The sequence below is a fragment of the Brachyistius frenatus genome, unplaced genomic scaffold (genome assembly GCF_029030835.1).
Source record: "Brachyistius frenatus isolate BFR_SWC_R1_liver_20210118 unplaced genomic scaffold, ASM2903083v1 Contig_203, whole genome shotgun sequence".
NCBI classification, from domain to species: Eukaryota; Metazoa; Chordata; class Actinopteri; family Embiotocidae; genus Brachyistius; species Brachyistius frenatus.
Window position 1 is genome coordinate 184,696 of NW_027210802.1, and position 60,305 is coordinate 245,000.

A 60,305-nucleotide genomic window follows, 5' to 3' on the forward strand; every position below is an offset into this window, starting at 1 on the left:
TGTTCCCACACACAACACATCTGCAGGAAAACGATGCACGTATAAACCGGCTTTGTTGTTTCACTCCCATTATAACCTCCCATTTCCCGTTGGTGCTCTTTCACATTAAAAGCACTCAACTTGAGAAATACGGGGCAGCTTTTTATTGTGAAAGTACTTCAGCCAGCGAGGTTAATGTGGACCGCAGTCGCTCATCAAAACAAGACGGCCGTTTTCAGGAAGGTGACCACCGTCTATATTTAAATGTGGCTTTTGGTTGGCTGAGCTGGAAACAGACTCATTAGTTGCTCTTCTGCTGAGAGTTTAGTCGTTTTCCTGGCAGTGACACCACCAGAGAATGTCACCAAATCTACATGTGGAGGACGATGACGAGTCTTGAGTGTCTGCAGAGTCGGACGGGCTCATCCAAAAAGTCCTAGAAGGTAAAGAAGCCATGGAAATAAAGCAGGAGGAGGAATTCAGTGAAGCACTTGTATTAAACCAGATAACAGACGACCAACTTGGTGCATTTCTCTGCTGCCAAAGTCCTTCTGCAAACTCCTCCTCGTCCTCCTCCTCGTCCTCCTCCCCCCCTCTTGCTCCACACTAGTCTGCCTGCAGCTTTACAGTAGCACTGCTAGACTGATAAACGTTTTCTCGTCCTAAATTAGGCTGGCAGTGATATTTGTAGTTACAGTAAAAAATATGATGAACGCAGCAGCTCGCAGAAAGAAGACGTCTCAAAGGATTCTTGAAAGCGTTTTTATTCCCCCTCTGAGGCCTGAAAGTCTGGACGGAGCACCTGAAGTCCAAAAAGGCAGTAAACTCTCTCCCCCATCCTCCCCCTTCCCCCAGGTCCCGCCTACTATCTGATAAAACACACCGCTGCCATTTTGGCAAATAAAGTCGCATTTTTTTGCTCGCTTGAAAAGCTTTGCGTGAGCGCATCAGTGCCAAAACATTTTCACGCAGAACAAACGTCTGTGAACCGTCAACTTTTCAGGAAGTTACAACAAAAAAAAACAAAAAAAAGCACAGGCTTGTTTTTAGGATTAAGAGTGTCTGACTGAGAGGAGAGTTTCATAAATCTTCGACTCGCAGGAGTTTCACAATCGAGCGAGGAAGCAGGAAATCTGACAGCTCGAGGTCAAATTCATATATCCAGGATTTCAATGATGCGGGTTTTTTTCTGCATGCCTGTCGATGCTCTTCTGTACGTTTTTATCTTTTATAACGCCGCCATACACCGAAGTACTTTTTCAATTCAATTCAAGTGTATTTGTTTATCGCATTAAAACACAACAGAGGTCATTACAGCAGAACTTTACGACGTCATCGAGAGGAAAGACGCATGAAAAACTGCCTTCTGGCAGAAAGAAGAACCTCATCGTGCCTCAAACGGTCGGAGTGAGAAGAGAGCAGAGAGAGAAAAGAACAGCATAGAGACAACAAACAGTGGGCAGGTTGGTGACTCAGTAACTCCACAGAAATACTGTATAAAATATTACATCTGTATCTAAAACTGTCCGCTAACGACAACTAGTCGTGTTTTATTTTTAGTCTTGCTGAGGCCCGAAACCAGCGATCGCTTCACTCTATGAAGCACCTGAGCAGAACACCACATTGAGAAATAATCTCCATATAAAGTAACACGGCTATCATGTCTACACATGCAGCAGATGGCAGTTGGCTTTCAGCCGTTTTCTCTCCTTTTAGCTCTGTTTTGGTGATCCACCACATTCACCTACAACTTTGTGTTTGTGAGGAGCAGGAAGCGTAAATTGGGTTGATTTCCACGGAGAACAGCTGCCTGCAGCTGGAAAGCAAAAAATCTTCAGGTCAGTGAGACTGAACTGAAACAGCGAAGAAACCAAAACAATGAGCTGAAAGGTGCTAAAATGCTCCTTCAATCTAAAGAGCGGTAGATGAGCGACAGCCTTTCACATTAAAAACTATTATTATCCATTGTTAATATAACAATAACGATAAACGCAGCTTTAAGCTAAACGTTGCTCATTTTAGATTTTATCTACGCAAAGTTCTTGAACGGTTGTTTTGCGTTAAGACAAAACACTTTTATATTCCTCAAAGTAAGGAATCCAAAAAAAAAGTTCATTTTGGAATTGATAAATAATCTCAGGAATCATGTTGACGCTGATCTAGAAAATTGTAAACAATAACGAGTTTCGACAAAAATGGCAGAACGAGCACACACACACACACACACACACACACACACACACACACACACACACACACACACACACACACACACACACACACACACACTGAGCTGGAAAAACGATGACACAGTCTAGAGTGTTTTATTGTCTCGGGATCAGGGGACATTTTCCAGCGTGGAATCCATCACACTGTCACAATAAAGAAGCTCGAAGAACAAAACAAATAAAAATAAAGTCCCCTCAGGCTTCAAAGTGAGTTTTTCTTTCAGTCTTTGGGGAGGAGCTGCTCATAAATACTGACTTTCGCTGTGATCTAAAAACAGAAAATGTAAATACTTCATTAGATTGATATTCCCTTTTAAGCGACCCCCCCTGCCCCCCTGATAAAAGGTTCAACGGTAATCATACATCAGATTGTTGCTACTGCTTGTTGGACGAAGGCAACGTCTCTGTTTTTTTTTATATATCTACGCTTGGTTGGACTCAGGAATGCCGGGCCATGAGAGTCCATGGGAAGCAGTGTTTTATACTTAAAAAACTCTTTTCCTTATTTTTTTCTTTTTCTTTTTTCCCCCTCCAAGATAATCAGTCCGTCTCCTCTCTGTTCTGAGTTTGGGTTTCATCTGCTTGTACTCGGCAGATAAATGAAGTTCTTTGCAGGCTTTCAGGTTGTGTGTGAGGTCCTCGGTGTGTATACGTGAGAGAGGAGGAGGACGGTGGAGGAATGAGGGAGTACAGGTCAGATCGAGGGGACCCAGCTTGTTCAGTCAGCCGGCGGATGAAGGATTGATCGGGGGGGAGAAACAGAAAAAGAAGTGGCTGTATAAAAGAGGATTAATACAAATTAAAAAAAAAAAAAAATCCTCCTTTGTTGCATTTTTCTGTCATTCAGCCTCCATATTTGAATTCTGTGATTGCATCACCAACCTCCTCTCTTCCTTTAAAGTCAGGTTGTTTCCTTTCAGGAGCACTTTTTTCTCTTGCATATAAATAATCAAATTTTTGTGACCTCTCTCTCTTTGCTTCCTGATGGCTTCGTTTTATTTTTGTTGGATCAAAGTGCCGCCACGACTTTTTTTAAATTTTGCGTTTCCCGTCCTCTCCTCGCTTCGTTCCCATCCTCCGTCCTCCGTCCTCCGTCCAGCGAGCTTTTTCTTCTCCCTTTATAATTCCTCACATTCCAGCTGTGTCAAAGTGCTCCGGCCTTCGGCCCGTCTCGGATCTCCTCCTCGTGCATTCGGGTTTGCGTCTCTCTCTTTTTTTTCTTTTTTACATTCCGCTGTCCTTTTTTTTTTCAGTCTCCGTTTCCAGGATTGGTTTCATCCAAACGTCCCCCCTCCGCCCCCTCCTCCTCAGGGTTTCTTTGGTCGCCCGTTGCGCGGCAGGTTCTCCACCGTGTTGCTGAGTCGGTACTTCACGATGATGCTGTGCACCGTGGACTTTGGCATCCTCAGCTCCTGCCCGATGGCCCCCTCTGACTTGCCGTCCTTCCAGAGGTCCACCACCCGCTGCCGCTGCACCACATCGTGCTCCTTGGTCTTCTGGCAAACGCCGGCAGCGGTTGGCCCTCCGGCGGCTCCACCGGCGGCTCCCCCGGTGGCCCCGGCGGCGGCGGCGGCTTCTGTGGGGGCAGACAAGCGGCAGACTGTAGTGGAGACTCGGAGAGAGAGGGAGGGAGGGAGAGGGGGGAGGGGAGGGCAGGATAATGTGACACTTTACTGGTCCCCGTAGGGATTTCATCTTTTAGTTTGCCTCCCTCGTCAGTGGGGGGAGGTCAGAGGTCAGGGGAGAGCTACTGGAGCTGGCGTGGTGGAGGGGGAGGAGGGGAGGGTGGTTCAGTGTCCTGCTCAAGGGCACATCAGCAGGGCAGGAGCTTGCAGACACTCCACTCCGTCTCTTTAATTTCTAGGTTTTGTTTTAGAGGCTCCGTTTAGTGCAGATGTGCAGCGTCCTGATGGCAGAAACAGGTTTTCCAAACTGCAATTCAACACATTGTGCAAATGCTGAAACATCGGCACGTGAGACGGCACAAAACAATCCTTCATCGGAGCGTCGGTGCGTCGTTACGTTTGGCAGCAGAGTTCACAGGGTGCAGCTGAAGTCGGAGATGTGCCGCAGCAGACCGGTGTATTTCTGGACATGTTTTGTGTACTCAAGTGTGGGAGCTTCTCTCTGTAAAAGTTCTGTTAATGGAGGTCAGGAAATCAGAGGATGTTGTTATTCTACCTCTCTTTTCCCTCTCTGGCTGACTTTAAGAAGGTCAGGAACCAGCGTGACCCCAATCAGGCACCGTACACAAAAATGCGGTCTCATTTTCTTGCATGCTTGCGCTCAGACTGCAGCTCGGCTCAGCTGCTCGCCCGCGAAGGCCCCCGGTGAGCAGAAAAAAAAGAAAAGAAAAAACCACGGAGCAACACGAGCTCACGCACAACTATTTCTGAAACGCCAGCGCTCTGCTCTCCTGTCCTGTCCTGTCGGCTCGGCTCAGCCCGGCCCGGCTCGGCCCTCCGCCGGTTCACAAGTCACGACACGACGTTTACACAACCAAACTCCTGCGGTTTCTGTCCCTCTCAAAATACCTCGGTACAAAGTCCGAATGTTTTCTTGGCACGGCTGGACTCAGACAGGCTGAGCATAATGACATTTTCAGAGATAGGCCCCGGCTCTCCACAACGCAATGCTTTTGACAGATGTCTCAGTCTACAATTACAAAAATCAAGATAGAGCGAGCGAGCCGGCAGCGGTGAGGGAGCTGGGTGTCGTGGCTTTTAGGGCAGAGAGCTATTGGGGAATATCAGGTTTTACCAGTTATCTCCGCCACATCTCTGCTATCTAAACATCTCCCGACACGAATACACATGCAGAGCAGAGAGTGCGTCTGGAGAGCACATGCTCTTACCAAACTAATTATGAGAAAATAAATTCACAAACTGCAAGTGTGCTTTGACAGACTGCAGGCGAGCCGGAGCGGGACGAGAGGCCAAAACCAAATTATTCTTCTTTTTTTTTCTTTATGATTTTAATTCTAAAGCTTTTAACTCAATAAGTAATGAGAGCCACCACATGACTTCACAAGAGAGTATAAACATGCTTGAAAAAGAAAGAGCAGGCCGCCGACAGGTTTGATAGGCCTCCAGACGGTGCTTTATCACTGCACGATGCGCCATTAGGTCCCATAACTGCTGAGGCCAGAATTGAGGTTTTGAGGCTGGACATGTTAAGAGATGAAAATGCCTTAATATAGCAGCGCAGCACGTTTGTGTTGGACTTCGGTAATGTCTATTTCAGGTGTCTGTCTGGCAGCCACATCAGAAACTCTGCTGCAGATGTGTTTTTCCGATACCGTCTCCTTTTTTCTGGATTTCGAGCTCCTCGGGGAGATAAAGTGTCCGCTCACAGTTCGGCTTCAGAAGCCGCCGGGTCGTCCTTCACGCCGCAGCGTTCGAGGACTGTAATGAAACTTAATACTTAAATAATGTTCTTGATCACAAAACTCAACACAGTGCATAGAAATCCCGACAGGACCCATTTCCCAGAGACAGAGCCTGAACATGTTTTTTTCATTTTTCTTCACTTGGTGTTTTTTCCACAACAACATAACCATATAAAGATGGAATTCCTCAGATGATATCTTTAAAAATAGGAGCTACGTTCTGGACCGGTTTTGCTCGTCATCGGCGAGAGCTGCCAAGTAGTCAAGTCCCGATCTGTAAAGCCGGATTTGTGCTTCTTCATCAGGGTGTCGTGGACGCGCTCACGTGCACACTCTTAAATATCTAACCGCACTGAGGCTGCAGAGATGCCACATAGAGACGGGAAGAACTGGTGTCTTTCTGTTTTCACAGAAGAGCCCAGAAAAAACATGGTGCACGTTAAAGAAAGGCTCAGTCATCTCCTTCATTAATTTATTTTTCTGCGACACAGCAAAGTCAACTTAAAGGACCACGACAGCCGTTTGGGCAGCTGGCACGAAACGCCTCAAATAAAAACAAACGGTCAAAACTGCTGCAGCAGAAGTCAAGACGTCAGCAGCTTCACGTCCAAGCTGCACAAAACCTTCCTACATTTCCCAGAATGCAGCTGGAACACCTTTCCTGCCTCGTGAATGGTTGCATCCTTCCACACACCATCCTGCTTTGTGTTTAAGAATCTCAAGCAGAAGTGGAAATAACCCCGATGACATCACTATGACATCATCAGGGTAAATATAAAGCTGAGTCAGACCCATGAAAGACAACACAACTGTTTAAAAAGGGCTTCTAGTGTAAAGTTGGTGTATAACCCCCCCCCCTTTCATTTTCCACCATCGCACGTTATCAGCACATAAGAAAGAACACAAACAGGAGTTGTTTAGGTTGAAGAATAAAAGCACAGCGTGACCTGAGTGAACTGAATCTGCTGCTGCAGCGATGTTATGACAAGCACCAGTCTGCGCTCAGATATAAATCAGCCGCTGTGCCAGAGGCAGCTACAGTGACTGTGCAATAACACCTCAGCATAAATCTGGCTTAAATCATCAGCTCGCCAAGTGTCAAACAGATCAAACAAACTGGCACTCTTCTGTAAATTATCTCCAAAGCTATAATTATCCGAGCTCTAATCCGTCTCTCGCTGCTGACTCACTCAGCTCTCTCTTCTCCCAACGTACATATTCCAGATCTCACTGACAGAGTGTTGTTTTTTTTTTTTTTTTACAACCCAACACACTTTTTGCGTCGTCTGGTGCTTTTTAAACCAAACACACCGACGCTGCAGCTCCACCATGTGCAGCAGTCAAAAAAAGAAAAGAAAAAAGGATGTCTGTCAGTGGAAGCGTCCAACACTGACCTGATATGAAGGATCCGGGCGGCATCTGACTGTAGTTGGCTCCTCCCATGTGCAGTGCGCTCGGGGGGGCGGGGGTGAAGGGGGCTCCGTAGTTCTGAGGGATGGCGTAGGGTCCTGGATGCATGGGCTGGACACAGATTTACAAAAAACAAAACAAACAATAGAAGGTATGAAGATAAAAATGAAATACAAATTAACCGTTTTTTTTTTAAGTAAGCTGACAGAAAAATATGCCGACTCGGCAGTCGTGTAGCAAAGCAGCACAGGTGGGTGACAAGATAATGGGCGGGGTGTTTTCATTGGACGTCCTCCATCTCTTATTTTTCCACTGTGCGCCGGCAGCTCGAACAGGTTTCAACTTGCGTTTCTGTTTTTGTGTGTGTGTGTGTGTGTGTGTGTGTGTGTGTGTGTGTGCACGTTTAAAAGCAGGCTGCTGACTGACCGGGGGGGTGTGCGTCTCCGTGCCCTTGCTAGCCAGTCGGCTGAGGATGCTCCTCTCGGACATCTGCAGGCGGGCGGCGATGGGCGGGACTCTGGACAACGTGGCCGGTAGCCGAGTCACATCGGCCTTCATGTCGCACAGCAGCTCCTCCAACTGGTTCAACACTGCCATGACAACAACAAACAGGAAGAGTACAGAAATCAACGGAGCACAAACAGGAGGAAACGTGCTTCACTTCTGGTCCATATTTAAGTTTTTTTTTCCTAAATTTGTTTTTGCATTTTTTTTTGGGATCTTTTTATTAATAATTTGAAACTTAAATTCAAAACTGTTGATTTTGAAGTTTAAAAGCACAGGAATCATAAATAAATGTTCTCATTCGAAGTGTCGGGTCAAGACTCGCTGGCTCTGCACGAAGAGGTTCTTCACAGCTCTTTCAAATTATTATTTTTTTGCTGCTTTTATTCCTGAAACATGTTGAGAAAGATGCTTAAATTGCACATTTCTGATGCTGCTTTTAATAAAAGATTCCAGTTCCCATCCTTTGTTATCGTCTCGGTCCTACATGGAATGAATCGCTGACGTGCGACCATCAGAGTCACTCGCAGTTTGATTAACATGTCAGCGGTTTACGTGCCGACCGACCAGATGAGAACAAGAGCAGCAGTGTGCCGAGTTTGTTTTTCTTTCGACACGACGGCAACAAACGTGGACAGACTTGCTGCCGAGCCAGTGAGGAAATGTGAGCGATCACTTAACGCCGTGTAAAGCTTATCTTTTCTGGCAGCTCTGAAAGTCAGCTGCAGGCGGATAGATGCGGTCGACGCAGCGGGAAAGATTGCACAACGATTGTGGTGAGATTTGTTGATGTGCATCTCTTTCACTGATTATCTGTCTACAAGTCTGCTTCTATTCTGAAGGGAAATAAAAACAATCTCCTTTGTTCCAGTTATTTGTGCTAAATGAGAGATGTCGTCCCGTCGTCGCTGACCTTTGTGCAGAACGGCGTTGGCCGGCTTGTTGCCCGCCAGCGACTCCTTGCTGAGGTGTTGGTGCGACTCCGCCAGGCACTCCACCTCGGTGAAGCGGGCGTTGAGCGCCATGGCCGGGTGGGTCGGGTCCTGGGTCATGTTCAGGTACGCCGCCCGCCGCAGCTGCTCCTCGATCACCAGCGCCTGCTCCAACAGCTGCAGGACACGGGAGGCAGGGAGGTGCAATTCACTATAATTTGAAGTTATTGAGATCATTGGGACTTTGTCCTCTAAATGACCTTGATGTGGTCTGCAGCGTTGCCTTTTTCATTATTGTTCCAATCCCACATATACACAGAAAATATATACTATACTATACCATACTATATGTAGATGTACTATTATACTATATAGGAATAATTTACATCATGTCATGAACCCAAGAACACCTTGTAGTGCGTCCACTGCACAGAACACTTCTATATATGAGTGTACTGAGGGCAGTACGCCATCCTTCATACAACGTAAACTTATCTTGATTTACTGACCTACGTCACATTGAACAGCTGAAGCCGCCGACTGCACTGGAAACTGTTCATTAACTGAATCAGAACAAAAGACTTGAGAAAAAGCCCGAAGTCACACGTAATACAAATCTATGAAGTCATTAAAACGAATCTATAATCAACAGGAAACTGAAAAACGAACGTAGATTTCTTACATTTCAGCAGATTTATCTTATTTTCAACAAGACTAAAAAAAACATTAATAAATTGAAAATCCCTCCTCTGCTCTCAAAATATTTTGTCTTAAAGAGTTCTCCGCTGGGACGGCAGCAGCAACTTCAGCATTTCGTGAGAAATCCAGCTTCGAACAGTAACTCAGCTGTGTGTCCCAGAGAAAAGAGTTATTTATAGAAAACGTGTTGCAAGAGAGAGAGGTTGTCATGTTACACAACCAGTCACACTCGAGGGAGGGGGGGTGGGGGGGGGAGACAGGGGAGATAAATTGGTGAGAAAGAATTTTATCTGTATGTATTGTTGATGTCAGATTTACATGGAGCCCTCTGATATCTCAGCGAGAGAGACGAGGAGCAGAGCGAGAGATAAATGAGGATGTTCATCAGGCGGGCGGGATCTGAAACACGTGAGCCGCTCGAAAAACAGGATGAGAGCTCTTCCAGAAACGCAGCGTCAGCAACACCGCTCGGCTACATATGTGGGTCGTGGGGCATCCGGCCATCAAAACCCGTCAGGTGATCGGAGACGCCGGACCTCGAGACTTTTAACCGTTCGGCGTCTCGTCCAAAGTTCACGAGGAAGCCAGAGTCTGACGTCAGTTATCTCATAATTGAACATTTCTCACCTTGAAGCGTCGCGCCAGGAACTTGTTCTTCATCTCCAGGAAGTTTCCTTTATTCGCCTGCGACTTGAAGGGCTCGTTAACGATGGCGAACTGGGGGTCGTTCTGGATGTCCTGCCACCGAGCGTAGCCGTGACTGGCACAGGAGGGGTCAAGGGTCATGTAACACTATCGGGTGAGAGACGGTATAGAAGCTCCTACCGGACCTCAACATCGGAAACACGACGTTACATCCAAGCCGTGATATTTTTTGTGCATTTGGAAAACATAATTCAAAAAAATATAATGGATGTTTTGGAAAATGAAAATCGAGCTGCTCATCGAAATGTTGGGCTTATTCCTCGAAGTGAAATGTTGATTTTTGAGCGGTATTTATCACATTTTTGTGTATATTTTAGCCCTAGATGGATTTGAAGCAGCTTACGAAGCAAAAACATTTCTCTCCTTTTCTATTTCAGTCCATCGAGGACTCAGTTTTATTACACAATCATGAAAACAAGAGTTTAATGTGAATCCTGCGAGGCCTTAATTACCATAATGAAGAGAACAACATGAACCGAGCGAACCCGCTACGTCGGCTTCCAGCAAACACAGTTTGCCGTTTAGCGAGCGTTGGCCGGCTCGTTGACTTATTACGCTGCGTTTCTAGAAAAATAAACACGCCGGGGGTCATCGCCCGGGCAACGGCTGTCAAGGATACATCACGATTCCCGCCAGCAGCCAGAAGTCGTGTCGGCGGTGCCAGATCTCGTTCATCTTCCCGGAGGAGACGGCGGCCCGCTCCTCGTTCTGCCAGAGAGTGTGCAGCTCTGCGGGGGTGGAGGAGGATGTGGGGAGGAGGTGGGGGAAATGTGGGGAGGGGGTGGGAGGTAACAAACATGAGAGCGGTCTCAAAAGGTGCTGAGCGCGCTGAAACCCGGCTGCAGGTGTTCTCCGCAGAACACCCGCAGCTTTTCTCAGCCTGTGATTGAATCGGAGGTAATTTTGGCTCGCTGAGAAGGTTTCTGTTTGTTCACCGTCGTCGTAAAGTTTTACGTCGCTTGAGGCCGCTTAGGAACTTTTTTTTTTTTTTTTAGGGTTCGACCTATTAAAAGGTATTTTCACCCTTCACACCTCCCTCCTTTCATCGGTCGGCTCTTCTTTCAGGAGGTAAGACGATCTGAGTCTTAAACGTCCGTTAGAGATCGACTGCGGTTGGAAATCTTACCTTCAAGTGTTGAAGTACAGAATACAAGTGCACTTTATATTTGGTGTTTTGCGTCTTTTTATGAGCAGACAATGTTTCAATCTGTCAATGATCTTTTTTTAAGTGTCCTGTTAAAGACACAAAGAAAAGTCTAAAGCTTTCATCAAAAAACGGATCAACAGAAGCATTATGTCAATATTTTTTTTTCGGGAATTTCCAATGAAGTTATGTTGAACAGAAGTCTGAAGTGACCAACAAGCATGTTGCCTCATACTTGGTTCGCTCTTTTTTTTTTTTTTCTACCAGTGTGTTGTGTGGAAATTATCTCGAACTCATCTTCACACACAATCATCTTCAGCGCTGAGTCATCTTGTCTGCGACTCGTTTTCTATGAATACAGAATATATGAATCAACTTGTGAGCTGTAGACATTTTTCGGGATACTCCTTATTTCAAGTCCTTCACCTTTTTCAAAATGAATCGCAAAGATTTCTGTGCAAACTTTAGGAAGAAATTCAGTTTCTGATCCTTTAAAAACACAGAAGTAAAGCATTAAAATGACCAAAGTGGAAATTAGAGCCGTTGCGGGAGATAAAGGAAGGCCAAGGAAATGAAAACCACCTGAATGCTGCAGGTAAATCAGCACTAACCCGTGAAGCCACCGTCTGCGATGTTGAACATGAAGCGAGGTCGCTCCGGCGGAGGCTTCCCGTTACCCCTGGCCGCCTCCTCCTTTGCTGCCTTCACCTCTTTTCCAGCATCCTTTTCACCTTTGACAGCTTCTGTTATTGAGAAAGACAGACAAATTTTAAATTTTCCGCAGGATTAACGTGTAATACACCCGTCTGTCCACCAGAGGACACAGTGTCGGAGCTACGTGTGAAGAATAAATGCGGTTTGGTTTATTTGGGTTAAAATAAATCATTTTATGTTAAATAAGTTAAGTTAAGTTAAATACTTTATGTTATGTACGCTACTAAAACAATCAACCTCCCTACACTGACCATTTGTTCATATCATGTGACCTCCTTCAACCCTGGTCATGCATGTGTATAGTTTTCACACCTTGGTGAGCTAAAACGTGACATCGACACGGCGACATCTAGTGGCCTGACGGGTGTATTACACACTCTGGGACAGAGAGACGAGCACGAACAGACGCACCTTTCTTCACGTCGGCCACCTCGGTTTTATCCTTCGCGTCTTCCGTTGTTGTCGTCTTTTCTTTCTCCTTCTCCTCCGCCGTCTTCTCTCCTTCTACAAAAACAAACACATCAAAGTCAAATAAAGCTGTTTTACGTCAGATTTTGAAGTTTATTGTTTTGTATTCTCACCTGATTTCTCGTCTTTGACCTTGGAGTCTTGCTTCGACGGGTGTTTCGCCTCCTCTCCTCTGTCCTCCGGAGTTTTCTTCTCCTCCTTCGCGTCAGCCGGATCGTCACTTGTTTCTCTCTTCTCGTTCTCTTTCGGGACGCTCTGGTCTTTGCCTTCAGGTTTCTGACCCGGGGAGGCGTTTTGTGTGGCGGAGGAAAGCTGCGGAGAACAGAAACAACATGTAGTCACACACGGAGTCCATTTTATTGTTATATAGCGAAGTCGTCGAGTTTTTAATCCGCTTTTACAGACAGAAAATCTGATTATCAGCCACATGTTTTATTCAGTTTATCACATTTGCAGCTTATTCTGTGTATAGAAACAAACCACACTGGTGTTTTTGTATATTGTGGGTTGTCTTACTATTAATTCTACGTATTTAACATTTTGAACAACCAAATGTTTCAGTAGTTTACTTTGTGTTTTTTTATATTCAACCTACCACTTTAAATTGATTTTAACATTGTATGAAAATGCCGCTATAACTACAGAGTAGATGGATTATTTCAAGACTGCAGTGTTTACCAGGAATATTTCAATGTTATTTGTCCAATTAAAGTGTGAAAGTGAGCAGAAGCCGATGTCGGCCTGATAGGGCGAAAGAAAAACATACTAAAACTATGACATGCCTTGAAAAACTGTTAAGAATAACGTGAGATACGAGGGTTTCAAAAACAAACAAAAACAGCAGAACTGTGACATAAAATAATGCTTAAAACGTTTAGAAAAATACTGCTCGTGTTATTTGTAATTTGGAGGACAAAGGCAGAGTTGAAAAAAGAGAAATAGATCTGAAGTTTAAAAAAAACAAAAGCATGAAGAACACACTGTGATTGTGCACTTAAAAACTGCAGAATAAAGATGCTTTAGCTGCGTTTTGAGGAGCGTCCCACCTCCTCGGGGTCTCGAGTCCTGGTGGCGTCCACCTCCTTCCCTTCGTCCTTCTCCTTGTCTTTCTCCTCCACCTCCTCTTTGTCCTCCTCCTTCTCTCCCTCCTTCCCGTTCTTCTCCAGCTTCTCCAGCGGTGCCGGTGTCGCTGCATGTGTTCACACAAATAAAACAGCAGATCAACATCATCCGCGGCCCCCTTTCCGTGCGGCGCCCCCTGCTGGATCTGCAGTCTGCACTGTTGCTCACCTGGCGTGGAGGTGCACGGGGTGTTGTTGTAGCTGGCGTCGGGGGTGGGCGTGGAGGTCTTCAAAGCGGGGGAGGAGGCCCTGGAGGAGGATTTGTCGATGTTGACCTCGGGCTTGAGCTCTGGAAGACTCCAGCGCCCGTTGATGTGCTCGAACTCCTGGATCTGAACGCAAAAACACCAGAACACACTTTACAAAGTAAAAAAAAAAAAAAGAAGCTCGGCAGGCACTGATTTTTTTTTTTTGCTGATTCCAGTTCATTTAAACACACCACCCACATCCCTCGTTCACTGGCAGCACATCACACACTCCCAGCGGTCCACATGGGGACGTGTGCAGGTTTAAACAGGTTGGACTGAACTCTGGATGGAAGATGTTTGGACGAAGTAAAACAAACTGACAAAGTAAAAGTAGCAGCGAAATGAAAACATCTGTCAGGTCTGATTTCTTCCCGATAAAGAGACCATTATATTAAAGACTTACGACCTCGTCAGGACCTTGATAAGGAAGCATTGATGTTGTAATATTTCTGTTTTCAGTTAAGTTAAACCTAAAGTCTTAAATATTATTTATGGTTTGCATTTGTTCTGCACTGTATTTGGTGATTCACTCTGTAAAAATATCTATATATTTTAGTATATCAACCGAAATGTGGTCGTTAAAGACTTGTGACAAAGATTTGTAATGGAAGCAGGATATTATAGTTTAATGATAAACTTTATTGTCCAAAATGACATCAGGGCTTTGAAACTGTGAACTTTACGGGGACTATCATAAATATAAATAGCAATGAATTAAAAATTATTTTTTTTTAAAAACACCAATAAAACAATTTCTAAATGTCATCATTTTTCTGTATTCTGCAAAAACAAAACAAAACAGAAAAAAAAGTCCCTTTTCCTATTTTACAACATGCAGGTGAGGATCCGAAGTCAGCTGATACAAACCAAATGTTTCCTGCTCCTGCGAGATCATCGAGTGACGTTCAGCTGCTTCTATTGTGAAGCATTCACAGGAAACGCATTCGTCACTGAGATAACAAGATTGTTAAATGTTGTGCGTTTTCTCACTGCAGATGAGTTGTGTTGTTGTGTTGACCGTCTTCATATAAAAGCATTTTCATGTTTGGTTTTACAATAAACACACACACACACACACACACACACACACACACACACACACACACACACACACACACACACACACACACACACACCTGTTGCTCTCAGCTGCTTCCAGATGATATGCGTCATGACTTCCTCCATTCACCTGTCTGTCAACAATAAGAGAGCCGACAGCTCCGGTCTCACCTTCTTCTTGACGAGCGACATGACTCCGATGCGGGTGAGGACCGGCTGCCGACACAAGCCCTCCCTCGGGACGCCGTCGGCGAACGTCTCGGCGCCGTCGGCGACCGGCTCGCACAAGTGACGCATGAAGAGAGACACGTAAGCTCTGGGGAGGAAGAAGAAGAGGAAGAAGAAGGAGCTGACCGAGTTGAAATCAGAGGCAGCTCAACAGACGAACGACAGACTTGTGTGTGAACTTACTTGAATTCTTTCTCCGACTTCCCCCGGAGGTCTCTGACGAGCCACTGAGAGGAGAAGGCGTCCTGGGACGGCATCCCCCAGCGCATCACCGCGTTCAGGAAGGCTTTGCGTTGGCGTGTGTTGAAGCCCAGCACCTGATGAAGGAAACTTAAAGTCTGAACACCGGGACAAATACAAAACATTATGTTTATTATCTTAAATGAAAATGTGAGAAAGAGAAAGTTTTTTTTTTTTTTTTTAATCGTGTATTTCTCAAACGTTTATCCACCATCACCAGGATGATAAATGAGCTCAGAGTTGTTGGAGATAGAAGATCTTTGACGCCGTCGCCAATTTTAGATAAATATTTTATTTTTTTGATAGATTGTAAGAATAAAACATCCACAGAGTGCTTTCAAAATAAAGCCGACAGATTTCAGTGATGAGTGAAAACAGACCTCCAGGTTTCCTCCCACTCGGGCCAGAAGAGGTGGCAGAGGTTTGTCCTTCTCGTTCCTCAGCTGGCGGCGCGACTGCCTTCGACCTGTCGATGAAAACAGGATGTAACAACGCTCGGAGGAACCTCACCTGTAACAGCACGGACGCAGTATAAGAAGGAATGTCAAGTTTTCTTAAAATATTTCTTTGCAGCGTTTTCTTAGGCTTCTTAAGTCAGACGGTGTTTTTTTGTGCATTTGTTGGCAGTCGGACTCGTTCTGCTCTGCCAGAGACGTAAATCAACTTCAGACTGTGATTCAACGCAGACCTGAGAGGTCGTTTCTTTAACAACACACGTCTGTCGTCGCTCACGAGCAGCTCAGCTCCATTTGATCTGTTTTTTTTTTTCTTTTCTTAATTCCCTCCTTACCTTCTGGCCGGTCATCAAAGTCCTCGTCCTCCTCCTCGGAGCCCACTGAGTACTCGGACTGGTTATCTGAAATGTCAGCATGCCACTCTGAAACAGCACACGGTGGTCTGTCAATAGGCCGGGCCCATTCACTTCCACTGTGCAAGTCATAACTCAAACACAAAGCATTTACAAATCCTGCTGAGATCAGAAGATTAAAATGATAAATCTGAACAAATAAATCAAACATTCAGAGTTTCATCTTCGTCCTTGAGCTGCGAGGATCCAAACAGCTCGGAGGGAGATTCCTCGAGCGTCGGTCCGTACCTTGGTCCTCCTGCGCGGCGTCGTTGTAGTTGACGGGCTTGCGGTTCCTCTTGCCTTTCCCCAGCTTGCTCGCCAGATCCTCCTGCTGCTGCTCGTAGTGATGCCGCAGCAGCTTCTCCCAGTAATCTGGGTCCACGTTCTCCTCCTGCTTGATGATCTCCCGCTCGATCTCCTCGATCTGCAGCGTCGGGTGGAGAAAAAAAAGATGGAGGTGATGCAACAACGTGACACAGACACGATCACAGTCTGAAGTTACAGAGCAAAGAAAGACTTTTACATTTAATGTCTCAGGTTTTAGATGAATCTGATTAACTCTGTTACCAGTTATGATACCAGAACATATATTTTCACTGGAACTTAGATCTTATACGAGATAAAAAATGGGGCGACATTCAGTGAGATAACATCATAAATGATCCCTCCTCTTCCTCCTCCTCCTCCTCTTCCTCCTCCTCCTCCTCCTCTTCTTCCTCCTCCTCTGACTCCAAACTGTTTGCCATAATGAAATGTAAAATGAGTTGTAAAGTTTCCTCTTCTGTCCCCGTCTCTCACCTTGTCCTCCTCTCGGACCATGTACCGGGCCACTTTGAAGGAGCTGAGGTACTCGTTCATGTTCTGGACGTCCGAGTCGTCGGTGGCGTCCTGGTTTCGGTCCAGCAGCCTCTCGATGGCGGTGCTGTCGTAGTGGATGACGCTGCCTTCGTCCTCCACTTTATCTCCCGAACTGTTCTTCATACCTGACGGGGTTAAAGAGCGGGAACGGTTGGTCTGGTTCATCAAAAGACATTTTTAAGGATCATCAACAACACCAAGTGCGCCCGTTCTCACCTTCCATTTCGTCCTTGAAGAGCTCCTCCGTCCCAAACTTGAGGATGTCGTCCAGCTCCTGCTTGCTCATGGAGCCGGCCTTGGACCCCAGACCGGGCCGGACCACCAGGTGGGTCAGCATCATCTTCCTCTTGGCCACCTGCGTGATGCGCTCCTCCACGCTGGCTCGCGTCACAAAGCGGTAGATCATCACCTTGTTGGCCTGCCCGATGCGGTGAGCTCGACTGAACGCCTGCACGGAGAGAGACGAGTCACGTCCTGATACGAAGAGCGTTTATTCAAAGAGTGAATACGTTGCTTCTACGAGCGGCACCTGTATGTCGTTGTGAGGGTTCCAGTCCGAGTCGAAGATGACGACGGTGTCCGCCGTGGCCAAGTTGATGCCCAAACCTCCCGCTCGGGTGGAGAGCAGGAAACAAAACTGACAAGCACCAGGGGCTGGAAATAAAGACAACGAGTCTCTCAGGACAAAACCATCTTCATACAGTGACGTAATGACAAAGGAGGCGGCCGTGTGACTCCAACAAAATAATAATGTTAAAAACAATAACTACAGATTGAGCTTCGTTGTGTTTTGCTTATCGAAGAAGGTGAAAAGTCACAAGAGTGGGAGGAGTTGATTTATTTCCACTGACTCTTCCTGCCGCGTTTCACTCAAATAAATCAATCTCATCAATTATCGACTCATTTTACCAGCAGACAAGAGATCTGATATTTAATACTCTGCACGTAATTGACCTGTTTTTGTTCTGTTGAAGTATTTTTTTTATTCAATTTACATGACCCTGAAGCTGATGCAGTCTCCATGGCGACTGCCTCCTTTATCAAAGAGACTGTGAGGACCGGTGCGGGATTTCAAACTCTGTATTTGTATTCTTTGTTTCATTCACGCTAATATGCTTCAAGTCTCGGACGTCTCCGGTTTCTCACCGTTGAAGCGGTCGATGGATTCTTGTCTCAGAGCTCCCGTGACGCTTCCATCGATCCTCTCGTACTTGTAACCTTCGTAGTCCAGAAAATCTTCCAGTAAGTCGAGCATTTTAGTCATCTGAAACACACGGGAGGCAGACGGTCGTGTTTTCATGTAGACTCCATCACCCACACATCCCCCGCACAGCTGGAACCACAGTCTGCTGCTGGGCCCCGCGGAGGTGTCACGGGACCAACACAACATCTGCGCGGGGAGATGTCCGTCTGGTGTGTGTGTGTGTGTGTGTGTGTGTGTGTGTGTGTGTGTGTGTGTGTGTGTGTGTGTGTGTGTGTGTGTGTGTGTGTGTGTGCTTATGCATACTGCACAAGTGTGTACCTGTGAGAAGACCAGCACTCGGTGTCCTTGTTCTTTCAGTTTCCGCAGCATCTTCTGCAGCAGCATCAGTTTCCCAGAGGCCCGAGTGAGAGCCGAGCCCTCGTAGGCACCGTTGGGGGTTTTCTGGGCTTCCTACGAACACACACACACACACACACACACACACAAATAAACACACACAAGGTGAACACTGGTGGATTAAATTTGTACCGACAAGATGCAACAGAAAAATGTGTATTCAGCCTCACAGATAGTGATGAATAATGTGGATGTCTCGTAATAAAAAAACCTGCATCTTGGCTTATTTTTTACAATTTCCTACTGTTTTTTTTTTCTACCTAAGAGCACTACCACATATGGCCACAAGGTGTCACTGTCCCCAATTTGGCATTAATTCAAAGTGAATCATTTCACTTTAAAAAAAAAAATAGTAATAATAATAATAATAATAATTCAAAGTGAATCATTTGAAAAGTGGAAAACTTTAGATTTATTTAATGTGGTGGGGGAGTATTGCCTTAAGACAGGTGTGTGTGTGTGTGTGTGTGTGTGTGTGTGTGTGTGTGTGTGTGTGTGTGTGTGTGTGTGTGTGTGTGTGTGTGTGTGTGTGTGTGTGTGTGTGTGTGTGTGTGTGTGTGTGTGTGTGCTGTCACCATGGAGGCGACAGGGAAGAGGTAGGGGTGGTTGGAGCACTTCTTCAGGTCCATCATGATGTTGAGCAGGGACACCTGGTTTCCGCCACCTTTCGAGTTCAGAGCCTCGAAGTTCTTGGTGAGAATCAACTTGTAGTATTTTCTGTATTTAAAAAAAACAAAAAACACAAAGACCACATGATGAAATAAACGATAACAACATCAGTGTGGCATCAGTTCAGTATAAATCACGTGTAAAAGGAGTCGTCTCAATTTCTACCTCAATGTTACATTTTATAATGAGAAATTAAAGGAATAAACCGTTAAATATCAGAAGCTAAAAGTTTTTTTTGTAATTAAAGTCATTTTCATTGAGCGGCTCATCAATTCCCATTAAATCTCATAATTATGACCAATTTCTTCTTATGTGTTTCATAGAAAACTTTCCATAAAAAATTCCCAGCTCAACGCTCCACTGCACTGTTGTGACTGTGTGTTCAGGTTATTTTAACAGACTGATTTTCTGTCTCTATGTGGGTTTGTGTCGTACTTCTGCATCGGGCTCAGCTCCACTCGGACGATCAGCTCCGTCTTGGACGGCATGTTCTTGAAGACGTCGCTCTTCAGCCTGCGCAGCATGTGAGGCCCCAGCAGGTCGTGGAGCTTCTTGATCTGGTCCTCCTTGGAGATGTCGGCAAACTCCTCGAGGAAACCGTCGAGGTTACTGGGAAGAGAAAAAGCACGAATCTGGTAAATAAGTAAGAAAATATGAACGTGAATTATTTTGCGTGCGTCACGTGAGACGTCCTACTTGAAGCGGTTGGGTGTGAGGAAGTTGAGCAGGTGAAACAGCTCCTCCAGGTTGTTCTGTAGCGGCGTTCCCGTCAGCAGCAGCTTGTGGTCGATCTTATAGTCGTTGAGACGCCTGAAAAACTGGAAAACAAGGACGAGAAAATGAGCTCAACTATTTGTACATTATTGTTACTTTTTCCACAGCGTATTTAGAGGCAGAGCAGAAAAACACAAATATGTCCATTATTGTCTTAAGATTGTCACTCTTGATAATAAAAGCACATTTAAACAGGAGCCGAGAAGCCTCCAGACTCCTGCGGTAATCTGAGACAGGTTTACCAAAACCAACAAACCAAACCAAAACCAGGTGAAGCAGCTTTTAGTTTCTGTGGAAAAAAACGTCCTGAACTTGTGGTCGGATCATTTAAAACACGGCTTAAAACATTGTTTACTGTAAATCAAATACTTACTTCTATGTCTCTATAAAACACTTTTAACTGTCTTCAAAATGCAATTTGAATTTCCTCCTTAGTATCGTATTCTTAATGTATTTCTATGCCTTTAAATAGCCTGAATGGGGCTCCATAAATAAACCAACAGGAACAGAGCAGCCGGAGCACCTTGGACTGGTTGTTCTTCAGGCGGTGAGCCTCGTCCACCACCAGACAGGCCCAGTCGATGGACTTCAGCGCCGTCTGGTCGATGGTCACCAGCTCGTAGGACGTCAGCAGCACGTGGAATTTAATGGGAGCCTCTCGCTGCGGGAAGAGAAACAGCGACGTCGTGGTTTTCTTTTTTTTTTCTCGCGATGCCGAGTCGTGTTTACAGCCGTTAACGAATCGCTCCTCACCCTCAGCTTGAAGGCTTTCTTTCCTCCTTTGACCGCCGTGTCGTCGAAGGAGAACTCGTTCTCTCGGATGATGGCTCGGCTGTCTTTGTCCCCCGTGTACGTCACCACGTAGAAGTCGGGCGCCCACATCTCGAACTCCCTCTCCCAGTTGATGATGGTGGAGAGCGGCGCGCTGACCAGGAACGGACCTTTAGTGTGACCCTGAAGGGAACACGACGGACACGAGATCAGGGACGCCGGACTTCAAGGTGTCCACAAAAAAAACACGAAATACGACCGCGTACCTCTTTGAAGAGCGAGTAGAGGAAGACGATGGTCTGGATGGTCTTGCCGAGGCCCATCTCGTCTGCCAGGATGGTGTCGGTGCCCTGAGCCCAGGAGAACCGGAGCCAGTTCAGACCCTCCAGCTGGTACATGTGCAGCGTACCGCCCGTCGACGTGACGAAGTCCGGCTGCTCCTCGTATTTTATCGTAGGCTGGAGGGACGACACGAGAAATAAAAAACTATAACTGTCAAATATAATGATGGTTTACGTCAAAATCAATTCATTAGTAGTATAGACTTAAACAATAAAGGCCCTGAAATTGTAAAGAGAAACGAGTTTACAAAATTCATACTTCTAAAATGTATACAATATAAAAAATGGTCTTGGTTCGCTCGGTATGCAGTAAATAAAGCATGTTATAAAGAAAATAACTCAACAATGCAAAAATACTCCAATAAGCGTTTGATAAAATAAGAGTTTGTGTGTTTGTGTGAACCTGCAAGACTGAAACTAAAGCGACAGTCGACTCACATCAGTGACCGGCGAGGCCGGAGACTCGTCTTCGTCCTCTGGGTTCTTGCTCCTCATCCTCCTGGGTTTGTCCGGGTCCTCCTTCATTATGGCGTCCCTGTAAAACACAAAGTAACCGCTGAGACCGCATCCACATAAAAGCAGACTGGATCCTCTGAGGAGAGATGTGATTGGTCGACACCATTTGGAGACGTCCCATCTTTGTTCCTACCTGTGTCTCCAGTAGCTCGCCTTGTAAATTGCAAAGTCGGGGATGTCCAGGTCGTCTCTCTCCCAGGTGCACTGGTCGTAGGTCAGATCCCTCCACTTCACCAGGTAGTGGTACGTCCCCTTCTTGTCCACACTGGAGGGAGACACGTGTAGTTACGCTGAACGCTGCTACAGAGAACCGAATGTCTCTCACGCCTTCTTACCTGTGGTTGATGATGCGGTGGATCATCATCCACTCGGGCTTGATGCCATATTTGTAGTATTTATCCTCCATGATGGCGTACTGGGGGTCTTTGGCCCTCCGCTTCTCGCTCTTTCCCACGCCGTTCTCGTCCTCGCCGCCCGAGCCGTAGTCCAGGCTGGGCGGATCGTCCATGTCCGTCTTCCTCTGGTAGTTTCGATACATCACCGAATGGAAGATCTCCAGCTGGAGGCATAAAGAAATAAAGCGTTTTGCAATGTGTACATCTTTAATATATATAATATAGATATAATATCTAATGACTGAAGAACTAAATCAGTGGTTCCCAACCTTAAAAACGTAGCAACCAACAGTGACGTCAGGGGAAACTATGCCCCGCCCACCTATCAAACAGACACGCCCCCCCAAAGGCCTAATTTCTAATCAATGACGGAATTATTTTCTAAACAAACTGCCACAAAACAAATAAGAAGGAGGGACTTTAGCTAATAGCACCATAAGAACTTGTGGGAAAAAAAATGATTGACTTTGTATTTAATAAGAGAAGTTGAATGGGAGTCTGTGGAGCCAAAGGCTTCTTGGAGCAGACCCCTAGTGGCACTCAGTGGTATTGCAGCTTAAAGCACTTCCACATTGTCGTCACTGTTCAAACCCGAAAGTTGCGTCCACTTGTACATAAAGTCTTAAATTTTACGTTCTTTGATTGCTTCATTCATTTTAGAGCTCAAAAAAGAGGAGACAAATGAGAAAAATATATACATACATATACAAATATACATTATTTTGTGTGATTTTTAGTGTTTTGTATAAATCTGGTGGCCCAAACACTGCCGATACATTTAGTGCAAGAATGTCAAACAGTTTACAGCTTATAGTGAAGAATGGAGACGGCTGGTTTGATGTTTCCGAACATCCCTCCGCCGATCTTCTGCGTCTCACCTGCAGCTCGGTGACCCAGGTGCAGTGCCAGTACGACTGCGCGGTCAGCTTGACGAAGAACTCCCTCTCAGCTCTGCCTTTCATGGGCGGCGGCGGCGGGGCATCGGGCGGGGCGTCGGCGGCGGGCGGGACGGGAATGGGAGGTGGCGGCTCGCCCCACCGCCAGTGGAGGATCTTCTGGACGCGTCCTTTGATTGGCGGACACTGCGGAGGGAGAATATATTTACAGATCAGATCTAAACACGCTCGTTTACATCGTCAGACACAAATACACACTGAAGACGAGAGGAGGGACGGACCGTGCACCGCGGACACAACCACTCTCCGTTGGGGATCTCCGGCAGCGGCGGGTTGAGACAGTGGATGTGGTAGGACGACGTGCAGGTGTCGCAGCACAGCAGCTCCCCGCCGTCTTTACACACCCGGCAGAACTCCATGTGGTCGTCGTCTTCCTCCTCCGCCCCGGTGGGGACCCCGACCACCACCTCGGATATCACTCGGTCCTCGCTGTCCTCCTCAAAGTCCTCGAAGTCTTCGTCTTTGGCTTCCCACTGGATTCCCTCCTTTTCCTGCAGAGCGTAAACAGAAGTGAAGATTTAGCTCAAGGAAATGATGAACCGTCGAAGAACGGCATTTTTATGCCTTTATTTATGGTTGGCTGTAGAGATGTCAGGTGACAGGGATCCTGACCGTGAGACCACCAGGGCACTTTGGCTTTTTGGACAAAATTAGCTGTCGAGGTGAATCCAGGCTTTGATTTATTACAGCCTTCAGTATGAATGTGACTGAGAGGCATAAGATGACGAGAAAAGAGGAGTGTGAGTGTGAAGGAAAAGTAGAATAAAGGTTAAAAAAAAGAATTAATCTAATTCATGTAACATCTTTGTCACCCATATATCTGCTCTGCTATCCCTGTGACCGTTAATATAAATGTAAATTAATGGATATAAGAAGTTTCCCATCTTCAGATCTGAAATAAAGCTTCAATATCTGGAAGACGTAGAGCAGCTAAAAGTGACGAAAGAGAGAAAGGAGATACTAAAACTGTGATGGCTGATGGATATTTGTTTTCCTGTGCAGAGTGAGAGCAGAATATGGATCGTTTATTGAGCTTCTGGGGCCCATTTGCAAGAATCATGAACACCCAGATCTCAGAGCGGTTCCATGAGATCAGGTTTCAGTGCTGCTTCCAAAATGCAGATAAATTCACAATGAATACAGCGTTTTGTTTTTAATGAGAAATATTCGCAATGTGTGAAAGAGGAAACGAAGTCTTGGATGTTTTGTTTTGGCCTAATATTGTTTTTAATTTCTTAAATTTAGTTTTATTACTTAATGTGTTTGTTTTTTGTTTTTATGGCCAATCTGATTTGTTTAATACAGTTTAATGCTGCATACAAATGTGCCATATAGATGAAGCAGACATATTTATGGAGCAGCTGGTTTCATCGTGTCCAATCTATCAGTGTTACTGTTTGTCAGCACGTCAACAAACATCATTTTCAGGCAGAAACTCACATCTGCAGCTGACAAACCCGATAATAAATCTGAATAATCACCAGATTAAAGTTTGTCTCTTTTCATCACCGACTTCTGCACACTTTCTATTTCTCTCTCCTCCTTTCTTCCTCTTTCATAACGTCAAAAGTCGGCATCATTCAATAAATTCTGCCAGCTGAACAACTTGAAAGACACAAAAATCGCATGAAAATCCTCCCACAGCGACGTCATCAACATTTCATTTGCGCTGTTACACTTCAGCTCATCTAACTTGTTTTTTTCACCAGATATTTGGGTGTCATGGCAACTTCAAATCAGCACCACTTCAGGTGTCTGTCTGGGCAGGAGTGAGTGCGTCTGCCAGTCAGACAGTTCTCACTTCTTAGATTTGTGATGCAGCTACAAAACCACTTCTAGCTGTTTTTGTTTTTCCCCTTCCAGGTTTGCCGGCGGCTGCGTCGCCCTGCAGATAAACACGGGGACTAAAGATGCAAAAGCAGAATCACAAAACAGATAATAACAGGAACAGCTGTGCTCCCCGTGTTTGTTGTACTCACACAATGCGGGCAGCTCCACTTGCCCTCGGGGGCCTTGTCCAGCTCGGGCTCCAGGCAGACGAGGTGGTACGCTCGAGGACAGGTGTCACACAGGATGATCTCTCCGCCCTGCTGGCACACCTCGCAGTAGTCCTGGTGGTCCGTCTCGTAGCCGTCGCCTTCCTCGTCCCCGGGGACTGGAGGACAGAGATAGAAACATGTTCGTAGAAACGACCTGTCGAGACGCTGAACGGTTTCACAGCCCGTCTGCAGAAGATGTGTTTCTCTTTGCAGTTGTACATCTCACAGGTGTGACGGCACACGTACGCCTCAGTTTCAACCCATTCAGCCGTCTACGTGCACACAACGTGCACACAACGTGCACACAAACACGAGCTGGACGGGAACTTTGAGGCTACTAGTGTATTTCATTCCATTTTAAACTCATAACTACAGCGATCCTGTCAAAACACGAGTGACCTGAGTGATGCTTTTGAGCACAGTGTTGAGTTTTAACCCTGAAAACATGCACCTACACTTTCTGTGCTGACATCCCATAAATCAAGAGTGAGCCTCTGTGTCTCAGCGAGTCAGGCCGTTTTGTGTCTGTCTCTTTAATGACCCTCTCTTCTGATCGGCTGCCTCTTTTCTTGGAGTAACGTACGTCCAGGCCGACCACAGGTCATTGTTGGTCTGGTAGTTTTGCTAGCTCAGCAATATATTTTACAGATAAAAGGTTGGGACAGCGTGCCGCGCCGAGGGGCGGACATATGACGTGAGGGAGAGTTCGTGACATCACAAATTTACTGAAGTGAAAACCGCACATTTCCCTGTGGACTCAGTGTTTTGACACGTCCACTGGTTTTAAATGGCACCAAGATTCTGCTTTATAATTTTAAAAAAATTAAAAAAAATGAATGAAAAATCTGAATTCATGCAATATGGGACCTTTAAGAACAGAACATATCTCTGAAATAAAGCTGGAAACACCACCACCCTGCGTCTCTGTTCATGTCAAGCAGTAAAGACCAGCCAGGTTAGTGAATGTAAATTGAATCCTTTTGCATTCACTGCCTCGAATATTCAAACTTTGAAAGATTTAAACTCAGAATGAAAACAAACACAAATCTTTCTGCAGAGAATCTTCTACTTGTCTGAAAACGAACTTTTAGATTCGAGAAAGTTAAAAGTTGAAACAGGAGCCAAACATTTAAGGAGCACACAAGCGCTTACTTTTCTTCTTCTTTTTGGCCGGCCGTCCTCGCTTGTTCTTCTTCACTCGGCCGGAGCTGTCGGAGCGAACGGAGGAGCTGTGAACGCTGGAGTCCTCCTGCTCGGACTCCTCCTCGTCCGGGTCCTCGCTCTGACACGAGAGGGACGCCGGTTCAGGGCAACAAAAACAGCAGGAAAACAACAGGGTGCTTTTATTCCTCTGTTTCTACTCACTGAGCAGCTCTTCTTCCTCTTGGCGCCGATAGGCGACAGTTTGATCCGGATGGGTGCCATCTTTTTAGCCTTGGCCACGGCTGAAGCCTTTTTCTTGTCTTGAACTCGAGGACTTTTACTGCGCTTCTTATAGCCGGGACCTGGACAGATGACATCATCCCAATAACACGAAAACAACAACTTAAGACAACATCTGTTCACTGGACAGAAGATATTTCTCTGATATGTTATAATGTAAATTACGATAATATCTCTGAAACATCTGCTCAGATCTCTGCTTCAGGAAACTACGAACAAATAACACACGAGCTGAAGGAGTACAGGTGGATGAAGGGCCGCCGACCTTTGCCCTCTTTCGTCTTTGCCTTTCTGACGGGCGGCGGCTGCGGAGGCGGCTCGGGCGACGCGGTCGCTGCGGAGACCTGCTCGGCGACAGCGATGGCGGCGGCAGCGGCTGCCGCGGCGACGGCGGCGGCGTTGCCTTTGAAGGGGTTGTTGGAGCTGAACTCCCTCCACTTGGCCCCCAGGATGGTCATCATCTTCGACATGGGGATCTTCGGGTTCTTCTTGGCTATCATCGGCCTGCGAAGGGAAAAAAAAAAAAGACACGTCAGCAAAAATGCATAAACGTTCACCTTCGTCTTAAGAGCTGCATTCAGAATGTGGTTTGAGTTTTCTATCAGATATTAAATGAGCTGCAGACGGTGCGGCTGAGTGCGACTTAATGTTATCAGGTATGAGTCAGCCGCCGACACCGAGGCTCGGCCCGCTGCTGAACGACTAACACGACGAGCTGACGTCGATAAAGACTCGGCTGCCAACAGGAGGGCGAGTCACAGAACCCGACCCGATCCTCCTGGATGAGTTAACATGCTGCCGGTCACAGTCGGACCTGAATGATGATGCACAACACGGTTGGTCAAAGTTAAAGATCCATTAAAAAAAAAAAAAAAAAAACTGAAATCCAGAACGCAACACTTTTTATCATCACAGCAGAAACAGAATATAGATTTAATGATCTGTTTCGTACAGGAACAACTCCAGTAGAAGTAAAAGGTTTCATTATTCAGTCTACGTAGTTTATATTATAACTTACTGTATAGATTGTGTATGTATTTGTTCATACACAAGTCTTTTTAAATTATTCTATATTATATTACTTTTCTATCTTTTAACTGCTGTGACGAGTGAGTTTCTCCACTGTGATGAATAAAGTCTTATCTTTTCTTTCTTATCTCATTTTAGTATTCAGAGGCGGAGGTGCGACACTAACAGCTGATAGTTCTCGTGGACATGTGACCGTGAAGATGAGTGTAAACAGAAGCGAAGGCCGACCTCATGAACTGGCTGAAGGCTTTGTAGTTGGTGAGCTCCCTGTAGTCCTCCTCCGTGAAGGTGTGGTCCACGTCCTCCAGTCCCCACTCCTTCGCCAGCTGGGCCGACGTCTTCTGCTCTATCGGCTGCTGAGAAACAAAACCACCGGTCAGAACCAGCAGCCCACTTCATTTTACAATCCACAAAGCGATTTGTTTTTACCTTCGTCGCCTCCTCCTGACCGCTCTCTCGGTCCCCGTCGTCTTTTTTCTTCTTCTTGGTTTTCTTCTCCTTCCTTTCTTTATGCTTCTTCTTCTTCTTCTTCTCACCGGAGCCATAGTCGCTGACGACGCTGTCCGAGTTCTCCCCGAAGTCTCGCTCTCTGTCCGAGTCTCTCTCTACATTGTTGTCCTGCGGCAGCAGATGAGAGAAAAAAACAAAACAAATTAAGACGTCAGTTAAAAGTGAAAGAAATAAAGACGAGCCTCACGAACTCACAATCTTCTTGCGCTTCTTCGCTTTGGCCGGTTTGCTCTCTTTGTCCTTCTTCTTGGCGTCCTTCTTCTTCTTCGGCCGACCTTTCTTTCTGAGCGGCACCTCTCTGTCTGATATCTCCGGCTCTTCTTTTGACAAAAGGAAGAGACGGGAGTTAAAGGAAGAAAAGAAAAAAAAAAAGACGGATATCGGAAATCAGCTAAACAATAATCTTCTGAAAATGCGTCCCAAACAAACCGGCTAATCCCTGCTGAACAGAATTACACACAACAGAGCCGGCGTGATCGTCTCAGTGACCTCTGACCTTATCTGAATCGTGACACATGCTGAATTAGATACAGCTCATCAGAGGGGCTGTAAGTAGATTTGACAGCTGGTATTATAGTATGAGAATAATTGCTTTATGGCGATGCAAAGGGTGATATCACTTTTTGTATACATGAAGTGTTTGATGCTGAAAATCACTCCAAAAGTTTCCAATGAGTAAAAAAAAAAATACGGTCGTATTTTCATAAAACTTTTCATTTTAGGGAAATAAATAGTTTTATAAAACCTCAGTCTCAGTGTAAAATGCATGAAGTGATCTCTGCTTTCATGGAGCATATGATGTTGAAAAATGTCAGGCCAGTTATTCCCCACGGTACCTGGGCAACATCCCAAACAGGGAAGGCAATTTAACCTGCAACCTGACCTGGCCTTGGAGCTGGAGAGAGAAAACTCGGAGACGGCAGCCTGCAGCTTCAGAGGGAAAAAGCATTGAAGCAGAACTAAAATACGGGCTGCGGTCTCCGCGCCAGCCCGTTTGATAGGCTCTGTTTGGGTCTCGTTTTATTGTCTGCCTGCCTTTTGTTGGTGCGCGCTCCCACCCGCAGCAGCAGCAGCAGCCTTCCTCCACCTCCTCTTCCTCACCCCGCTTTCCTTCCCCGGCGTATCCGTGCAGCGCGCAGCCGCCGAAGGCACGCCGGGGGGCGGCAGCAGCCCGCACGCGGGTCTCGGTGATTCGGAGGCCGCCCCGTGCCGGTGAACTGGAACGACTTATTTTCCCCTCCGCTGTTATCCCCACACCGGGTACCCCGACCACCGCTGTGACCGCTGCCAGAGGTCGACAGGGGGTTACGGTCCTCGACGGGAAGGCTGACACACATTTTTTTTTCTGTCTGGCACGACGACGAGCTAATTAACCCTCAAGACAAAGCAGCGGCTAAAATATCCGTACCCTGGTTTTCCCCTTTGACAACCCCACGGCGACTTTTTAAAAACGTTTTTAATCACATCCAAACCTCCAAAAATGACCTTTTTATGAACAAACTGCAACATTAAGGCTTCGCTGTTTCTGCCTCAGTTTGGTTAACCGAGCTCGACTTTACTTCCACTGCAAGTTCAGTCACAGAAACTTCCAGAATGTCACGCAGCCAAACATCATTTAACAAAAGATCAATTCTGCTTATTGTTTGCTTAAATGGGGCTAAACCGCTGCAGTCAAAAACGAAGCACACTCTCCTTACTGCATATTTGAATTCGGCTAATAATTAAAGTGCATGTTGTGGAAGCTGAGCAGTCACACCTGGATGTCCTGCCAGCAGCATGCAGCAGCGTCCTATCCGGACCTGGCACAGCCACGATGGGGCAAGTTCGTGTCACGTCTCACTCCACGATTTCACACCACCACAACACCGCTTTCATGTCTGCACAGCATCCTCTCCTCCCCAAATAAACACACGGAGCCTCCGGCCGGAGGAGAGCATGCTTCAGGGCGCCCTCACCACCCCGCACACCGAGCTGGTGTCTCCGTGTCCGGCATCCAGGAGGATTTAAAGGACCAGAAAAAAACAAAACAACACAAAGCTGCAACTTTTCATGGCGGAGAAAGTGAGCTTACAAACCCAGCTGTGGCAAGTTAGTTTAAACTTTGTTAGGGGGATGTGCTGTGGAGGTGATGAGGAAGTAAGAGTATGTGTACACACACACACACACACACACACACACACACACACACACACAACAATAATAGCAGATATTGCGATTTTTGCATTTTGTTGCAAAACTGGAGTTGTGTTTTCAAAGCGCGCTCCCGTCGCCTTCCCTCGGAGCTGCAAATATGGCCCCTCCGGCAACATCTGAGGTGCAGCAGCTGGAGAGGTTTTAAGGTGGTGCAACATAGTTGTTGTTGTTGTTGTTGTTTTCAGAAAGAAAAAGAAATCTCAACTGTTAGGTATGTTTCTTTTCTGTGCTGCGCGCGCGCCCGGGTCCCGGTCCGGTCTGGTCTGTGACCGTCCCTGGACGCGGAGAGGCTCAGATATGGGGGGGCGACCTAACCTGCGGCTTCTCAGCGACTTCTACCAGCCGCTTCCCCCCCAGGATGTCCGCTCCTGTCTTTAAGTGTGTTGTTTATCAGCGCGCTCTCGACTTCTCCTCCACTTTGGCTGGTGTGTTTCGTGTTTTCCTCCTTTACTGTACCTGGCGCGGCTGCTGCTGCAGTTTCAAGAGGCGCCGCCGGCGAGTTTATGTCGCTTGCGTTCTCGTCTTGGTCCCCGTCGTCGTCTTCTTCATCAAAATCTCCTCCCTCGGAATTAACCACCATGCCCTCGTCTTCCTCACAGGACCGGAGAGGAGAGGACATTATATTCCTGTCATTGGATCCGTCCTGGTATTAAAAAAAAAAGGCGTATTCTTGCCCGATTATATGATATTTATTTAATATTCAAATCGGCACAGAAAAAAGTGGGGGGCGTTTTGGAATATTTTACACTAGGCAGAGCAACAAAGATGGCCGCCCTCTTATATTTATTTTTTAACAACCCCCCCAATAAGAAAAAAAAAAAAATCCCCTTACATAAAAAATGGCTGACTATATTATTTCAGAAGCACCCCCCCCTCCTCCTCCTCCTCTCTCTCTATCTCGCTCTCCGTCTCTCTCCCTCCGCGCGCCCCCTCCCTCCTTAAAAACGTACACATTGTTACAAGAAAAAAAAAAGAAGGGGTGTGTGACTGCATGTAAGTTACATTGTTACTTGTTTGTTTCTTTTTCTGTCTGCCCCCCCCCCTCCCCCCCTCCCCCTCCCCTCCCCCTCCTCCTCCAAGTCGGGATCAGTCACGAATCCGACGACCCGCCGGTGTCACTGTCACTTTGTCAGATCACACCAACAACTCTCTTTCTGCATTGCAGAGCTCGACACAAATCTATCAAATATGGCCACCTTATATTCTCCAGGAGCCCCCACCGCGGCGGAGAACATTATTTTGGAGCAGCAGCAGCAGCAGGGTTGTGCACGCGCGCGTGCGTGCGTGCGTGTGTGTGTGTGTGTGTGAGTGCTGGGGAGGGATTGAGAGAGGGGGGTTGGGAAAATCTGCCGCAGCCATGCCCAGACTTACATCAGATTGTATTGCTTAAAAATTAACTACTTGTGGTGGGGATGGAAACTGTTCAGGATACCAGAGGTGCTTTTCCCCTTTTTATGAAAGCAGCAGATGAAACCGCTCGAAGCCTCCGAGACAACAGGAGGTGTGAAACCAGCAGCTTTTTACTGTTTCTGGAAATCCAGAGAGCGATGATGAGCAGCAGCTTCGGTCGGATGGCGGGGAGGCCACGAGAGAGCCGGTAGCCCGGCCGGCCCTCCGAGGAGCCACGGAGGAGCCACGGGGGAGCCACGGAGGAGCCACGGAGGAGCCACGGAGGAGCCACGGAGGAGCCACGGAGGAGCCACGGGGGAGCCACGGAGGAGCCACGGAGGAGCCACGCCGGCCCTCCGAGGAGCTCCTGCACATAAAGGGAATTTAAATTTCTGCTTTTTTTAACATTCAAAAACTCACTAGGACACCGAGGTCCACTAAAAGGCAAAATGTGTGAAAGAACAAGTAAATAAAAAGTGCTCTGCATGCAGCGGAACGACATAAACAGATAAAGACGCGGCTGATATTTTGGTTTTAAAACATTTAGGAAATAAACAAACAAAAGGCCAAATATTCCCTCCGAGTCCATTTTAAGTAATGAAGAGATCTCAAGGATTAAAAGCTCTGCAGTTTTAAAAATACTGAATTCACTTCAACTTTAAAAGTTCAATCTCAACGAATCAGATTTAAATGTCGTCGAATGACCTTCAGAACGAAACTGAAGCTATAAAAAGTGACAGGAAATGTTTTGGTGTCATTTTATTCACTGATGTGACTAAAGAGCCACGTGAGCAGACCTCAGGGGTCAGAGGTTACCACAAGGTCAAGAGGTCGTCTGATTCATCTTGACATGTCACGGTGGGAAAATCACACGTATAAATAAAATATACGACATCAAATCCCATTTAGCTGTTTTTATTTGAAGGTCTGACGTCACATCTGTTATTTACGATGCAACAACACCCGTCTGTTTCTGGAGGGTGTTTAAAATGACTTATATTTATGTTTGTTGCGACCTCTAGTGGCCGGAGTGATTAAGGACTACTAAATTAAGTAAATAAAGGAGGTCGGAGTATTTAACGTACTTTAATGCCGCTTACGTATCGGAACGAACGCAGTTATTTCAACCCGAACTACAATCTTCTCAGAAAAGCTACACAACGTAATTGTTGTTACCATGACGACGAAGTTCTGGGTATGTCCGTCGCTGTCACTCGGCAACGGTCAGATTAGCTCCTCTTGTCGTGAAGACGTGTCGATCCAGCAGAGGGCGCTGAAACGCTCGAACGCCTTGTTTTGGGATTCATCGGCCGATCGCAAGCAGGAAGTACTTAGAGTAAAAAAATAAAAACAAATGAACTGCTGCCTGGACAGAGTGGTTGCTTAAATGAATAAAGCAAACTCATAACTATGCAGTAGTTATCAGATCAGAACTTATGACATCACTCTCTCTCTCTCTCTCTCTGAGGGCGTCGCCACGGCAACGACTGGACGTAAACACGAGTCTCAGGGACGCCTCGTCTGCTGCAACAGGTGTCAGAGACGCTCGGCAGACCGGAGGAGGATCCAACATCTGCCAACAGAGACACACAGAGGGTGTGTGTGTGTGTGTGTGTGTGTGTGTGTGTGTGTGTGTGTGTGTGTGTGTGTGTGTGTGTGTGTGTGTGTGTGTGTGTGTGTGTGTGTCACTAGAGCCTGTGGCCACTGAGGTGTCTGCTGCTGCCAGATGGAGGCTGGTGAGATGGTCGCACGGGTGTGTGTGTGTTTGTCATGTACCCTCAACCACAGCATCCGTGTGTGTGTGTGTGTGTGTGTGTGTGTGTGTGTGTGTGTGTGTGTGTGTGTGTGTGTGTGTGTGTGTGTGTGTGTGTGTGTGTGTGTGTGTGTGTATTTGTAGCCATGAGTATCCTGCTATGCGACTGCATAAAAAAAGAAAGGGGGGGTGAACCTAGCCAGGACTCTCGTGTGCTGCAGGCCCTGACACACTGCACTACTGTGCTGTGACCACCCATCCACCACCCCTCCACCTCTCCCCCCCCCCCATGTCCGTTTGGCAGGGAGACATGTCGTGGATGAGAGAGAAAAGCCCCCCCCCCCCCCCCTCCTGGGTGCCGCGCTCCAGCTAACCCAGATTTTATGCAGTGTGACAGAGGAAGACGTCGTCTCCATTCAGAGCCGAGCTGTCTGAACTGAGGCGACCCGGAGAGGACACGGTGCTGCAGTAACAGGACCGGGACGGACGATTAAAATCAGGAGGAGACTGGAAACAAATCCCAACAAAGTATAAGCTGTGAGGTTCTTTTGTCAGGATTTGACTCTGTTAAGTGTCTTATGTTGTGATTTTGCCCTCGATAAATAAAAAATCCTTTAATTTAAAATCAAAAGTGCTTTCAGCGAACATCACGTCTGATTGCGTTAAAGTCACTCGAGGCTCCAATGATGAGCTGCTTGAGTTTCATCCGTGTTTACTTTGCTGTAAATTATTTTATTGTGTTTCCGGCGAGTTCTCATCTCTGCACAAAAAACACAAAATCACTTTTTTCTTGTCGATAACTGAATTATTGAACTCATTCAAGCTGCAACGTGTTAAAGAAAAAACAACCTTTGGCAGAACTGGCCACTAAAAGCAGATGAATCGCTTCATGTTGATGTTTCCTGAAACGCTGCTTTAGTGATGACAAGTCTACCTTTTATTTTTATTTTTTATGCTGCGTGGGAGGCAACAAATAAAAAACAAATCACCTGCAGCTGTGACACGGTGACGTCACGGTATCCAGTCCAACCTTTAGTGAAATCCTTCCTCCGGTCCGAGTGACAGCCGGCAGGAAGCAGCGCTGACGAACCTTCCCGTGAAGATGAGAGGATGAACCAGGAGTCTGAGGAGAGGAGAGGTCACAAACATGTCGGCCGATCAAATACTCTGTATTCACTGTGGAGATCGAGTGTTAACAGCACGTACAGGAGTTCAACTCTTGTTTTGTTTACACCATGTTGTTTTTTAAAGTTGCAGTAAAATCATTCTTCTTTAAAGATCTGCATCTCGTCACATCGTGTCCTAACGACATCGTCTGTGTGATTTCGTAACATGTTTGGTTTCTGCATTATAATAAGAGAAAAATAAAAGAAGTACATGTTGATATATATTTATTTATTTACATTTGGGAAGCCAGTGAAGAAAGAAAAACACCACAATAGTAACTTTAGTTAACTTTTACACTGCATTGTTTTTAGTAGTATTTTTGTATGGGTGGTATTTTATTTTATTTTTTTAAGTGAGAAGACAACTTTTCTTTAGACAACAGATGACGTGATCCTCTTACTGATGATCGCTCATCTGGCAAACAACATAAACTGAGGTCAGATTAAGTCTCAGTGGTTTGACCACAAAAGTAAAAAGGTTTTCAAAATGTAATATTAAAATATGTTTTCAAAAAGTTGATCTTCATGACTGTAACGACGTGAGCAATACATTTCTTGTGTTCCTTTATTTTTTTATTATCATACTAATAACTTCATTTCCAAACCGGAACTGTATTTTATGGTCTCTGTCCCTTTAAGAAAAAAAAAAAAAAAAAAAAAAAAAAGTACATGATGTATTTCCGGTTTTAGCTGGTCCGTCAGTGATATTGCTCCGTGAGCAAACGTAGGAGAAGAAGAGGAGGTTATGGCAACAATGATTGAAGAAAACGGTCCCTCGTCTCATGTATGTATTTCTCTCAGTAGTTAGAAAAAATATGAAACAGCTGTTCGTGCTGTTTCACGTGTCATAAATAAAATAATGTGTAATTCAAACGTCTTTCTACATTGTCGAGGCTGCGTTAGCTGGCGGCTAACAGATTAGCTCTTGACATCTGATCTGTGTGCAACGTTAACTTCACCTGATAATATTTATCATCTATACTGTTCATCTAAATATTTATCATCTATACTGTTCATCTAAATATTTATCATCTATTCATCTAAATATTTATCATCTATACTATTCATCTAAATATTTATCATCTATTCATCTAAATATTTATCATCTATACTGTTCATCTAAATATTTATCATCTATTCATCTAAATATTTATCATCTATACTATTCATCTAAATATTTATCATCTATACTGTTCATCTAAATATTTATCATCTATACTATTCATCTAAATATCTTTCATCTAAATATTTATCATCTATTCATCTAAATATTTATCATCTATTCATCTAAATATTTATCATCTATACTATTCATCTAAATATTTATCATCTATTCATCTAAATATTGATTTCAGTTCAATGGAAACATACAACAACTAAACTACAGCAAACTCAGATATCTGTCGAGATCTTTGACTAAAATCAAATTTTCATTGATTCATTTTATTGTCTGAATATAAATATTGTGATGTAATAAATAAGAAATGCAGCTATTTCAACTACTTCATTAAAACATGTACCTTTTTTCATTGGATTACTTTTTCTAACAAATGCTTTAAACATTAGATGAGAATTTATATTTGTTTTTCAATATAACTTCAAATAAAGATTAAATTAAAGATTAAATGTACCTTCAACCCCAAAATCATGATGAGTAATGATATAATTGTCAACAGATTTTTTTTTTTGATACTGGTTCATGAGTAAATAAAATAGACTTTTATTTATAAAAATAGATTTTTTTTTTTTTTTTTTTTTTTTGCTGAGCTAACTAATTAATAATTATCGGCCTGTCCTTTCTGCCATGTCCTCACCCAGGAGCCGTCCCGAGTGTCCTCGTCGTTCCACGCGAGGCAGAAGCTGGAGGGGCTCCTGAACAAGAACATGAGGATCCGCATGACGGACGGCCGGACGCTGGTGGGACTCTTCCTCTGCACAGACCGCGACTGCAACGTCATCCTCGGCTCGGCTCAGGAGTTCCTCAAATCCACCGGTAGGAGAAGAACAAAAAAAAAGTAGTTTTCTAACGCCAGACAAATATTAAAATGTTAACAAAACAAAAAAACTACACTGGGAATTATAAAAGAACATTTAACATTTAAAAACTCCTCTAAATTGGAAGATTCATTAGTTTTCCTGTTTGACCACAGAAACCTCCGTCTGACCCAAACAACTGACCTGTTCTCGCTCCGTCCTCAGACACCTTCTCGCAGGGCGAGCCGCGGGTCCTGGGCCTGGCCATGATCCCCGGACACCACGTGGTGTCCATCGAGGTGGAGGCGGACAGCCTGGACGACACGCAGGGATTCTCAGCCAACCACTGACCTCTCACTCGGTCCTCCAGACACCTCCTCCTCCTCCTCCTCCTCCTCCGTGTGACCGACTCCCATCCAGACGGATGTGAGGCTGCGGCCCCCCCGAAGCCCCGAAGAAGAAACGGGACATCTTCGCTCGGAGGACTTTACAAAATCGGTCGCTGAGCCTGGACAGACGGCGACCGTCCGCGTCAGCGTTTCTGGATGTCGCTGTTCCCTCCGCGACTGGAAGAGAGACAGATGTGCAACACAGCGAGAGGGGAGATAATGTGTGGGCAAACAGCTGGATTTCAGTGTTTGTGTTTTCAAATAAAGTGTTCTATTTGACAGGTTTGTGTTGCCGTTTTATCAAGTTATATATATTAAAAAAAAGGTTCGTCTTGCTGTATTGAATTGGAGGATTAACTGCCACCAGTCCACGTGGATCGATGGTCTTTGCAGGATGGCCTGTGTTTGCCCACTTTTGGCTGCCATCTACTGGACTGTACGAGGTACTGCAGCTCAAAGGCTAAAATGTCTGTATCTTGCAATGCTAATAAAAAAAAATATTCGTGGATCCAATTCGTGATTCGTTTCTGCTCCAAAAAATGTAGTGGGTTCTCTCGGCCCCCACGCTTCACGCTTACACCAAGTTTTGTAAAAGTTGGGCCGATTTGTTGTTTTTTCTGTAATCCTGCTGACAAACAAACAAATAAACCTCCTCGGAGGCAATCAGCACAAACTGCTTGGTTTCAATGTTTTAATATACTTCAGCATATCAGCCGACTCAGTTTGGCAACAGAGAAAAATCGATGCTGCTAACAACAGAAACCCGAAAAAAGAAAAAACCCAGAAACAAAAACCGTCCCATCAGATTTCAGTTCACACGATGGAGCAGTAGAAGCTTTTACAGTCAACTGTGTCCTGGAAATATTCACGACATGAAATAACTTAAAACACAACTGTGTGTCTTGCATGGCAGCAAAATCAGAGCCTCATTTACAAATTCAGTTTTTAAATTGCTGGATAAATATTATCCAAATATTCTGTTTCTATCGTTCATACTTCAGCCCAACATCTCTGACCTATTTATAAATGAGGCTCTCAGGTGGCCACTGAAGACACACCAGAGAGTCTCAGAGGCTTTTGAAATTAAAAAGGCCCACGGTAACATTTCAGGAGTGCTTAATGGGTTAAAAATTTAAAAATAAAAAGTGCAAGATTCCTTAGAAATGAGTGGAGACATGAAGAGAGAAATACTAGGACGCTTTTGTTCAGTTATTATTAACCGAGAATTTGAAATGCTTGCGGTTGCTGGATGCAGCACGCTGATGCAGTGATTTGACACATTATTCGCACGAGATAAGAAAATAAAAGCAAAAACAAACAATCACAAGAGCATCTACTTATTTGAGATCCATAGGATTTCTAAAACTTTCACAACCCACAAAGTCTCACGTTGTCGTGCTGAAGTCTCGACAGAAAGCGTCATTACGTATAGAAACATTTTGGGGCTCTCGGGGGGAAAAAAAAAAGACAAAAAAAATCCAGACTGAGATCAGGAAATACTGCAAAGCAAAAAAAAACAAAACACAAACCGACTTCCTACGTGATGTCTGAGCACGAGTGACTGTATGAAAACAAACAAACAAAAAGGGGGTCTCTGTGTCGAAGGTGGAAGAACGGCACCGAGAACTGAAACGAGAGCAGAACGTCCCACATCGACTTTCTTCAGCCGCTGCAGACGTCCGTCGTCGTTGTTAAGTTCAGATTTAAATAAAAATCAAAGACTGCATCCAAACTGAGGCACTGAGGAAGACTTCTTCTTGAATCTGCCCCCCCCCCACAAAAAACGTCCCCCCCATCCGACAGAAATGGCACGACTCCCCCCCCCCCCGTGTGTTTGTAACGTCCTCCGCTCTAGTTGTACTGGAACTTGAAGTGGAAGCTGCCGCCGGAATCGAAGGGGTTGAAGTGGAAGGGCCAGCCCTGCTGCCCCCCCCCTCCGCCGCCCTGCTGGTTCTCCGGGTCCAGCGGATCTTCGCCGGCATCAAACTTCTGCCTCATTTCTGGTGAGACAGCGGCAGGAAGCATGGAGGGGACACGTTTACAGAAAAATGAAAAGCTTAAATTATGGATTTAACATGAGACAACAAATAAACAAGTTCACCAATATTATTATTATTATTGTTATTATTATTATTATACTTTGTACAAATACAACTGCTTTCTATTTGACCTCTTTCATGATCATTTCTTTTATGGTTTTACAGCAGTATTACACAGAACCTGCGTATTCGTGTTCACTAACATTCGGTTTTATTTAAGAGTTGTAAACGTCATTTTATGCTTCTGTTTTTTGTATTAATTAAAATATAAACATAGGGAGGCTGTCGCTCAGTCGGTAGAGTGGGTTGCACACTAATCGGAAGGTTGGTGGTTCAATCCCAGCTCCTCCTGTCCACATGCCTAAGTGTCCTTGAGCAAGACACTGAACCCTAAAATCGGTGTGTTGTAAGTTGCTTTGGATAAAAGCGTCAGCTAAATGCAATGTAAACACAAACTGGTGACATTTAAAGGTCCTGATAGTGGATTTGTTATTAAAGGGAAGCTGTTTTCTTCTGTTTCCTACTTTATGCTACATTAAATCTTCGGATTTAACACACAGAAAAGGATAAATATTGAAAAGAATATATATTTTCTGATTCTTTATAATCTGCCATTAGTCGGGGTGGAAAATCACGATAGAATTTTTCTAATAAAATACGAGTTTTCTGTGTTCATCTCACTTCAGTCATGACGGCGTGAGACGGTGAATCAGACAGAATGACCAACAGTCATAAAAACCCCACCTGACTTTATTCATATCATAAAATATTAATACCATGAATTAATACAATATTATGAGATATTTTCTTGATCCTTTTTTGTAACCTTTTGATTTTTTAGTATTTTCACTAATATTGAGTTGTAGATAGATAAAACAGCCTGCGTGACTTTTCCTCCGATCTCCTGCTGATCTGTTTTGCTCGGTGAGACTCTGACCTGGGTCGATGAGGACCTCTTTAGCCGACGCGATGTCGATAAACTTCTTCTCCGCCTCCTTCTTCTCGGACTCGGACTGGAAGTTGTCGGGGTGCCACTGCTGCGCCAGCTTCCTGTACGCCTTGATGATCTCCTGCTTGTTGGCGTTCCTGGAGGATTAAAAAAAAAAAAAAAAAAAAGGGGTTCCTGAGAGTTAATGGGTGTTTTGAAAAGAGATTTTTTTAATTTTTGGAAGTTAAAAACTGGTTGTAGAGACACAGATACCTGTTGACACCGAGGATCTTATAGTAGTCCCTCTTACGGGAGAGTTTGAGCAGCTTATGAGCTCGTTCCAGCCCTTCTCTGATGTCGTTGCTGTCGCCGTCGAACTCTCTCGCCTCCTGGTAGTCCTCCACGGCTGCTCCAACAAGGGAGACACCAGTTTCAAGAAATAGCACATATTTACTTCAAGATTCTTTTTTAACAGTAAAATCACAAACTTTCAGTTATAAAGTTGTCGGTAACTCGGTAGTCTTTGGATTGAACGAGTGCTATTTTATTTTATTTTGAAAGGGTAATATAGTTCCTGAATGAACGGCTGCTTCCTGTTAAATGAGTCTCTTACAAAAAGGCCTCATGATCGTAACAAAGGAGGAAAACGGTGAAGTTCCTCGTCGCTAAGAGAGACGAGTCCGTCACCTTTCTCGTATTCCTGGTTGAGGATGAAGGCCTCCGCCCGGTTTCGGAGCACGTTAGCGTTGCGCGGATCTCTCTGGTGGGCCTCCGAACACACGTCGATCGCCTCGGCTGGCAACTTGATCTACGACCGACAAGAAGCAGAAGATGTTTTAGGAGAAAGATGAAGTCTGAACTGTAGCTCTGAAACTATGAAGGAGTATTCAGGCTTTTTTTCATTTTGCTCTCGAGGAAAAAGTTGAAATGTTCATAACAAAATCAAAATGTTGAGAACGAAATTGAACGACAAAATTTTTCATGTCGAGTAAAAAATCGAAATGTCAAAAATAAAGTCGAAACGTTGAGAATAAAAATCACATTTCGACGCATTCAACACCACAACACAGGTTCCTTTGCTTCTCCACATTTAGACTTTATTCTTGAATTACAATATCAACTTTATTCATGACGTATTAAAACAGCTGACCGTAAACATGACGTGTTTTCTCACCTTCACCAGACAGAAGCAGATGTTCTCCTTCGCCAGGTTGGTGTAGAACAGGACGTCAGGCTCCGCCTTCATCACCGACTCGTACTTATCGATGGCTTCTTCATATCTGACGGGAGACAGGAAGTCAGTCGGGTCATGAAATCAGCCGAGTGTGTGTTTTTAAATGTACAACGTGGGCCTTAATTCATCAAACTACCAGCGCAGATTCAACTCACAAGCAGCTGCAGATTTATATCCTACAAACTTCTAAAGGTTGATGTTTTGATGCATATTGTAAGGAACTCGTATCTGCAGGGAGGGAAGGGAAGTCCAACACATGCACCGACCTCTCGTCCTGAATGAGCTCCTCTGCAGAGTCCAGCTGCCTGCTGAGCTTCTTCACCTGCTTGTAGTGGCTGAAACACTCTTTGTCGTCCTGGTCGAGCTTCAGACACTCTCTGACGTGACTGCAATGAGTCATAGAGAGAAACAAAAAAAAGAGAAGGGAAATCAGCTTCATTTGCATGCTGAGAAACATCCGGTGCAGTTTGTTTCTTCTTCTCACCTGAGAGACTCGCGGTGCTGCCCGAGGCTGTAGTGCAGCATGCTGAGCTTCAGGAAGGCGGCGCGGTTGTCGTTGCGGAGCCGCGTGGTCGGCGTCAGGTCCTGGATGGCTTTCTGAGGATCCCCCATCCGGATGAAACACTCGGCACGAAGCTCCCGCGACTCCGGATCCCAGGGAGAGATCTGAGAGGGAGGCCGGAAACTTCACAAACCAAACACACGGATTCTTCTCGGCTGAAGATCCTGATTCTCTGAACTCACCGAAGTGTTTTCACATAAAATAGAATTATTGGGATGAATTTTATGTTTAGATTCATTAAAAAAATTTCTGAAGTTGGATTGAATCAACTCTCATGTTATGAAGTGTTTTACATTAAAAACAGATATATAGGAATATAAAATGTATTTTGTGAAAGGAATACAAAATAAATAAATAAATAAAGAGATGTGAGATCTGTGTCCAGTTATAAATTGTGCTTTTTGTTTATGTGCTGAAGTAAAACAAAGGTTAGGGATTAATTAAAGCTTAAATTAAGACGTCCCTACTTTATAAGACTCTAATTTAAAACAACATCTTCATCCTATGTCGCCGTGACGACACGTACCTCGACGACTCTCTCCAGCACGCCGACGGTGGTGCTGTAGTCTCCCTGGTGGTACGCGGCGTTGGCCTCCTCCTGCAGCTCCTCCAGCTCGTTGGCTCTCATCAGCTGCTCGTTGGCTTCTTCATGGTCCGGAGAGCGCTGCAGCTGAAACACGACAGATCTCCCCTTCAGGTGACATGTAATCACACACACGCACACACACACACACACACACACACACACACACACACACACACACACACACACACACACACAGAAACAACATGAGCACATTGCTGAACCTACCACAGCTTCAAAGTCCTCCCGGGCCTCCTGAGTGTTGCCCTGCTTCAGCAGGATGTTCCCTCTCTGCAAGCGGGCCTGAAGAGATGTGATGAAGAGGAGGAGACCAAAGAGGAGGAGACAATGACGATACGACGAGCACAAAATGAGCACCAATAATAAACAAATATCGTAAAGACTGCAGATCTTTTGGGTGGCGAGCGATGGTGGGAACGTACAGCCAGGAAGTCGGGTTTGAGCTGGATGGCTCTGGTCAGATCTGGCAGGGCGGATTTGGACTTCCCCATCGCCAGAAACACGGCAGCTCGCTTGTAGTAGGTCAAGTAGTTCTTCGAATCTCCCTCTGGAAAAAAAATAAATGTCAACAACAGTTCAAACTTTAACAAAAAAAAAAAAAAAAACAAAAAAATATTCACTTATTTTCTTTTTTGCTCGTAAAATACATAATTTTGCAGCAAACATGGGAGAAAAGAAACGTTATTAGTGTGTGTGTGTGTGTGTGTGTGTGTGTGTGTGTGTGTGTGTGTGTGACCTTACCCACAGCAGAGTGGTAGTGTGACAAGGCTTCAGCCAGCTGACCAGCGGCCAAAAGTTTGCGCCCCATCTCCAGGTGGTGTTCGATCTCCACGTGAGTCGCCCCTAAAACACCTGAAACATAAAACCGAGCTTCAGCCAGGAAACTTATCTTTTGACTTTCAAGAGCATAAAACAAGTATTTTTAAGATGTACACTCAGACATCAGAAATTAGGGGTGTTTTCTATATATTTTTAGTTTGTATTTATATATATATATAAATAAATAAATGATAAGATAAAAAATATATATATATATATAAATATATAATATATATATATATATATATATATATATAATATTTAAAAAAATATAATAAATAAATAAATAAAGGTTCCCGTTAAGATTGGTGTAATTTTTTTCACATGATAATGGCAATATTCTGATTTATAATAATAAGAATAATAAACTTTATTTGTAGAAAACCTTTCATACAAGAAATTCAGCTAAAAAAAAAAGACATGCAGTGTTTCACATAAAAACAGATATAAAGGAACATTTAAAAATATAGAAAAAGAAATGAGATGCATAAGAAACAGATAGAAACGATGAAAATAGAGTTGAAGAATAAAATAAAGCAACATGCATTTGTTAATATAATGCGTGTCGTGCTGTGATGCTGCATAAACAGCTGTTGTAAAGCTGTAATATTTGACTTTTGCAGGCTGAATTACTTCTAATATCAATCAGCCATCATGTAGACCTTCATAGTTTGGGGGAAAGTTTTCGCAGTTACACCGCAATCAACCAGCCGGAACCGTCTCGAAGCGGCTTGTGTTTGTTTTTTAAAAGGCTTGTTTACTGATTATTGATTCGGAGGATGTCTCACCGTCCAGCTGGATGTCCAGGAGGACACACAGCAGGGACAGGGAGCACAGCAGCCCGCTGAGTCCCGTCCGCCGACACGAATCCATCTCCGGACGCGCTCTCACACTCCGACACCGGAACCGGCGAACTTAACGGCTCTGCGTCCACGTCGAGCGAAGAACAACCCGGTTTGTGTCATTGAAGTTGTGATATATTCTTCCTCCTCCTCCTCTTCCTCCTCCTCTCTCGTCAGACCAAAGAAACCGCGACGACGGAATATTTACGGTCCCAGCTGGACAGTGTTCCGTGTGGAAATTCGTCACTTCACTGATAGGTTCCGCTCTCCCCCCCAAAAAACAAACAAACAAACAAACAAACAACTAACAGTAATAACGGACAATAACTGGACTTTACTCGAAGTTCGAAGAAGTTCTCTGAACCTGAAGATGGAGGAGCCGAACAGCTGACGGGCTGGAGCACTTTGTAAACGAAACCTTTCCGCTCGCTGTCGTCGCACCCATTTCCGACGTGCCCTACATTTCTCTGATTGGTCCACACGGCGCACATCCGGGTCCGTGTAGAAACGTGGGCTGCTCTCATTGGACAGACTATTTTAACACCGACGACACGCCCATATTATCGCTGCACGAGCCTGGCCGCCGTCACTCATAACCGAGCGTCGCGCGGGGGGTCCCGTGGTTCCCATAGTGATAACACCGCCATGCAATGTACACATTAAAAAAATAAATAAAAATAACTTCTGAGTTAAAGTGAAATATCTGAGACTGTGGACACGAAAGGGTTTTTTCCTCTCAGATTATGTTCACAAATTCGTTCAAAGTCTGTTTTAAATGTGTCTCAATAAAATAAACACTCTAAAAGGTGTAGTTTGGTCTTTAAGGTTGTTGTTATTGTTTTATTTTTTTTCATGTAAAATATTGCACACTAAACTCCACTTTTTTAGAGTGGCCCTTTTGTTGTGGTAAATAAACTTGTTTGTAAAAAAAAAAAAAAGACTACGATCGCAACTTTTTTTTTTGGAGTACAGGAAGTGAAACTGAAAGGTTTCAGAATAAAACATTTTTTATTTGGTGAAGTCGTAAAAAAATAAAACAAATAAAAGACAAAAAAATAGCGTCACAGACAACCTGTCGTCCACTGCTTCTCTCAGGTTCCTACAAATCTGTACAAAACAAAAACAACACGCAAAACTACCTGAATCATCCCACCTTTGACCTTCCTCATCCAATGATTGAAATCCTTTGAAAATGAATGACTGTAAATGTATTCCAGCGACATCATCTGTGAAATATAAATAGAATCGAGTTTTTTTGTTTGTGCGGTGACGTGAGTGATGAATAGTTGTACATATTTCTTTTTTTTTTTTACAATATAATCATTTTATAATTCAGTATTATAATTTTGTTTTTTACAAGATACACACTTGGTTTTCTGTACAGTGCAGTGCTGCTGAGTCACTTCCATCAGTGAACATCTGACGTGTCGTCACTCAGTGATGGAAAAAAAACTAACAAATACAAAGCTCCCCAAAAATGTAAATGACATGTTTAGTTATACGTCAACAACAACAACAAAAGTTCCGTCCCCGTGTCAAACGTAAGCGTTTCGTCCGTAAGTGCTGGCGGCGGCGCTTCGGGCCGGTGCGGCTCCAGAGTAAACCGTTGCTCTGCCTTGATACGGCAAAGGGCTGAAAAACAAGACGGTCAGACAAAAACATGAATGAGTCTTCAGATCATCAGCGATGAAAACATCTCACGGGACATTTGGACTTGTTACAGCAGGTTACAACCTCGTAGTGTTTGTGCTTTTCCCACGATGACAAATCAAAAATATTATTCGTGAAAAGGGCCTTTTTCTATGATCCAATTTAAACTGAATTCTTGTGATGTTTGCTGCAAGTCTTTGTGGTTTTCAGCGCTCTTTCGATCCGTCCACTAGGGGGCGCCAAACGCAGACTTTCTTTTTTAGACCCTCCAGTGACTTTAACCGGTCCGAGGCCTCCTCAGGCTCGGACCGGTTGATGTGTCGTCCACTTCATCAAATCCTTCCAGTAACACGCTTCTTTATGACCTCATTCATCCGATAATCCTCGTACTGCTTCAAGCATTATCTTCAAAAGAAGCTCACAGGTTTCACCTCCTGTATATCGGGGCGTCGAGAGCGCCGTGCGATTAATGCAGAGCACTGATTCTTAAAATGAATTGTAGTTAACAAACAGCAAATCTGTCCAATTTTTTCAGCTCTGTACTGAAGTGACACTGAGATTAATCGCATGTCTGGAAACCCTGTTCGCATTAAGGTCCAATCAGATCGTCTGAAGGGACGAACCAATCAGGGACCGACGGGCGATGACGTTGAAATAGTTCCAACGTCTCGACAACATAACATACGTCACATGTTGGTGAACACCGATTGGTTAAAAGCCGCTCTGATAGTTTCAAAATGAACCGGAAGTCGTGACGCGGCGTGCTCGGACCTGTTCAGGGTCTTCGTGATTATTCAGACAGAAAAACATTAAAATCGTTTTGCGTGAACTCACTATTTTTCCTCCGTGCCCAGTTTGCAGGAGCAGGTGAGGCAGGCTCCTCCGGCGATGGCGAGCACGGCCGAGCACCAGCCGATGTAAAGTCCTTCTCCGATTTCGTACCTGCGACACACGAGCAGAGTTTCAGTCGGACGAACGCCGCAGTTCAAAAACCCCGTTCGCTCGCCGCGAAGCAGCGGCTCACCTTATCCCCGGGTATAAAGGGTCAAAGAAGTCCTGCGTGATGTTGAAGGCGTACCAGGACACGGAGACCATCGTGCACATACCTGTCGATGGAAAAAAGAACCAACAGGTAATCAGAGAAAGCAGCGAGGGAGCCGGCAGATACTGAAAACAAGAGTCCGAAGTCAAGCAGGAAGCTAAAGAGAACGTTATAGAGGCCGTATGTCAAGGAACAGAACATCACGATCCTGATTTAGTAACCTGGATTTAAAGGCTGGTGCATTAAAACCTCTTTACTTTGGACTGTATCTCAATGGTTTACCTGAAACACACTTCATGACGTGTTTCGAAAACCTCTTTGTGTGTTTTTTTGTTACCTTGAAGTATAAAAAGGACTCCGGCTGTGCCTGCGATCCTCCCTTTCAGGACGTAGTTTTCTCCCCCGGCTTTGGAGCACTGGACTCCCATCAGGGCCGCCACCAGTCCAAAGGTGCCCAACACCAGGGCGGTGATCATCAGGGCACGGGACGCCTGGATGTAACCTGGATACCAACAGAAACACTCAACTCAACAACTTTTCATGCATTTTTTTTTTTTTAAGAACAGGAGACGAGGCCAAGAAATGACAGTTCAGAGCGTCCAAGGACCTTTAACGCTTTTAAATCGTCCTTTAAACATGAATACTTTACACATTATAAAACCTTTTTCAAGATAAAATGATCTAAAGTTGGTATTTTGTGGCCTTAAACGTGACAACAAATCTGTTAAATTGTCAAATAAAAGCTACTTTATTGCCACTAAAGAAGATTTTTTGGGTTTTTTTTTGTGGACGTACCGCTCAAAGCGAGCAGCGAAGGGAAGTCCCTGCAGTTGTGCACGCCGGTTGAATCTGTGGCGCAGGACATCCACAGGTTCTCGTAGATGGTGGAGGTGGTGATGACGTTGCCGTCCACGGTGGAGGTCCTCCAGTACCGGTTGGGCAGCGCCACCCCCGCCATCACCCAGCCGATGAACCCCAAAATCAAAGCCACTACTTCCACAATCGGATCCATGACCCCTCCTCGGCCCAGCAGTCAGCCAAAAGCAAAAAGTACGTCCAGATCTCGAGGTTTTATTTTGTTCTATTTTTTTTTGTATTTTCTTTTTTTTAAATACAATAAAAAACTGAATGAAGTGATGGAAGTCAGAACATGTGATTTCCTCGGTGAGTCTGAGAAGCGTGCAGCGTCTCGTCTCCCACGGTGAGATGTGTCCAGCTCAACAGATATGTATAATGATTTATATGAGCCGCTGTCTCTCCTCCCCTGCAGACACACACACACACACACACACACACACACACACACACACACACACACACACACACACACACACACACACACACACACACACACACACACACTTTTCTTTTTTTGTATTTTACACCCCTGAAACTTGAACAGGTGTTTATTGGCTCTCTCTCTCTCAGAGTCCAAAGGTCACATGCAGCTGTGAATTTCTGTTGTTTTTTGTTTAATACACATATTTAATGAATTTCACACTTTCAAAAACACATCTCAAGAGTGTGATCACAATAAGGACGAACTGGATGAAAAATCAAGGATTACCATCTATTTTATAAACTTTTTTTTCAAGGTTTTTTTGTGATGGTTCTTTCTCATAAATGCAGATTTTTGTGTCCGTATAACTCAAGTTTTCATACCAAAGTGGCATTAAAGACATTTTTAAAACTACATTGCAAACTGCAGTTTTATTGTTTTGGTTTGAATGTGTCAAGGCCAGAAGACACAATGAGCGGCACACCCATCCACTTGGAGAGATTTCCACACCGAGCGGTCTAAAGGTTTCCAGTTCATCGAGTAGTTTCTGTGTTTGTTTGTCCTCATTAGTTTAAATCCTGATAGCCGTCGGCGCTGAGAAATCCAACACGGAGATCAACGCATTGATAGTTCTCAGATAAATCCTGACCTGCATTTCTCTGGAGATCAACAAAGATCGTAAAATGTGATCAGAATGAAGATTTAGAAAAAGGTGACACTGATTACACAACAGATGTGTTTTTTGTTTTTTTAATAATAGCCTGCGATCTTGAAATGCTGCGTCTTTTTCAAACCGTGGAACTCATTTCCCTTCAGAAAAGGGTTTTCTGGAAATAAACTTTTATAAATTAAGAGTTTATCAATCAGGCTGCCGATGTACGATCATAAGAAATGTTTCATCTCAGTCTGAGAGGTGATTATCTGGCGGAAAATTGATTTCGAAGTTGAGTTAGTTGTGATTTTTCTTTCTTCTTCTCAAAGATGATCTGATTTAAAAAAATTTAGGGGGCAAAGGTCAAAGGTCACTGAACTCACAAAGCACATAAACTCAAGGATTAATTCGCTGATCATGACAAAAAAAACTGTATTTTCAGGTGAATTTAAAAAACACTAATGCCACTAAGATATTTAAACGTATGCTGAGTGAGTTTTATCTTTTAAAAAAATGAATTACCGTAACAGGCACAATCTAAATAACTTATTTAAAATGTAATTACAGAGAGAAGTGTGGTTTGATTAAATGTTAAAATGCCTTACAATATCGTCAAGTGTTTCAAATAAAGTGTCCGATTATTCCTGACAGGATTTACAGGATCTCAGTTTTGTCATGTTTACAAGTATTAATGGGATATGTTCATTTATTACTTTGAGCTACAAGCCTCCTTGAAGCATTTGTCCTGACGTAAACGTCTCGTTTTATGAGCGAGCCCGTTTTTACAGCTCAGTCGGCCGCTGATAACTTTGTGTCATTAAATGTAAATGTCACACGAACCGCAAAACTTTATGTGACACAACCGAGAAGAAGCCGACAACTTTCCAGCTTTCCAGGGATAAATCATTAAAGGCGGGTGAGGTGAGCGAGTGATGATTTGACGCAACATGGAAGTCTGCAGAGATCAATGCTGCACGCGTCCACTAGTTTATTTAGAAAAAGGAGTTTCAGGAACTCGGGGAAAACTTGTATGAAATGGGAACATTTCTCGTTTAATTATGTGGACAACTTTCTGATGACGAACTTTGCATCTGGTGGACCGTTGTGTCCCACTTTAGTCCAAAATGTCCTTCCATCCCACTTTGATAAGTCCGTTTGTATTCACTTCATTTCTCTGGATTTTGCACCAGCTGCCAATTTGTTTTTATTTTCATTCATTTCCTTAATGAATTTTCAAAAAGAATTTTAACTGAATTTGCCTAAAAAAAAAAAAATGAAACAAGAGATCCAATTGAATCAAACTTGGTTCATTTGGATCTCTTGTTATAAAACACATTTTTTTAGGCAATTCTCGTAAAAAAAAAAAAAAACCAAGAAAAGGTGAAAATTCTGTGAAACAAATGTATGAAAATAAGCTGGTACAACATCCGGTGTAATAAAGTGAATAACTTATCAAAGTGGGATGGAAGGAAATAATTGACACCAGAAATGTAACTGCTAACAACACTATAACAAAACCAAACAAAGATTTACTGTCAGTGTTTCCACCTGCAACCGTACGAGGCCGGAGACGGGAAACGTGCGTTCTACAATAACCTTAAATGGCGGCGATGATGACATGAAAACGGGGCGTAACTCCACCAACACGCCGCTTGTGTTCTGCATCTTCGTGGTGATTACACATTGATATCCTGCAGCCGTGTCACAGCGGTGAACATTGGCCCGAGCAGCTCGAACCCACTGAAGCCGATCTGAATTACACCAACTTTGATGAATCATTGACGCTGAAGAGGGTTAAAAAAAAAAAAAAAAAGAAGAATCTGTGTGGGAAGTCTGAGGAACAAACCAAGCTTTCATTATCTTTCTATTCTGTGTGGATATTTGTTCCAGTTTTTCTCCCCTGAGGTCCGTTTCTCTCTTTCACACCACAGAATGTTTTTCCCTCTTGTGGAGTTTCGGTCGTGCCGGCCGGGTTAATCAGTAACATCCCACGAGGTCGATAACACCCGCACACACCCGATGGCCTTCCTGTCGTAAAACCATGCCGCCGTCTTCCATCTCCAGATACGAGGACGAGTGACGGCGGGTGAACGAGAACAGGCGTCGGTTTTCTTACAAACAAGTACAGATCGAACTTTGTGATAAATACTCGAACAATGAGACGACGATCGTGATGCAAAACTCTCACACGGCGTCCAAAACTCCCACTGGGTCGATAAATGATTAATATGAGTGGTAATAAATATAATAAATCAGTGGGGTGATATTCTGGACTTTGCTCGACCAATAAAAGACTCTTGGACTCGATCACCTGCAGCTTCATATAAATGGAAATGTACAGTTTCCTGGTTGCTGCTCTTTCACAACAGTCCTGCTGTTACTCATGAGGTCCGTTTCTATGCAGATGAAACGCTTCTCTGAAACAACTCTTCTTCCTCTTAAACCATGTCGAGATCATCTCGTGTTGAATTATGAATGTAAACACGACAAAATGTCTTTTATGGCTGAAATTTATACACTTGATAGATTTAAAACTGAAGCTGTTAAATCTTAAAAATACAAAAGGGAAGTTGGTCAGCTTGTCCTACTTTTGAACCTCATGGAGCAACAGACAAAAAAGATCCAAGTTCAGGATAAAAAAATAAATTAATTAATAAGACAATTAATAAACAAACAAATTAGTGATGTGAAATGTTTTTAAAGTCGAGTTTAACGTGATGAAATGTTGTCAGGTGCAATATTGTTTTGAGAATAAGGAGTTTTTTGCAGTTTCCTCCTCAATGTTACTTTTATTGCTACAAAAAAGTATTTCTGTCAATCAAGAACAATCAAAACAACTGTCGGAATCAAATAAAAATAGTTTAAAATGATGCAGGTTTAAAATAAAAGTTCAACTTTTCTTTTTTAATGAAATATTTGTTATTTATTCGTGAAGATATTTGTTTAATTGTGATTTATAGAATGAAGATGCATCCGTGTGCTCTGCAATAATTTCCTGAGAACGCAAAATCTTCTATTACTTCAAAATTGTTTTATTGAACGAGATGGAAAACACAAATACAGCACAGGTAAGAAGTTAGGAAATTCATTCAAATCATTTTTAGACAACAAAAAAATGGATTAATGTCAAATGAGTGCAACACATTCCTTAAAAGTCGTATTCAGAACAAACTGCATGTCCAAAACCAGCGTAAACATCTGCTCGTTTCCAACAGCCACGACATCACCAGCGAATGACTCCGGCCCTCCTTTACATTACAAGCCAGACTTTAAACTGCACCATCAGCACTTTCTGGAACAATCCAAGAATGATGAAACAACTGCTTACAGAACCACAACGGCACTTTCAGAAAGAATATGTTTTTCCAAAATGTAAATTCAGCTCAGTAACATCAGCATATTCAGAAATTACGTGACAAAAAACTGCACCCTGACTCTTTTATAATGTCTGGAATGAGAAGGTGTCATGCTATAGAGTGTAAATAGAGCAACGTTAGATGATTTTCAACCCTGTTAAAGTATGAAAACAAGTCATTTACTGGCATTATTAAAATCTTTGAATGCGTCGCAGACCATATTCAGCTTCAAACCACAATTATACATCCTTCAAGCGTTCCTGCAAACGTTTTCATTCTGTATTTTTTTAAAGCAGGTCAGTGTGTCAGTTCAGCAACATGAAGACTCGCCGTCTCACAGCCGAGTTAGGATTTGGCAGCTCCCTTTGACACGGCCAGGCCGATGAGGCCGGCTAACCCGGCTACGCCGAGGCTGATCCCCCCGACGATCGCCATGCCAACCAAGCCGTCTGCATAACAACAGGTGAGGGTTTCAGGACGTCCGTTTAAAAATCACATAAACTGACTTTTTAATGGATTACAAATGGTACTCATCCAGAATGTGACGGGGTTATTATTTCTCACCTTTCTTTAAAGCCTTGACGATGAGCTTCTCCAGCTCCAGAGCCTGTTTGTTCCCCGGCTCGTTCTTCAGAAGAGTTCGGATGTACTTCAGAGCTTTTTCATACTCCTGCAAAAAAAAAAAAAAAAAAGAGGGAAATCTAAAATAATCTGAAGGGTTACTGAAAACAAAAACACATTGTTCTTTTAAAGGGAAGTAATTTACAGGAATATGTACGACTCCATATAAAAATGATAACTAGAAAAACAGACACATTTTATTTCATATTTATTCATGTAAAACCTAAAAAAATAAATCATATTTGTCATTAACACTGTGTTGAAGGAAACCGTAGTGTTCCTGTCATCAATACTGAATTTAAAATATTCATTAAATCCTACGAGCTGCAGAGAAGCGTCGGAGATCATTTTGACCTACAGAACCTTAAAGGTCCGATTCACTAGCTCTCAAGGTCAACCGGGGCAGAGAGGAGAACCACGCTATTGTACAAGAATGCCGGTTTCAGACACAAATGAGTAACTCTGCTGACCAGGCCTTTTTCTAGCAACGTCTGTGGCGATGCATCAGCAGAATTGGACCAATCAGAGAGCCCCGTGTGCGACATTGCGTCAGGAGGAGCGAGGAGTCCAGGCAAAAAGTAAAAGCTGTCTGACACACAAATAGAGTTTCTGTTCGATAGAAGTGGGCATTTTCCTGAAAGACTGAGAGACAGACTCACCTTCAGTCTGTAGTTGGCCACCGCCAGGTAGAACAAAAAGTCCCGGGAGTCGTCCTTTGATGATTTCTGAACAAGTTCTGCAAGAAAAAAAAAATATATATATATATATATATATATATTGATGAAAGCTGGAAAAATACGGTACATGGACCCTCCTGATGCAAACAGAGCTGCCACGACACTCGTCTAACTCGCTCAGTAAAACCTTTTAAACTCCCCAAAACATCTGTAAAGATATATGTATAACTTTATAATGTATTATAGCTATAATACTTATACTGTATATGATGGCTGATATGTTGAGAGATTTTACATAGATGCAATTTCACTTTCAGTTTGTCCCCCGTCACGTTTATATTTTAGCGGTAAAATACATCAAAATTCTTTAAAAAACTAATTTTATGATGATACTCATGAAAACTGTTTAACAGGTTTTTAAACATGAATATCAGCCTCAAAAAAACTAATAAATCTGTTCTGCTCTAATTATACATGAAGTATTATAGTTTCAGTATTATAATAACATTATGGAGTATAGTTTCAGTATTATAATATTACATATGAAGTATTATAGTATCAGTACTATAATAACATTATGAAGTATTATATTATCAGTATTATAATATTACATATGGAGTATTATAGTATCAGTACTATAATATTATATATAAAGTATTATAGTATCAGTATTATAATATTACATATGAAGTATTATAGTATCAGTACTATAATAACATTATGAAGTATTATAGTATCAGTATTATAATATTACATATGGAGTATTATAGTATCAGTACTATAATAACATTATGAAGTATTATAGTATCAGTACTATAATAACATGACATATGAAGTATTATACATGATATAATAATAATATAATAACATGACATATGAAGTATTATACATGATATAATAATAATTATTATAATATAATAACATGACATATGAAGTATTATACATGATATAATAATAATATAATAACATGACATATGAAGTATTATACATGATATAATAATAATTATTATAATATAATAACATGACATATGAAGTATTATACATGATATAATATAATAACATGACATATGAAGTACTATACATTATATAATAATATAATAACATGACATGTGAAGTATTATACATGATATATAATAATAATAATAATATAATAACATGACATATGAAGTACTATACATGATATAATAATAATATAATAACATGACATATGAAGTACTATACATGATATAATAATAATAATAATATAATAACATGACATATGAAGTACTATACATGATATAATAATAATAATAATAATAATAATATAATAACATGACATGTGAAGTATTATACATGATATAATAATAATAATAATATAATAACATCACATGTGAAGTATTATACATGATATAATAATAATATAATAATAACATGACATATGAAGCATTATACATGATATAATAATAATAATAATATAATAACATGACATGTGAAGTATTATACATGATATAATAATAATAATAATATAATAACATGACATATGAAGTATTATACATGATATAATAATAATATAATAACATGACATGTGAAGTATTATACATGATATAATAATAATATAATAACATGACATGTGAAGTATTATACATGATATAATAATAATAATAATATAATAACATGACATATGAAGTATTATACATGATATAATAATAATAATATAATAACATGACATATGACGTATTATACATGATATAATAATAATATAATAACATGACATATGAAGTATTATACATAATATAATAATAATAATATAATAACATGACATATGAAGTATTATACATAATATAATAATAATAATAATAATATAATAACATGACATGTGAAGTATTATACATGATATAATAATAATAATATAATAACATGACATGTGAAGTATTATACATGATATAATAATAATAATATAATAACATGACATATGACGTATTATACATGATATAATAATAATATAATAACATGACATATGAAGTATTATACATAATATAATAATAATAATATAATAACATGACATATGAAGTATTATACATAATATAATAATAATAATAATAATATAATAACATGACATATAGTATTATACATGATATAATAATAATAATATAATAATAATATAATAACATGACATGACATGAAGTATTATACATGATATAATAATATAATAACATGACATATGAAGTATTATACATGATATAATAATATAATAACATGACATGTGAAGTATTATACATGATATAATAATAATAATAATAATAATATAATAACATTAATAATAACTCACCCTCCAGGAGAGCGATTCCCTTCTTGATGTCCTCCGAGTATTTGCTCCTGATCAAACACCAGGCATATTCAAACTTGGTTTCCTTGGAAACGGCTCCCTTCACCAACTCATTGTTGTATTTCTTCTCAAATTTCTGCCATAAATAAAGTAATGAGCGCGTCAGAGGGCTGAACGTGTGTTGACCTGATGGTAAACAGTTAGCTTTAGTTAGCATTAGCTGGCTACGTGACGCGACTTCAGTCCGCGTCGACACGTCATATTTCACCGACTATGTCAACGTTTACCGGGTTAACGGACGCAAACGGGAAGTCGGTGAAAGTCCCTCGTGTGATAATGTTTGTTTTACGAGAGGAAAAGAGGTTAAATGAGGTGAAAACTTACCAAGAGGTCCTCGGGAGCGACCACATCACTCAATACAGCCTCCATGTTTCCGGAAACTGAACTCTAGCCACGCCCTCTTTAAATCACATGACTCGAGAGTTGGCGACGTCACCCGTGGATTTCTCTAGTAAAACCATTGTTGCGTCATAACAATAATTATAATAATAAAAAGAAGCATTAACCACATGTTGAAAAACTTTTTATTTCTGGGAAATTCGACACCAAATATGAAGTTTTATTTGCATAAAAAAAAAAAAAAAAAAAAACAGGTTAAAAGATGAGGAAAGTTGTAGAAATTCAGTTTTAGTTCACAGGTTTTTTTGCCTTCTTACTGTCAGATCAATGAAACTAATATTAATGGAAGCTCGCCGCTGAGGCTTCATCAGTTCTTTGCGAGGTGTGCCGGGGAAAAGGCTAAAGGCAGCAGCTCTCTGAGGCTGGTTTCTGAGTAAGATCCATCTGGCTTGGTCAAGTAAACAATCCAGTCTGGTCCAAACTGGGGAGAGAGGAAGAGATGAAGAGATGATGAGATGAAGAGATGATGAGAGGAAGAGATGAAGAGATGATGAGATGAAGAGATGAAGAGATGATGAGAGGAAGAGATGATGAGAGGAAGAGATGAAGAGATGATGAGAGGAAGAGATGATGAGATAAAGAGATGAAGAGATGATGAGATGATGAGAGGAAGAGATGAAGAGATGATGAGATGAAGAGAGGAAGAGATGAAGAGATGATGAGATGATGAGATGATGAGATGAAGAGATGATGAGAGGAAGAGATGATGAGATGAAGAGAGGAAGAGATGAAGAGATGATGAGATGAAGAGAGGAAGAGATGAAGAGATGATGAGATGAAGAGATGAAGAGATGATGAGAGGAAGAGATGATGAGATGAAGAGAGGAAGAGATGAAGAGATGATGAGATGATGAGATGAAGAGATGAAGAGATGATGAGAGGAAGAGATGATGAGATAAAGAGATGAAGAGATGATGAGAGGAAGAGATGAAGAGATGAAGAGATGATGAGATGATGAGATAAAGAGATGATGAGATGAAGAGATGATGAGATGATGAGATAAAGAGATGATGAGAGGAAGAGATGAAGAGATGATGAGATGAAGAGATGATGAGATGATGAGATAAAGAGATGATGAGAGGAAGAGATGAAGAGATGATGAGATGAAGAGATGAAGAGATGATGAGATGAAGAGATGATGAGATGATGAGATAAAGAGATGATGAGAGGAAGAGATGAAGAGATGATGAGATGAAGAGATGATGAGATGATGAGATAAAGAGATGATGAGAGGAAGAGATGAAGAGATGATGAGATGAAGAGATGAAGAGATGATGAGATGAAGAGATGATGAGATGATGAGATAAAGAGATGATGAGAGGAAGAGATGAAGAGATGATGAGATGAAGAGATGATGAGATGATGAGATGAAGAGATGATGAGATGATGAGATAAAGAGATGATGAGAGGAAGAGATGAAGAGATGATGAGATGAAGAGATGATGAGATGATGAGATAAAGAGATGATGAGAGGAAGAGATGAAGAGATGATGAGATGAAGAGATGAAGAGATGATGAGATGAAGAGATGATGAGATGATGAGATAAAGAGATGATGAGAGGAAGAGATGAAGAGATGATGAGATGAAGAGATGATGAGATGATGAGATGATGAGATGAAGAGATGATGAGATGAAGAGATGAAGAGATGATGAGATGAAGAGATGATGAGATGATGAGCAGTGGATGAGACGATGTCAACATGCAGGGAAGACAACGAGTCATGATGGCAAACATCTTCCTTTTTATTGAGCCAATTCTGTCTGTAATTCAGTTTTAAAGATCTTTTTTTTTTTGTGTAACATTTAGAAAACTGTCTTGATATTTTTTTTGTCTTGTTTCAAGATCCAAAAAAATGTAAGAAATTATTTTTAAACAATCTGATTCATAGTATGTGAATTTGAAAAATGATAATGTCACGTGCATATTTTATTTTATTTATTTTAATTCAATTATTGGCAGAATTAAGACGATGAACTGAAAATATTTTTGCAGGGAATCATAAACCAATCACGCGACAATGAATGTTTCTGCTGGTCACACAAGACGTCTCACCTCCAGGAGAACCTGCCGGCACGCTCCGCACGGTCCGACAAATTGGTCTTTGGTATCGCTGCAAGAGGAGAGGAGAGGATGAACGCACAGCGACACGCCACTCCACCACACTCTGAACATGTCACCGTGTTACTGAGCGCGTTACCACGTCACAGCGATGGCGGTGAACCGCCGGTGTCCTTCCACGACGGCTCTCTGGACGGCCGTCCGCTCGGCACACACCGTCAGACCGAAGGAGGCGTTCTCCACGTTGCAGCCTGGAAACACACAAACACACACAGCGGACTCAGGACTCAGTTCACAGGAGTCGCATCAAGCTTGCACAGTTGTACACTAGGTTTTATTCGTGTTTTATATTCCCCCATTAGAATTGATCCTGTGAGTGTCACATTATTGAGACATTAGTTAATTAAAATTATATTAGTTATGCATTGACATGATTTTAGTCGTGAAGCCAAGGTAAAGGAACTTAAGGTAAGATAAGATAAGATCAACTTTATAGCTTTAACAACAGCAGTATGAGAACAGATCCACAGTATGAGTAACTACTGTATAAAAAATGTGCAAAACGAATAAAAGATATGATTTCTGGGTCGTATATAAAGTATATAGTAACTGTGAAGTGTGTAAAGACACAAATAGACACCCAAAAATTGTAATTAAAAAAAATATGGCAAAAATTACACAACTTCTTAAAGTGTGTTATATTTTTGAATGAAAATATAACCTGCAGCGTGAGTAATAGGTTTCTGTTTAAGTTCATGTCGTAAAATGTAAATTTTTCTCTGAACTTAAACTGAAATATAAAGTTGAGTGAAAGGAAAGTTCCTCGGAATTATATTTAAGTACTTGTACTTGAGTACTCGTTACTTTTCTGCGCATTGGTTCTGGTTCTGGTTCTTTCTGCTAGTAGGAAGAGAGAAGTCACCTGTTGGTGGTTTACCTGTGATTATAGCGCCATCTGCTGTTAATATGGCGGCACCAACGGGGAACCGGCTGTACGGACAGTACGCCATGTCGCGAGCCTGCAGGCACTTTGACACGAGCTCTTTCACCTGGTCTGCACACAACAGAAAGGACCAGGAGCAAATCAAAATCACGTATTCACCATGACGTGTATTTATACGAGGAGAGGAGGACTTGCCTGCCATTGTAGAGGAAGACTGTCCGCATGTGGTCAGTTCACCAGCTGGACCGTCATGTGACCCACGTGCATTGTTTACCTCCACGTCATTGGCTGGTTGGACGCAGCATCATGGGACAGTCTGGCGTAGTCCCGTCCACACGGGAGTCGACTGTTGTCCTGGTTTCTCGCGAGATCAAATTGAATGAGAACAACTGCACGGGTTAAAATAAACAATTTAAACTTTATAAATCTAATTGAAGGGACGACATTTTGTGTCATACTTTGAGAAACCGTCTGCACTGTAATGTAAACAACACGTTCCAATAAATATTCTTACTTTAATCAACATCTTTAATTAAATATAGGAAATATTCAATTAAATTTTACACAAAATTAACAGATAATACAAATAATAGATAAAATAACAAACGTAAATTCTACATAAAGTCTTACAGATTTGCGCAACTTGTTCCCGAGGCGATAAAGTCATTAAAGCTACATTAAATAACCAATTTATCAAATATGTTTCACTTATAGAAAGAAAAAACGCGAATATCACAGGTGTAGATTCCATGTGAAAACCTTCCCATCTATTTTACTCATGTTATCATATGTTGCACAATTTGTGTATTAATCTGAAGTTGGAAAATGCCTACAAATGTACCATTTAATAGAGGATTTATGTCATAGTCAGCGAGGTAGGAAGCAGGTAGAGAGACACAATCTTACAGTAAAATAAAGCCATAACGTAACCTCACGCATTAGAAATCATCAAGAATCCTCAGACGTGCCCATAAAAGTCTGTGTTTGTCCGCGCAGGACGCATCGTCACAAAACACAGGAGTCTTTTGCAGAGTCCGGCCAGGAGGACTCCGATCCCGAACGTGTCGTACGCGGCGTTCCAGAAGGCGAACGTGTACAAGGTCTTGTTGCAGTAGAGACCATCAGCAGCTGAGGGGTCGTAGTTCGGCTGGTAGACCGAGAAGACCCACACATCACCTGGAGGTCGAGGGGAGGGCACAGAAACAGATAGATGTGCAAAACGTACTAAATTAAATGTACTTCTTTCTCTTCTCTGGTGTTTTTTTTTTTTGTCCTTTACCTGCCAGAATCCACATGAAGGGAAACAGGCCGATTAAACCCAGCAGGCAGCCTGCGAAGCCGCTGGCCAGCTGCCGTCGCTGAGCTGGGTCGCTCTCACAGGGCAGAGTCACAAATGGTAGCACGATCAGGGGCATCAGACCCAGCCCCAACAGGTAGACGGGGATGTTGGGCTGCTGAGGGCAGTCCTGGAAATACACAAAACCTGCAGACACTTGGTGGCTCAACAAAGATGTTTTTAGAACTTTATTGAACAAGATATGAATTCGTATT

The 60,305-nt window shown here is 43.1% G+C and overlaps 7 protein-coding genes across 11 annotated transcripts in view; 1 reads left to right on the forward strand and 6 right to left on the reverse strand.

Moving 5' to 3' along the window:
• Window positions 1-2,287: 2,287 nt before the first annotated feature.
• Window positions 2,288-30,768, reverse strand: chd3 (chromodomain helicase DNA binding protein 3). Of its 4 annotated transcripts, none has more exons than XM_069718947.1 (40): window positions 30,468-30,768; window positions 28,014-28,135; window positions 27,738-27,926; window positions 27,537-27,664; window positions 26,545-26,783; window positions 26,202-26,341; window positions 25,989-26,118; window positions 24,777-24,952; window positions 23,019-23,288; window positions 22,720-22,923; window positions 21,782-22,005; window positions 21,580-21,711; window positions 21,369-21,465; window positions 20,856-21,047; window positions 20,572-20,772; window positions 20,342-20,479; window positions 19,741-19,862; window positions 19,480-19,653; window positions 18,951-19,092; window positions 18,298-18,429; window positions 17,922-18,039; window positions 17,305-17,429; window positions 16,992-17,223; window positions 16,716-16,900; window positions 16,164-16,341; window positions 15,858-15,944; window positions 15,448-15,533; window positions 15,011-15,144; window positions 14,771-14,915; window positions 13,462-13,624; window positions 13,218-13,360; window positions 12,285-12,483; window positions 12,115-12,207; window positions 11,601-11,732; window positions 10,465-10,573; window positions 9,768-9,900; window positions 8,423-8,618; window positions 7,432-7,595; window positions 6,990-7,116; window positions 2,288-3,783 (listed from the first exon to the last, which is right to left on the reverse strand). In XM_069718947.1, exons 1-40 carry the CDS (start codon window positions 30,628-30,630, stop codon window positions 3,515-3,517), a joined length of 6,333 nt encoding a protein of 2,110 aa, XP_069575048.1. In that variant the 5' UTR covers window positions 30,631-30,768; the 3' UTR covers window positions 2,288-3,514. The 4 variants fall into 4 exon arrangements, with proteins under 4 accessions (XP_069575048.1, XP_069575050.1, XP_069575051.1 ...); XM_069718949.1 differs by having other exon boundaries at window positions 27,537-27,661; window positions 28,014-28,138; XM_069718950.1 differs by having other exon boundaries at window positions 15,858-15,923; window positions 28,014-28,138.
• A 4,246-nt stretch (window positions 30,769-35,014) lies between these two features.
• naa38 (N-alpha-acetyltransferase 38, NatC auxiliary subunit) lies at window positions 35,015-36,961 on the forward strand. The gene is made up of 3 exons (XM_069718954.1): window positions 35,015-35,103; window positions 36,138-36,312; window positions 36,519-36,961. Exons 1-3 carry the CDS (start codon window positions 35,065-35,067, stop codon window positions 36,641-36,643), a joined length of 339 nt encoding a protein of 112 aa, XP_069575055.1. The 5' UTR covers window positions 35,015-35,064; the 3' UTR covers window positions 36,644-36,961.
• Window positions 36,962-38,507: 1,546 nt separating this feature from the next.
• dnajc3b (DnaJ (Hsp40) homolog, subfamily C, member 3b) lies at window positions 38,508-44,160 on the reverse strand. The gene is made up of 12 exons (XM_069718953.1): window positions 43,657-44,160; window positions 42,791-42,901; window positions 42,472-42,596; window positions 42,257-42,331; window positions 41,972-42,115; window positions 41,368-41,549; window positions 41,150-41,269; window positions 40,824-40,929; window positions 40,337-40,457; window positions 39,923-40,055; window positions 39,659-39,807; window positions 38,508-38,682 (listed from the first exon to the last, which is right to left on the reverse strand). Exons 1-12 carry the CDS (start codon window positions 43,739-43,741, stop codon window positions 38,534-38,536), a joined length of 1,500 nt encoding a protein of 499 aa, XP_069575054.1. The 5' UTR covers window positions 43,742-44,160; the 3' UTR covers window positions 38,508-38,533.
• Window positions 44,161-44,699: 539 nt separating this feature from the next.
• cldn15a (claudin 15a) lies at window positions 44,700-47,532 on the reverse strand. The gene is made up of 5 exons (XM_069718944.1): window positions 47,198-47,532; window positions 46,740-46,904; window positions 46,385-46,466; window positions 46,195-46,302; window positions 44,700-45,342 (listed from the first exon to the last, which is right to left on the reverse strand). Exons 1-5 carry the CDS (start codon window positions 47,412-47,414, stop codon window positions 45,246-45,248), a joined length of 669 nt encoding a protein of 222 aa, XP_069575045.1. The 5' UTR covers window positions 47,415-47,532; the 3' UTR covers window positions 44,700-45,245.
• Window positions 47,533-51,344: 3,812 nt separating this feature from the next.
• On the reverse strand, window positions 51,345-55,751 carry fis1 (fission, mitochondrial 1). The gene is made up of 5 exons (XM_069718970.1): window positions 55,677-55,751; window positions 55,296-55,428; window positions 52,970-53,046; window positions 52,254-52,359; window positions 51,345-52,138 (listed from the first exon to the last, which is right to left on the reverse strand). Exons 1-5 carry the CDS (start codon window positions 55,719-55,721, stop codon window positions 52,035-52,037), a joined length of 465 nt encoding a protein of 154 aa, XP_069575071.1. The 5' UTR covers window positions 55,722-55,751; the 3' UTR covers window positions 51,345-52,034.
• Window positions 55,752-55,862: 111 nt separating this feature from the next.
• LOC138632989 (cytidine deaminase) lies at window positions 55,863-59,009 on the reverse strand. Its single transcript, XM_069718941.1, has 5 exons — window positions 58,950-59,009; window positions 58,749-58,865; window positions 57,951-58,062; window positions 57,806-57,863; window positions 55,863-56,172 (listed from the first exon to the last, which is right to left on the reverse strand). Exons 1-5 carry the CDS (start codon window positions 58,954-58,956, stop codon window positions 56,059-56,061), a joined length of 408 nt encoding a protein of 135 aa, XP_069575042.1. The 5' UTR covers window positions 58,957-59,009; the 3' UTR covers window positions 55,863-56,058.
• Window positions 59,010-59,357: 348 nt separating this feature from the next.
• The window catches only part of LOC138632988 (transmembrane protein 272-like), a 2,271-nt gene continuing 1,323 nt past the window's right edge, over window positions 59,358-60,305 (reverse strand). For both annotated transcript variants that reach the window (XM_069718940.1, XM_069718939.1), the window contains exons 4-5: window positions 60,034-60,237; window positions 59,358-59,930 (exon numbers count right to left, since the gene is read on the reverse strand). In XM_069718940.1, coding sequence (XP_069575041.1) covers window positions 59,713-59,930; window positions 60,034-60,237 — 422 coding nt within the window. In that variant the 3' untranslated portion in view covers window positions 59,358-59,712. The remainder of the gene's footprint in view (window positions 59,931-60,033; window positions 60,238-60,305) is intronic.

What these genes read in the sequence shown, in the direction of transcription:
- chd3 (XM_069718946.1), bottom strand. Translation starts at nt 30,630, where the DNA reads ATGTCCTCTCCTCTCCGGTCCTGTGAGGAAGACGAGGGCATGGTGGTT. An exon ending in CCCGTGCACCTCCACGCCAG is followed by an intron (nt 13,361 to 13,461) that starts GTGAGCAACAGT and finishes GAACACATGCAG; the next exon opens with CGACACCGGCACCGCTGGAG. An exon ending in GGTCAAAGACGAGAAATCAG is followed by an intron (nt 12,208 to 12,284) that starts GTGAGAATACAA and finishes TTGTTTTTGTAG; the next exon opens with AAGGAGAGAAGACGGCGGAG.
- naa38 (XM_069718954.1), top strand. Translation starts at nt 35,065, where the DNA reads ATGGCAACAATGATTGAAGAAAACGGTCCCTCGTCTCAT. An exon ending in AAAACGGTCCCTCGTCTCAT is followed by an intron (nt 35,104 to 36,137) that starts GTATGTATTTCT and finishes GTCCTCACCCAG; the next exon opens with GAGCCGTCCCGAGTGTCCTC. An exon ending in GGAGTTCCTCAAATCCACCG is followed by an intron (nt 36,313 to 36,518) that starts GTAGGAGAAGAA and finishes CTCCGTCCTCAG; the next exon opens with ACACCTTCTCGCAGGGCGAG.
- dnajc3b (XM_069718953.1), bottom strand. Translation starts at nt 43,741, where the DNA reads ATGGATTCGTGTCGGCGGACGGGACTCAGCGGGCTGCTGTGCTCCCTG. An exon ending in CAACCAGGAATACGAGAAAG is followed by an intron (nt 40,056 to 40,336) that starts GTGACGGACTCG and finishes TTGTTGGAGCAG; the next exon opens with CCGTGGAGGACTACCAGGAG. An exon ending in AGAGGTCCTCATCGACCCAG is followed by an intron (nt 38,683 to 39,658) that starts GTCAGAGTCTCA and finishes CTGTCTCACCAG; the next exon opens with AAATGAGGCAGAAGTTTGAT.
- cldn15a (XM_069718944.1), bottom strand. Translation starts at nt 47,414, where the DNA reads ATGGATCCGATTGTGGAAGTAGTGGCTTTGATTTTGGGGTTCATCGGC. An exon ending in TTCGCTGCTCGCTTTGAGCG is followed by an intron (nt 46,905 to 47,197) that starts GTACGTCCACAA and finishes GTTGGTATCCAG; the next exon opens with GTTACATCCAGGCGTCCCGT. An exon ending in CTGGGCACGGAGGAAAAATA is followed by an intron (nt 45,343 to 46,194) that starts GTGAGTTCACGC and finishes CTTGTTTTTCAG; the next exon opens with CCCTTTGCCGTATCAAGGCA.
- fis1 (XM_069718970.1), bottom strand. Translation starts at nt 55,721, where the DNA reads ATGGAGGCTGTATTGAGTGATGTGGTCGCTCCCGAGGACCTCTTG. An exon ending in GGGAATCGCTCTCCTGGAGG is followed by an intron (nt 53,047 to 55,295) that starts GTGAGTTATTAT and finishes TTTTTCTTGCAG; the next exon opens with AACTTGTTCAGAAATCATCA. An exon ending in TGGCCAACTACAGACTGAAG is followed by an intron (nt 52,360 to 52,969) that starts GTGAGTCTGTCT and finishes TTTTTTTTGCAG; the next exon opens with GAGTATGAAAAAGCTCTGAA.
- LOC138632989 (XM_069718941.1), bottom strand. An exon ending in AGATGGCGCTATAATCACAG is followed by an intron (nt 58,063 to 58,748) that starts GTAAACCACCAA and finishes GTGTGTTTCCAG; the next exon opens with GCTGCAACGTGGAGAACGCC. An exon ending in ACCGCCATCGCTGTGACGTG is followed by an intron (nt 57,864 to 57,950) that starts GTAACGCGCTCA and finishes CTCCTCTTGCAG; the next exon opens with CGATACCAAAGACCAATTTG.